Genomic DNA, 67,182 nt, shown 5'->3' with positions numbered 1-67,182 from the left:
TTGCAGTGGGGTTTGCATGTTCTGGGCAGATTTGTCTCAGAACGGGAGGCATTTGTAATGAGTGTTGCCTCCACCTCTGGGAGTTAGCTTGCAATAGATTAGGAACAGTAAAAAACACACAAACTCTTTAAAGATAGAAAAGCAAGTGAATGGTTCTGCTGAAGACCTTCCTGTTGCAGGCTTCACAGAAGCAAGTCTTCAGCCTCGTCGGCAAGTGATGTGTGAACACGCTGTATGGAGGTAAGGGCTTTTGTTGTTCTTGTTTTCTGAGACAGGGTTTCTCTGTGCAGCCCTGGCTGTCCTGGAACTCACTCTTCTGACCAGGCTGGCCTCGAACTCACTGATCTGCCTGCCTCCCCCTCTTGAGTTCTGGGATTTCAGGCTTGTGCCATCACTGCCCAGCTGGTAAGGACTATTATTAAGAGATTTGTTTTGTGAAAATACAACAAGGTGTAAATGGCGGTAATTACTTCCAAAACAAACCTCCTATAATTCTTTTGTAAAATTAAAATAAATGTAACATTTCTGGTGAAGAGTAAACTAATACTATATTGAGCAGTATCTTGGTCTTCAAAGTTATTTGAAGGAAAGACCTCAAAATCTCTGTGAGAAACATTACAGCCTTTAAGTTTATTATTATTATTTTACTATGGTTTTTTTCTATGTTTTGTTTTACTGTGTTTTTTTTTTTCTAGAACTTTTTAAGGTAAACTGGAGGGAGCAAAACAGAAATTGACTAGCATGGCATTGTGGGAATCCCCTCTTTAATGAAATGTTTCAGTTTTGTTTAGAGTTGCCTTTAAAATGTCCCTTATCTACAATTGCTTGGTGTCACTTATTGTAAACCTAGCCTTGACCCCAACATTATCCATATATTCTTGTTTTAAAGGACCCCAGGATCATCATACCATACTCAGAGTTCATGGTCGAAAAACACATCGTAGGCTAGAGAGATGGCTCAGAGTTTAAGGGCATTGACTCCTCTTCCGGAGGTTCTGAGTTCAATTCCCAGCAACCACATGGTGGCTCACAACCATCTATAATGAGATCTGGTGCCCTCTTCTGGCCTCCAGGATACATGCAGGCAGAACACTACATAATAAATAAATATATCTTTAAAAAGAAAAGAAACATATCCCAGACTCTAATCTTATCCCTAGGTGGTTCTATGCACACTTAGCAACCATGAAGGACCTCTGATGTTTTAGGTACTGGGAATGCACATTATTATGAACAGATTCTTATGTCTGGATATTGGATAATGTGAAACCACTAATACAGATTACAGCATATACATGTGTAATACCTTCAGGAGATGTTGGTAGTGTCCGTTTTCAGCATGTAAAAGGACCTGGACTTCATCACTAGCACTATATGAACTGGGCATTGTGGTGCGCAGAGGCAGGAGGACCAGACATTCAAGATCATCTTCAGGTACATAGGGAATTCGAAGCCACCCTTGGAACTGTTGTAAAACGCTGGCTTTTTTTTTCTTCGACACGAAGAATATGAGAATATGTTATGCTTAAACCACTTGTTCTTTCTTAAACTTTTTGTTCACTCACTTTGCGTGCAGTGAATCGTATTTCCTGGGAGAAAGATTGCAACAAAAACAATGGATGCAAAGCCACTGGCTAATAGCTGAAGGGAAAAATCCAAAGAATGTTTGCCTTCATCATCCAAACAGTGTTCTTGGCAGTCTGAACACCACTCTGTGCGACTCTGTAGCAGGTGTGGAAGTTCTTAAATAACACTGTTTGTAAGCTTTGAGATTCTATCTTTTGGGGACAGCACAGGGCCTTTTTCCTATAAAGTATCCAAGACTATTGGCTAAGAAATCTGCTACAAAGGTTACAGTAACTTAAAAGCACCAGAATGAGTATATTGGGTTTAATTATCTAATTCTCCTTCCTTCTAAGCAGCAGTTGGTGGGTCCTGTGTTGTGCGGGATGTCAAAACCTAACAAAACCCAATAGTTACATCAACAAGATGGATTCAGATCACAGAAGAAACCTCGCAGGCCTAATTGTCCTCCCCTACTTTTGTTTGAGTGCCACCACACCCAGCCCCCAGTACTTTCTGAGCTGAGATTTGCTCCAAGTCACAAGTACTTTCTGAAACAAACTGTCCTCCATGTCACAGTGCTCTCCTGGGCTGGGTATTTCTTCCAGAGTTTCTCTCTGTGGACAATGGCTTCCTCAGGAATATTTGTAAGACTTCAGAGCCTTCCCTGAGATCTGGCTGAATTCAATGGTTCATTTTAGAACTTAGTCATTTGGGGCCCGACTGGGCCCAGTGAATAACAGGAAGAATTCTGAGTAGCCAAAGGGAAGTAGAATAGCCCCCCTTTCTTGCACTAGAACTGAAATTACTTACATTGCACAGACTACGATCAAATGAGAATTCCTAAAAACACCACTTTGCAGACATGGCAGTTCATTCATATGCTGCGGAATGCATGGTTGAGCAAAGCAAACTCACATCACATTGGGCTATGATGCTGAGAAAGGAGAATGTTCATGTTGCTAGGTCTCTGCTTTCTCCCCTTCTCTTCCATCTGGGTTGCTTGCACATTCATGGCGGGCCATCCTCCTCCAACCTTCTCTGGAAATACCCTCAGAGGCATACCTAGAATTATACCCTCATCTGGGTTGCTTGCCCATTCAGGGTGGGCCATCCTCCTCCTAAGTTCAATACTTGGTCCCATAAGGCAGGGTGGGGAGTGGGGGGGTAGTGTTGGAGGTGAACAATGTGTGTTAGGATGCTGTATGGGTGAGGGAAGCAATATATGGCCTGGTAACAGATTGGGCCATTATTACTGTTGTTGTTTTGTTTGTTTGAGACAGAACTTACTATGTAGCCAGGCTGATCTTGAACTCACAATCCTCCTGCCTCTACCTCCCCAGTACTGGAATTACAGGTATGTGCCATGAAGCCCACCTATAACTGGGGCATCATATAGTCCAAGTAGTGACTATGGCTGTGTAACTGGTAGTAGAGAAGCCTGGAGAACAGGGTCTGCAGGGTTGCTGACACTGTTCTGTAACTTCTGAATGGTCATCACACTTTGTGACTTGAGTACCGTTATTTCTGAGTCCTGGGAATGACTTTGTGGGCACATCTGGCCTGAGTAAATAGCCGGATATTTGGATAGCACCAAAGAGGCTTAGAAGAGGAAAATTTTTCTACTCCTATGAAGCAATGTAAGAAACAGCTTAACCCAAGTCATTCGGAACTGCTGGAACAGAGAATGGTAGAAGCAAGAAATGATGCTGGAGTGGATGGAAGGGTGGGACAATAAGAAACACTGAAGAGGTTCAAGTGGAGGAGTGACACAGCTACTCCTAGACTTCAGAGTGATCACTTAGGTAGCAGGATGCGTTTGAGAGGAGTCTGCATTGGACAGAGAGGCCTGGATGGCACTGGCACTCGAGTGGCTTCTAGAGCTTGCTCGCAGAGAACACACCCAAGAAATGTGTTTACAGAGAATAATGGGGCCAGGATGAGTCCCGAGCTGTTTATCTGTTCAGCTCCATGTCTACCCAACTGACCTGGCTCCTTGAGGAAAAATCTCCACAAATTTTATAACTGTCCACAAGGGGATCTGGAGTCAACCCCCCATCAAGATATGCTTGTGAGGGAGCCTATTTAATCATTCCCAACAAGATATTATTGTTGGGAGCCTGAAGTATTTCATGCCCCAGTAGGTCAAACCTGTTTGTTGTCCTTGTATGTCTCATAGTTCTTGGCGAATACAGTGGGATTGGGATGGGAGAGGAACACTGTTTCTCCTTCTCACCACTCCCTTTCCCAGCCTGCTGCACTCCCTGTCCGCCTCCCCTCTCCTGGGCTAAGGCCAGATCTCACTGCCTGACAGACTCCTCAAGGAGAGATTAGATGAAGTCCCAACTCTTTTCACCCAAGGGTGACAGGACAATCATCTGCCCACAGGGACCTGTCTTCAGCGTCCTACATGGGATGCTGGTCAGATTCCACGACTTGTTAGCACGCCTGCGTGGATGACTCATTTGGAGTGCCCAGCACAAATATTCCCTGAGCCTTGCCAAACTGTAATCTAATCTTTGCCTTCATTCACTGAGACCTTGAATGTGTTGCCTAACCTTCTGACATTCCTTTCCTCCCCTAACTCCCAGGGAAGACAAAAGAATTGGTTCTCACACCAAGAAACCTCTGCACAGTTATCTGGAATACAATTTACTTGGACTGATAATTACAGCTCATCTACGCATAGATTAACCTCTGGACTGAAAGATAACACAAGAAATCATTAACACCATTTCTTGACAAGACTTACCTAACTTTTAAAAGTTGAAGCACTTTAACTGTGTTTTTAAATGCTACAAAAATTCACCGCCAGTGGATAAATGAATTTACACATAATGTAAGAGAATATGCAAGAACCTAAAAGGGGTACACAAGCCATTTTCTCCATTTTGTAGAGTTTTTTATTTGGAAGAGCTAGGTAGGGTGTGTACATGAGTTACTGATACACAGAGAGGTGTTGAGTACTCTAAGGGCAGCTCACTGAAGTTCATGAGAAACACCTAAGCCTTTCAGGTTGGGGAAACAAAAGAAGCTGGGTTAGTCACTGTGGTCAAACAACTTATAGGCATTTATTTTGGCCCATGGTTTCAGAAGGTCGCAGTTCACGATAGCAGGGGAGGCACTGCAGGGTTGTTTAATGTGTAACATTGGAAGAGTGTGGCAGCTGCTCACATTGGACAGGGAACAGAGTGGCCCATCCTCAGTGACTTACTTCCATCAGTCGGGTCATACCACCTAAAGGGTCCACAGTCTTCCCTGTGGTGCTAACATGTAGGGGGACAAGCACTTAGAACATAAGCCCGAGTGGCCTTCTCACATTCACGCTGCAACAGATGACAGAACTGTCTCTTTTAGCTCAGCCTTGGAATATAGAGTTCTTTTTTAAGGCTTATTTTTATTTTTAAAGAATTACCTGTATGCCTGCACATGGGTACAGTGCTTGCAAAGGCCTCCCTGGAGCTGCAGTGACAGGCAGTCGTGAGCCACTAGACATGGATGCTGGAAACTAACATTGGGTCCTGGGTAAGAGCAGTGTGTGTTTTCAACTGCCAAGCCAGTTCTCCTGCCCCATTCCTAATGTTCTAAAAGGTGGAAACGATTTGTGGATAAAAAGTTAAACTCGGAATCTTAGGACTTATTCCACTAGAAGGAATATATAATTAGAAACTGTAAGACTGGAAGACTGAGACTCAGAAGATGGAATTGATGTCATGTTGAGCAATTTGGGATCTGTTCTGTGAGCAATACAGCTACTGGAAGATTTGTCGGGGGATAAGATGGACAACAGTAACAGGATGAAAACGTAACTCTGAGGCATTCTGGAGTGATATGGGAACAGATGGTCATAGCCTGCTCTAGACTAGTAAAACCACAAAGAGGTCTAAACCAGGAGAATGGGAATGAAAGGAAGGGTGAATGATTAGAGCTTTCCAAATATGAGACTTTTTTTTCTAGTGTTAAGACCTGTGTGATGAATCTCCATTGTCAACTCAACTGGGTTTGGAATCACCTAGGAGACACACCACTATAGGTTTTACTGAGGCATGAAGACACATTCTGAATGTGGGCAGCAGCTCCCAGAGGCTGGAGTCCTAGACCGAATACAAGGAACAAGGAAAAAATGAGCATCTCTCTCTCTCTCTCTCTCTCTCTCTCTCTCTCTCTCTCTCTCTCTCTCTCTCTCTCTCTCTCTCTCTCTCTTTCCCTCCCTCTGCTTTGTCTCTGCAGATGCAATGTGTCCAACCACCTCATGCTCCCACTGCCATTCCTTACCCATCATAATGGACTTTATCCCCTCAAAAACTGTGAGCCAAAGAAAACCCTTCCTTACTGAAATTTCTTTTATTAGGAATTTCACCACAGCAGTGAGAAAAGTAACTGATACAAAAACTGACACTGAGGTACCGGGCCACTACGGTGATAACTGGACCGTATGGGTCACGGGCTTTGGAGCTTGTTTATGGAAGAATGTGGAAGAGTTTGGATCTTTGGGTGAGAAAAGTCTCAGAATTCTGTAAGCAGAGCTTTGTGGGCCATTCTGGTGAGGGTGTGGCAGACCAAAGTGTCAATAGAAGGGAAGGTGATAAAGACTGTATTCATGAGGTTTTGGAGGGGAACTGGGCTTTATTAGGGCCTTGGGGTGTGGAGGCAGTTTGTGTTAAATTCTGGCAAAAAAAAAATATGTGCTTGCTGCTTGAATCTTGGAAAATTGAATGATACTGTATTATAAGGTAAGACTGGGCCAGAGAGATGTGCAGTGGTTAAGAGCACTAGCTGGTCTTCCAGAAGACCTGGATGCAGTTCTCAGCACTTACATGGTGGCTCACAACTCTCTGTAACTTCAGATCTAGGAGGTTGAGCAAGCCACAAGGAGCAAGCCAGTAAGTAGCACTCTCTCATGGCCTCTCCATCAGCTCCTGCCTCCAGGTTCCTGCCCAGCTTGAGTTTCTGTCCTAAACTTCTTTTGATGATCTACAGTGACATAGAAGTATAAGCCAAAGAAACCCTTTCCTCTCCAACTTGCTTTTTGGTCATAGTGTTTCATAACAGCAATAGAAACTGTGACTAAGACACAGGACCTGGGTTGGCTTTTGAAACCTCAAAGTTCACCCCCAGTTACACACTTCCTCCAACAAGACCACATCTCCCAATCCTTCTCAAATAGTGTCACTCCTTGATGACTAAGTATTCAAGTATATGAGCCTATAGGGGCCATTCTTACTCAAACTACCATAGATGTATAGTATAAACAAATATAATTTATTATTATCAATACACGTGAAGTAGAAGTCAGTAGGCAATAGGCTATATTGCTATATATTCTAGTACCTTTCTGTATCTCTCCCCCATATGTAGATGATTATCATCTTATGGTAAGGGGATTTCCAGTTCCTTGGTCTCTTAAGGAATCAACAACAGGGCTGAGTGTGGTGGCTCTCAGGAGTAAAAGGCAGGTGGATCTCTTTGAGTTCAAGGTTAGCCTTGCTCATACATAGCAAGTCCTAGACCAGTCAGGGGAACATAGGAAAATCTTGCCTCAAGAAGTATTGAGCTTGGGGGCTGGAGAGATGGCTCAGAGGTTAAGAGCACTGACTGATCTTCCAGAGGTCCTGAGTTCAATTCCCAGCAACCACAGGGTGGCTCACAACCATCTACAATTCAATCTGATACCCTCTTATGACATGTAGGCAGAACACTGTAAATGTAATAAATAAATAAATAAATCTTAAAAAAAAAGAAGTATTGAGCTTGATTCTAGAATTGGGGCCTGAAAAATACTCACACAGCCAAGTATGTGTCTGTAGGCCTTTCTCACAAGTAGGTATTTGGCTCTGGTAATTGGGCTATATTTACCTTCCAAACCACAGGCTAGTCTGAGTTTACTATGTAATTCTGCAACCCTATAATGTTAGGGTTCTTCCATAGTTAAAGAAGAGACAACTACACACAGCCATGTTTTTCACAATGAAGGATCTTGTTGCTAACTTGTGAGGCTCGTAAAAGATAGAAAACTAGGGTACACCCAAACCCCACCAGCGTACTTGAAACCAGCTTCCCTTTTTGCCAGCATCTACTGTGCCACAGCAAACTGTTGAGTAACTTTGTTCCTGGTTAATTTTTGTCTCTTACCATTTATGTGTGTTTGGGAGAGTTCACCACCTAAGAATAACTTTTCTGTTTGCTTTAATCTGAAAGAGTCCTGGACAAGCATCTGTTGAAGCCACGCAGCTGTTTGGGAAAGGCAAGCTGCAGAGGAGCTTCTCGGTGCTGTGCCCGAGGTCACATTAGCAAGTAAGTGAAAGGGAAGAAGGACAGCAGGGCTGGGCTAGAGAGGAAGCCCTTCCTTCCTGCTCTTTGTTTTTAAAGCTCCAAACCACAGAACTCCTTACATAATTTATCTTGGCTTTTCACATTGCCCGTCTAAATACAATACATAAAATACTTGTTTTGTCTCTTCCAAACTGGGGCAATGCTGCAGCATTTATGAACAGTATCTTGGCTTTTCCTCCTCTTGATATTTATGTTTCAAGCTAAGCTTTGGGAGAGAGCTGCAGCAGAGCAATCCTTCACTAGCTGAGCACACACGACCGCCTGGAGTTGAGACTGCAAGGTGCCGATGAGCCAGGGCGGAAATGAGACAGTCACAGCTATGGGGTATGTGTGGGGAAAGCCACACATCATGATTTCACCTGTGTTGTCAGGCAGTGGTGGCGCACACCTTTAATCTCAGTACTCGGGAGGCAGAGGCAGGTGGATCTCTGTGAGTTCAAGGGCAGTGTGGTCTACAGAGTGAGTTCCAGGACAGTCTCTAAAGCTACACAGAGAAACCCTGTCTCAAAACAAAACAAAACAAAACAAAAAAACCAAAAAACCAATCAAACAAAAAATATAAGTTCTCCTATGCATCAGGGTATTAAATTCTTATCTTAGAACTTAAAACAAAATGAAGTACAGTTGAGCAAGTGACTTCTAGTTCACCTCTAGTCCTCCTCGTAGGACCCAGTTTGGGACAAGGGATCTCCAGTGTCTTGGAATCAAGGGACCAAAAACTGAACTAGTTGTGGAGGCTCTCAGGAGGCAGAGGCAGGAGGAGTTTTGTTAATTCAATATCAGTCTGGTCTATATCTACATAGCAAATTTCAGGACAGACAGACAGAGAAAAAGAGAGACAGAGACAGGCAAACAGATAACTGCAAGGGAGCAGAAGCCACAGACAGTGCTTCAGGGCCCCAGGTCTGAGGTCTCTTTTTAAGTGGCTTAAAGGGAAAGGGCTTAGTTTCTATATGTAAAAAAGCCATCAGATATTCAATGCTTGGTGAGCTCTTCTATGCGAGCTTGGAAGAGTGTTGAGAGCCGGGTGTTGGTGGCGCATGCCTTTAATCCCAGCACTTGGGAGGCAGAGGCAGGCGGATCTCTGTGAGTTCGAGGCCAGCCTGGTCTACAAGAGCTAGTTCCAGGACAGCCTCCAAAGCCACAGAGAAACCCTGTCTCGAAAAACAAAAAACAACAACAACAAAAAAAAAGAGTTTTGAGAGCAGTGCAGAGGATGGAGGCCTGGCTTGTGAGGTTTCAGAGGGAAGTTTAAAGACTCTGCTGGGCCATTTGTTAGTTTGAATTAAGATCCGGTGGTTCTGGTTAGCTGGGGCTGAAGAACCAGCTGTGATTAACAAGACACCAGAACTACTTAAGTGAAACTTTTGCTTCGTTGGGATACTTAATGCTGGTCAGTTAAAGCTAAGAAATTAGTGGCGATTAAGAAGAGACCAGCAACAGGGAGGTGAAATCTGCTGGAAGTGTTTCCTGAAAGTTAGCACACAGAAGCTGTGTTCCAGAGGGGACTAAGGTGGTGTGTACCTTGGGCTGGCAGCTGAACTTGGTAGTGTAAGAGTCACCAGGTGGTGCTGGTTTTGAAGGCCGGAAGGGGTCATAGAGAGCAGCTGAGGCTTGGCCCTGTGAGAGGCCATGAGAGGCTGTTGGTGAAAGGGAAGCCCCAGTGGCAGATGAAGACCCAGGATTTAAAGGGTCATGCAGAGAATTTGAGGCTCGGAGGCATGAAGAAAGCTTACGAGAGGCTGTTGGTGAAAGTGCTGCCCGGTTGCAGCAGAAGGTCTGGCATTGTAGAGATGCCAATACCATGGTATGCACTGAGCAGAGTAGCAGATGTGGAGTGAGCCAGCCAAAGCCTAGAAGACGAGCTGTGTGTGTGGCAGAGGGCAGAGCTGGAGAAGTGATCCAAGCCCTTTGGAGGAGCCCAGAAGACCGTGAGTGGATCCCAGACAGTGGACATTTTGTTGTTTACACAGAGTCGGATTTCGCTTTGATTTGATTATTTGATTGTGACTGTTCCTTGTTCTTCCCTCTTGAAGTAAGGATGTATTTATTTTTGACATTACAGGAACCCACAGTTCAGAGACTGAAATTTTAAAGAGATTTTAGTTTTTAAAAGAGACTTTGAATTAGCTGGGTGGTGGCCTCCCCCTCCCCACACCTTTAATCCCAGCATTTGGGTGGCAGAGGCAGGTGAATATCTGTGAGTTCAAGGCCGGCCTGGTCTACACAGCAAGTTCCAGGACAGCCAAAACTGCACAGAGAAACCATGTCTTGAAAATATGAGAGAGAGAGACTTTGAATTAAAAAGACTGAATTCTAAAGTATTTGTAAAGACTGTGGAGGTTCTTTTATTTTAGTGTTTTTGAGTCAGGACTTTTTAAGTTTGGACAATGTTTTTTATATTGTGGTATTGATATTAATGTGTCATCTTAGGGGATGAACAAGAAAAGTTGTGTGTGTTAGTGTTCAGGCATCTGTACTGGGGTTCTGACAGGGTACGCCCTCTCCTGCAGCCACTAAGAGCACCACCCAGGCACATTCACTACGTTCCCTTTTAAAAGGGCCCTGCCTCCTCTCATCTCTCTCTCTGTCTCTCCTTATCACTCTGCCTCTGCTTATCTCTGTCTCTCCTCTCCCTCCCCCTCTGCCTCTTTCTTCTCTTCTATTACTCCTGCCCCCAGAGGCTGGTCTCCCCTTCCCCCTTTCCCATTCACTTTGTCCCATTAAAAAATGTCTCCATCCAAGCTCTGTCCCATGGCATCTTTCTCTCACGTGGGTAACGGTGATGTGGTTGTGTGTCAAGTTGAAAAGGGGTCAATTGTGCTGGATAGATTTCTGTCAACTTGACACAAGCTAAAGTCATTTGAAAGGAGGGAACCTCAATCAAGAAAATGCCTTCATAAGATCAGGCTGTAGGCAAGCCTGTAGGGCATTTTCTTCATTAGTAGTTGATGTGGGGGGAAGCCTATTGTGGGTGGGGCCATCTTTGGGCTGATGGTTCTGGGTTCTGTAAGAAAACAGGCTGAGTAAGTCATGGAGAGCAAGCCAGTAAGCAGCACCCCTCCATGGCCTCTGCATCAGGTCCTGCCTCTAGGTTCCTACCCTGCTTGAGTTCCTGTCCTGACTCTTGTGGTGATGAACAGGGTAAGCAGAATAAACTCTTTCCTTCTCGACTTCCTTTTGGTAATGGTTTTTCATGGCAGCAATAGAAACCCCAAGATAGAGTAGTTCCCTATTTTTGATTGATAGATGGGTCATAAACTCATTTTTCCTATTGCTCATGTCCCGCCCACAATGCATCTGATTTTAATGATGTGCCTACCCAATTATGCGTAGACATAAGGTGGTAAACCAAGGATTCCTACAAGTTTACTGGAGGAAACCGTTTTATTTTATTGCCCATGTACCCCATACCAGTTCGGGCTATCTCGGCTTTCTCATTCTGTGTACCCAGATACATTTGGAATACATTCGAATAGAATTTGTATGAATTTTGTGGTTTGGAGGGCAAGGAAAAGTGTTTTTCAGAGATGTGTATATGCAAAGCCTGACACCGGTGGGGCTGGGGGTGGGACGGTGACGTTACTAGAGCCAGTGCTTAGAGAACTGTGTGTGGTCATGACACAGTGGTAAGGGAGTTAGGCCGCCACGTGCACTCTTTAGAATGGATGTGATGAGATGGCTCGGCCGTTAAGAGCACTTGTTGCTCTTGCCAGGGACTCAGGTTGGCTCCAGGCACCCACATAACACAGTTCACAACTCTCTGTACCCCAGTTTTAGAGTAGCCGATGCCCTATCTGGGCCTCTGAGTTTATCTGCATGCATGTGGTATATATACATATATGCACATAAAAGTAAATGAATAAATATTTACAAAAAGAGTGGGGTGGGTGTGCATAGCCCGAGGCAAATAAAGTCCCAGACTGCTAACCCTATCATTCCTTATGTTTGCCAGCCTCAAAGCTGTGTGGCCTTTCCCTGTTGGACTCTAGGTGTGTAGCCTTGAACTAATTTCTGGGCCTCAGTTGCTTCAGTCTTGAAGACAGCTGCAGATCCTCCCATCTCATTGAACTGTTCATCTAAATAAGTGAATTGCCTGCTAGTCATGATAAGCTGCATGATATGAAATGTGTTCCCCTGGAATTCATACAGCTAAACGCTCCGCAGCCCTTCCGTCCTTCAGAGTGTAGCTGACTATTAGAGATAGGCCTCTAAAGAACTACAGTGAGGTCAATAGGGTGTGTGCTAATCAGACGTGACTGGTATCTTTACAAAAATGGAAAGTTGGGACACAGACATAGATGGATAAAGATCATTGAAAGACATGGGGAGGCACTTTAGATGAACCCAGGCCTGCCGACACCATGACCCGGCTGTCTACACTCTTGATGGTAACATCCTGTTGTTTAAGCCCCCTGTCTTTGGTAGCTTGTTATGTGGTCCATCACAGCTAATGTTATATATCAGCTTCTCTGTGAGGGCATCTAGATGCTTGGTCAAACATGATTTGGGATGAGTCTGTAAAAATGTCTTTTTATGAGCTTCATGTTTAGTCAGTGCAATTTGAGTCAGGAGGGTTCCCACATAAGTGGATTTTAGCCATCCAGTTGAAGGGTTGAGTAGAATAAACACTAACCTGCCTTGAGCAAGAAGAAACTTGAATTTGAACCACAGCTCTTTCTTGGTCTCCAGCATGCAAACTCACCCTACAGATTTTAGTTGGCCATTAGCAATAATGTGAGCTATTTCCTTAAAATAAGTCTCTCCTCTTTCCCTCTCTCTCCTTTCCTCCCTCCCATTTCCTTTCTATTATTATTATTATTGTGTGTACACATGCATGTGTGTATATATGTATACACACACATATGGATGTTTGTTGTAGTGAATGTGTGAAGGTAAGAGAACAACTTTTGGAAACAGAGTTCCTAGGATTGAACTCTGGCCATCAGGCTTGCATAGCAAACATTGTATCCACCAAACTATCTATTATTATTATTATCATCATCATCATCACCACCACCATTTCTTTGAGCTTTGTACAGGGTATTTTGTTCACATTACCCCCTCCAAAACTCCTCCTAGATCCACCTCCTTCTCTATGAACTTTGTGTCCTCTTCTTTTTCTTAAACCCGTCAAGTATAGATGGCGTTGCTCACCAGCTCCAATGGAACATGGTCAGCCCATCAAGGACTGCACCTTTAAAGAAACCCAGCAGCTATCAATTGCCAATAGCTCCTAAGCAAGGGGTGGACTTTGTGCCCATTGCCCCTCTCATGTTCAGACTTTGTTTGGCTTGCACTTGAGTAGGTCTCATGCATGCTGTCTCAACTGCTATGAGTTCACATGTGCACCCGCCCTTTTGTACCTGGAAAACAGTTCTGCACACTTTGCAGTCTTCTGTTCCCTGCACCTTGATCAGCTGTGGGACTCTGTGTTAATGACCACCTGCTACAAAAGAAGCTTCTCTGATGAAGGTTGAGAGATGCACTAGTCTACAGTTATAACAAGAAGTCATTAGCAGAAAAAAGAGTAGTTAAGTTCTCCCCTAGGGCCTGTGGCATGTCTTGTCACAGGTCCTTGGCCCAGATATTGGTACCAGATACCGGTTTCAACGGTGAAGCAGGGTGAAGTCCAATTAGGAAGTTGTTGGTTACTCTCATGACATCATAACACTATTGCACCAGTGGGCATGGCTTATCAGGGTGATCATTTTTCTGGCTTACAGGATTCACAGTTGGACAAAATTGTTAATAAGCCAAGTGAGGGAAATAAATGGATACAAACAGGAAAGGAAGAAGTCAAAGTATTTATAATTGATAGGATTCTGTACATTAGAGACTCTGTAGCAGGGAAGCTTGAGCTAAAGGTCCACTGTCTAGGGGTTTGGGCCCCTTCCAAGGGTGAACACAGAACTAAACACCCAGGAACAGATGATGGAGTAAAGATTCAGGGAAAATGAAGCATTTATTGAAGCAACCAGAAAGCACCCTTTGTGTGAGGCAGGGTCTCTAGAGCTAGACCACCAAGTGGCCCCTGAGTAGGTCTTGTTATAGGGACCCCGGGCTCTCTCCTCTTTCCCATTACTCACTCTCCCTGGCCTGAATGGTTCTTAATCTGAGGACATGACAAAGGGGTGTGAGGTTGTATCATAGCTGCAAGGCTCGGTGTTATCTCTCTTTACAGTACAGTTGCTCCATGGAAATGTTATCTCTTTCTCTATGACTTCGTTCCTGAGTTATTTCCTGCTAACTCCTCACAACTTCACCAGAAATTTTCTATAGATGATAAACACAGTCAGAAAAGTAGCAGGGTACAAAAATAACACACAAAATCTGGATCCTTCTATGTAAACGATAAACAAACCAAGAAAGAAATCAAACAATTCCTCCTTAATAGCCTCAAAAATATATTGAGATAATCCAACCAAGTGAAAGACATTGAAAAAGAAACTGAAGATACATGAAGATGGAAAGATCTCTCATGCTCATGGATTGGCAAGATTAATATTGTGAAAATGCCTACCTACCAATTAAATTAGATTCTATACAATCCCCATAAAACCCCAATATATCTCTTTACAGAAATTGAAAAACCAATCTTAGATTTTGTATGGAAACACAAAAGACCCTGGGTAGCTAAAATAACCCAGAACAATAACAAGAAAACTGCTGAAGATATCATCATTGCAGATTTCAAGTTACACTATAAATCTATAGTAATAACAGCATAGTACTGGGATTAAAATGGGAATATTGACTAATGGAACAGAATTTAGGAACCATACATAAGCCCTCATGCCTACAGCCACCTGATTGTTTTTTTTAACAAAAGTCAACAGTATGCGTTGGAGAAATATAGACTCTTCAAAAAGTGCTTCTGGACAAACTGGATAACTACATGTAGAAGAATGAAACAGGACCCTTATTTCACATCTTATACAAAACTCCAAATTTAGTACCTTATTTCTTTCTCTGTTGCTGTGATAAAGTACCATGACCAAGGCAACTGCCTTATTACTTTTCTAAAATATCATGACCAAGGCACTTATAAAAGAAAACATTTCATCTGGAGCTCATGATTCCAGGAGATTAACCTGTGACAGTCATGACAGGGAACATGGAAGGAGGCAGATAGGTATGGGGGGGGGGGGGAGAGAGTGCTATTGGGAACTACTGGGAATGGCATGGGCTTTTGTGTTGGGCCCCAGCAAGCTTTTACTAAGCACATGTTAAATTCACAGGTGACTCTAGATGCCTAATATAACACACAAGTAGATTCATTTCAAATATGAGGCGTTTACTACATAGTAGTGGGGAGCTACTATGGTCCATGGGAAGAGGGTTCTCATAGAGTAGACCGAGAACTGTTTGTGTATGTTGTCGCTGAACCAGAAGAGAAGAGTGACAACAGGGGCTTCTTTAGCCCTCAGGACAGCCCTGCTACTCAGTCCTTGTCATCCTCATTTGGGACATGAACAAGCTGAGTTTCACAGAGATTAAGTAATCTGACCAAAAGACAGAAGTAGAAGAAATGGATTTGAGTACATCTGACTCTGGAATCCATATTCTTTTTTCTCCTTCAAGACAGGGTTTCTGTGTGTAACAGCCCTACCTATCCTGTAACTAGCTCTGTAGACCAGGCTGGCCTTGAGCTCACAGAGATCTTCTTGCTTCTGCCTCCTGAGTGCTGGGATTAAAGGCACGAGTCACCACTGCCAGGCTGGAATCCATATTATTAGAATGTTTTTATTTTGTTGTTTAATGGTTTTTCAAGTAGCCAAGCAAAGAAGTGTTCACATGACATAATCTCTGTATTTACTTTGAAGTTAGGACCTAGATTGCTGAGTTCTGTATCACTCAGCTTATTCTCAATAACTTTCCCTACACTTCAATAATTCTCAGAATGGGCAGCAATGATAGCAATAGTTTATGTTCACTAAGTACTTCCTATGTGATAGATGCTTAGTGCTTAGTACAGTTCTCATCCAATCTTCATAGCTGATAAGGAAGGCTGTGGTGTTGTCCCTATTTCATAGAAGGGCAAAGTAAGGCTTCATTTGGCCCTGTCTGTCTGTTCGTCCGTCCGTCCATCTATCCATCCATCCATCCGATCTTTATTTGTATGTACATGTGTCTGCTTGAGTTTAGTTACCACTTGCATGCAGGTACCATAGAGCCAGCAGAGGGCGGTAAATTATCTGGTACTGGATTTATAGGCAGTTGTGAGCTGCTGTGGGTTGTGGGACCTGTAAGGGACTGGGATCCTCAGCAGGAGCAAGTGGTAAGTGCTCTTAACCTGTGAGGCATCTCTCCAGCCACCATCCCCAACTTCCCAGCACATAAAAAATTTTTTTTGTTGTTGTAGCGCTTAGAGCTGGCTAGCAGCCTAAACTCCCATCATTGAGTAGAGGTTTTCATTAGGATAGAGAATTCTGCAAAGTGACCAGTCTTCTGCATTGCAATCAATGACCAGGACTCTCATTTTCTGAAGGGGATCTTGTTAGCTCCTTCGTGAGTCTGAGCAGTTCTGCTTCTTTTGGAGTATTGCTGATTTGTACTACTCCTGAGCTGTCTGCATTGAAGTTCTAGAAATCTGGAGTAGCTCTGAGACACAAACAGTGGCAAGTGTGATGTTTGAATCTGGAACCAAGAGTACTCAGATCCAGCCCTTTGTAAACTCCAGGAAGCTAGTGGGATCTAGTGTCCATCTAGCCCTTCTAGAGTCTTGAAGGGCTGACTCCCCACTGAACCGCTCACACAGCCTCCTTAGTGATGACTCATCACTCTGGAGGAAGGGAATATAGGAAATGCTGCATTTGTCTGGGAAATTCAGTCCTGAAGGGTGACTACGTTGCTCTTTCATACTCTTGGGCTTGGAATGAACTGTACATGACCAGGGCAGGCAACAGAGGCAGCTGGTTCCTTAGTAATGATTCATGTGTCTGCTAGGTTCTGGAGAAATCTAAACTCAAGAGGAGGAAGTGGTGTAATTCCAAGACTGAGTCTGACTGAAGAGAAGCTAAGGAAGCCCGGCAAATACCCTAAAGAGAGCAGGGTAGACCAAGTCCACAGCAGAGGAAACAGCTCTCAAAATGTCGGCCGCTTCCTGTGTAAGTGTTAAGTCTCCACCTGTTTGCTTACGAATGCTCTAGAGGGGGACACGGGAGCATGCCTGGCCCAGCTGGGGCTTCCACAGTGTGGCTTCAGGGCTGCAGAGTTTAGACAGTAGAACTTGCCCACCCTTCAGTAGAGTGGCAGAGACAGGTAAAGAACTTCCTCTGGAAACAATGGCAGGCACTAGAGGAGGCTGTGAACACTGGTAACCCTGGTGACACTGGTTCCTTGTTAAAGGAAGGGTTCCTTTGGAGGAGGGAGACTGAGACAGGAAGAGGGCTGCAGGGAGCTTTGTCCTCCTCACCCTCAAGGCCTTCAAAGCCTCACAGTAGGTGGCTACCAGAAGGGCAAAGGTTAGTCATTACTGCATTCTTCCACTGATAGACCTGTCCCCACTAAGGCAGCCAGGCAGAAAACTCCGCAGGAGAGAGGAGCTGTGGGGGTGTCCTGGGCCCAGCAAGCTGCAGGTTCCCGGGGTGCAGCATAAGATCTTTGGGGTCCATCTTGAGCACTGAGAGCCGTGGTAATGTTAGGACATGTTGGCACACACCTATGTAATGTCAGCGCTGGCAAAGCTAAGACAAGAGGGTTGCCACGAGTTCCAAGCCAAGCTGAGCTACCTCATAAGCTCCAGGCCAGCTTCAGTTACCTTATCATTAAAAAAAAGAAACGGGGAAAAGAAAAAGCAAACAAAATGAAACGCTGTGGTGACTCAGGACAACAGGAACCTGTGTCCCCTGGTGGAAAGAATATGCCTCAGGGACGTGCTAGGTACCAGGTACTGGGTACAGCAGTGCAGCCTCGGGAAAGGACATTACAAAGTGCTCAGCACTGAAGGCCAGAACAACTGGGGGTCAGGACCTATGATGTCATCTATGAGGACCATAGGACGCAGCTCACACATGCTGTGAGGGAAGATCTGGCTTGGGAGAGAACCGTTGTTCCTGGAGCTGGTAAGAAATGGGAGACTGTATTTGCTGATGGCCCATTGCACTGCGGGCTCTCCTGGGCAGGTTCCATTCCTTAAAGCAGGCGGGGTTTGAAGGCAAATTAAAGATTATGAAGCAGTCCTGGTAAACAGGATGATTTGTCTCAGCAAAAGAACCTTTATTGACCTCCATGAACTGTTGACAGCCTGTGGGTATCTTCTCTTTATAATAAACTTAGATAAAAGATGCAAGGGTCAGTATCACAGATGCAGTCTCAGTGTTCATTAAGTAAATTTGCAAACACACAAGCAAATCAATTCAGTCCCACAAATATTTGCCAGGTAGCTAATGAGCGCCTTTGTGGGAATTCACATTTAGTTCAGAGGCTTAATTTTTTTTAAAGTTTTGATAGGCACACAAAACTGTGTACATTTGTGGGTTACCCTAGTACTTCAATATTTCAATAAGTCTCTTAATATTTTGACTGTAAGAAATCTATTTTATGTTAACTCGAAACAAACATACACACATGCAAACTTGCAATAGAAATTTCAAGAAACCATTTTCACATCACTAGGTAAGGCACGTTCTGCTGTTTTCATTTTTTCTTTTTTCTTTTTGGTTTTTACGAGACAGGGTTTCTCTGTATTGTTTTTTGAGGCTGTCGGTCCAGCCTGGCCTCAAATTCACAGAGATCCACCTGCCTCTGCCTTCCGAGTGCTGGGATTAAAGGCGTGCGCCACCACCGCCCGGCCTCATCTTTCTTAAGAGACAGAGTTGTACTATACTATCCAGGCTGGCTTTGAACTTCTGGGCTCATGTGATCCTCTCAGCCCCCTGAGTAGCTGAGACTGCACCTGCATTGAATTATATCCATCAGAGTATCTTCTATTCTGTTCTACTCATCAAGAAAGCAACCAATGCTGACAAGGACAGAGGGGATAAAGGAATTCATATGACACTTGGTAGGAATGCAAATTATTGAAATTACTGTGAGACTTGATATAGAAGGTCCTTGTAACACAATAGGACAGCAGTACGACCTAGTTATACTACTGCTGGGATATATCCAGAGGGTTCAGCCTAGCACAGAGGAACTACTACATCCATGTTTATTTAAGCACTGGGGCCACGGCTAAGTTAGGGATCAGCCTAGATGTCCATCAGCAGGTGGCAGGATATGGACAATATGGCTTATATACATAATGTTTTTTTTATTTATGTGTCTGTATGTCACATGGGTACAGGTGCCCTCAGAGGCCAGAGAAAGCACCAAGTAGATATCACGAAGCTGGAGTCACAGATGACTTGTGAGCTACCTGACATGGGTGCAGAGAACCAACCTCAAATCCTCTTCAGGAGCAGCAAGTGTTCTTAATTAGCTGAGTCGTCTCTCCCACCTCCATAATGCAGTTTTATTCAGCCACAATGAAGAATGAAATTACGTCATTTTCAGGAAGCTGGCTGACACTGTGGATTAATTAGACTAAGTTAAACATTCAGAAATTACATTTTATTTCTCATATATTATAGAGGCACAGCTTAGGGAAAGCATCGAAGGAACCAGAACTGTTAAATACACAAGCCCCCGAAGGAAGAAAATGACTAATGCCTCATCACCTGGAAGGCTGGGGTGGATGTTGTCTAACCCCATGATCTTTTTGCTATTCCATGGAGCAAGTCTTCCTGAGTCCCTCCCCCAATCCTGAGCTTTGTCTGTGTTTATGAAGCCCATCCTCATGAAAAAGGTCCCATGCACTTCTCATCCTCCATCAATAGAAGTGGTCCTTATGCTTATTACAAATCCAAGCTTAGCCCTGGAGCAGTATCTTACGTCTGATTCACTAGCAGAATGGAGGGAGGGAAAGAGAATGAGAGAGACACTGGGCCTGTCAGGCTTTTTAAACCTTAAAGCCCACCCCCAGTGACACACTTTGTCCAAGAAGGCCACACCTCCTAATCTCTTCTGTCCTAGTTAGGTTTTTTATTGCTATGAAGAGACACCATGAGCACTGCAACTCTTATAAAGAAGACATTTAATTAGGATGGCTTACAGTTCAGAGGTTTCATGGCAGGGAGCAGGCAGACATGACGCTGAAGCTGAGAGTGCTGCATCTTGACCACAAAGCAGTAGGAAGTCCACTGTCTGTCACACCTACTCCAACAAGGCCACACCTCCTAACAGTGTCACTCCCTTTGGGGGCCTTTTCTTTCAAACCACCACAATTCCCAAAACTATTTTACCAACTGGGGACCCATCATTCAAGTATGTGAGCTTCTGGGGGCCATTTTCATCCAAAACCATAGCACTCAAATCCTGGATACTCAAGTCTATGGGACGAAATGCGTTTCACATTCTCTAGTATACTTTAGGCCTTTTCTAGATGGCTTCTGGTAACGTGTACAAATTAAATGGAGTATAAATAGTTGTCATCATTGTTCCCTAAGGGACACAAGTAGTATAAGAAAGCTATCATATGTTCATTGCAAATGTGATTTTTTCCAAATTCTTTTGAATTGTGAGTAATAAATGGATAAAGGGGATGACCAGATAGTGCAAGAAGATCAGTCTATAGACAGGCAATGCATGGAGACAGACACTCATGCAGGCTCACACACACAAATAAGTAAAAATAAGTACGTCGGTTTTAAACGTGAAGCTCGACTGAATGGTAGTGGCACACACTTCAGAGACAAAATCTTTTGAGTTCAAGACTAGCCTGGTGTACAGAGCAAGTTGCAGGACTACACAGTGAAACCCTGTCTCAAAATATAGACTGGAGAAATGGCTCAGAAGTTAAGGGCACAGAGATCCTGAGTTCAATTCTCAGCCACCACAGGATGGTTCACAACTACCTATAATGAGATCTGGTGCCTTCTTCTGGTGTGCAGACTTGCATGGAGACAGAACACTGTGTACATAATAAAAAAACCTTTTTAAAAAAACTTGAAAAAATAGTCAAACTTGAAATCAACCATTATCTAAAAAATTATAAATTATAAAAATGGATTACGTTTCATTGGATCTGGTTCATTCAAATGAAGAGGAACATGGCCAGAATAAACAGATGGAAGTTCATTAGCTCAGACCACCAAGGAAATTTCCCTGTCTACTCCTAGAACCACCTGTTACATAATGTTTGTTGGCTGTAGCATTGCAGAGACCTCTTAAAGACAAGGACCTGAAGATGGGCTGAGCAGGTGGAATCAGAGAGATCGGTTGGATATTGTGTTGTGGGATGTGGTACAGAGTTTGGAGAACTGAACTGGGGACACTAGTTTGGTTTGTAATCACCTATGCCACTCTCTTCAGAAATGTTGTTTGTTTACTTAGTGGGGCTGTGGTGCACACATGTGGAGAGGTGGAGATCTGGAGACGACTTGCAGGAACTTGAAGGAGAAAGCTCCCTACTCCCACCAGGGGAGTCCTGGGAATTGAACTTGGGCGATAAGCCTTGGAGGATAAGCGCCTTTACCTGCTGAACCATCTTGCCAGCCTTTCCCAGGCATTTCTTAAGGGCAACATTGTCCTCTTTCATCTGTTTGCTTCCTTGTATGTGTAAACCACGTTGCATCCAGAACACACATTCAATAAATAGCATCTCACTGTGGTTTACTCAACCCAGACCAAACAAAAGTTATTTCAATGAAACACACACCCTAGAAAAGACTATAGAAGTATTGTAAATCTTTCTGCCTGGTATTGAAGACAGAGAGAAGGCCTGACAGCTGAGTAGTTCTCCTCCCCTGAAGACTCTCACATGAGCAGTGTGTCTCCAGAGTCCTGGCACTGAGACTCGTTCATAACTTTCTTCAGATCCGTAGAAAGCCCCAAACTCAAACCCTAAAAACAGACTAGAAGACAACTCTTCATCTATACTTGCTTTAAAAAGCACAACTGCCAGCTACTTAATTTAAAAAAATCCTGTTAAAGAGTGGTGATCTTTACACTCTTCTAGAAGCTTGCCCACTGAACAGTTCCCTCTTTATTTGCCTGTTTATCAGGCTTTATGACCACACTAGCTGTGTTCCCAGGCATCTCTCCAGCACCTACACCGAACATCCCAGTTTGGTGCTGTTCCTGGTTAACACTGTCTATTTGATGGTAGCAGTAAAGTCTCTGTAGATGGGGAAATGCCCCTTTGTTTTCTTTCTTTTTTTATTTTTTGAGACAGGGTTTCTCTATAGCTTTGGAGCCTGTCCTGGGACTCACTCTGTAGACCAGGCTGGCCTCAAACTCACAGAGATCCTCTGCCTCTGCTTCTGCCAACCAAGTGCTGGGATTAAAGGTGCGTACCACCACCACCTGGCAAGCTGTTTTTTTAACCTTTAATTGGCTATTGGGAAGGAAGAAAACATGTTTTTTTAAGCCAGCAAAGTGTTATAATGGTTGTTTTGTTTCTGTAGGATTAAATTCGAGTGCGAGGAACGCTTCAAACCTGTGCTTGCTCTGTTAAATGGAAGGAACATGTTCAGAGTGTGTGAAGACTGAAGGCTCACAGGATTGGGGACCTATTGCTAGAGGCCCTTCATGCCTCAAACCCTGAGCTGGCATCACAGACTTGAAATGGGGCCCAGGAAAAGCTAATGGGGGGACCGACTCCTGTGGAGTTGCTATGCAAACTGGCCAAGGTAAAGGCATGAACATGACGTACGTGGAGAGGGGTGGGTCAGGAAGCCTTTCAGTTCAAGGTCTGAGTAAGACCTGGAAGGAACAGCTAGCTAATCGAGGACAAAGGTATTTTTGCCTGGTCTAGGCCATGACAAATGGACAGGAAGGCAGACAGTTTTGGAGGAGAAGAGCTGCGTGTGAGAAAAACTGTGCGTGCGCCTGTGAGAAGCAGGGCGGAGTAGACAGTGTGGACTGCCCAGATAGCCAACTGTTCAGACCAGAACTCTGGTAGGCTGGGCCATCTTAGTTGGGGTTTCTGTTGCTGTGAAGAAACATCATGGCCAAAGCAACCTGGGGAAGAAACATATCACTGCTCTCACTGAAGGAAGTCAGGACAGATGCTCAACCAGAACAAAAACCTAGAAGCAGGAGCTGATGCAGAGGCCATGGAGGAGTGCTGCTGCTTACTGGCTTGCTCTTCATGCCTTGCTCAGCCTGCTTTCTTATAGAACCCAGGACCACCAGCCCAGGATGGCACCTGTAATGGGATGGACCCTCCCATTTTCTCAATTGAGGGTCTCTTGTCTCAGAAGACTTCAGTCTGTGTCAAGTTGACAAAAATTATTCAGTACATGGGCTGACCAGCCCAGGCACTGATAAGCTGCGATGCTAACCTACAGTGTGTATATTTCATTCACAACGAGGTCCCCCAGAAAGTGGTAGCATGGTTTTATGTTCCGGAAATATGACCCCAAAAGGAATATCCTGGGTAGATTGGTGGAAAAAAGGGTAGAGACAATTGGGCAGGGGTCTCGGAAGGCTCCTGTGTTAGTCTACTTTGTGTCATCGTGACTAAATACCCACGAGAACAACTCAAAAGAAGGGATGATGTATTTTTTCTTGGTTCCAGAGTTAGCTTAGTCTATGGATAACTTCTTTTCATGCAAGAGCAGAGAGCTTCATGGTGGCAGAGTACATGGAAGCTGAGGTTCTTTCCGGCAGCCGGGAAAGGGGTGGGTGGAGCTGGGACTTTATATTTCTGTTGTATATGGATTTCCTCCTACCTGAAACATCCCATCCCTGATGGAGGTCCATTAAGACACAGAAAGTTCTAAAGGAAGGGTCCTTAGGATTTAGGAAGTAAACACGTCACAAGTTTTAGGAAGTACCCGAAACTTGCCAGATCCCCAAGGTCCCTCCCTCCACAAGGCATTAGGGATATTTGAGGAGCGATTTCTCCAACCTCAGGAGAGGTTTGGGGTTCCAGCTTTTGTGGGTCACCACCCATGTTGTGGTGGGCTTTTGGGAGACAAAACTGCTTTTAAGTTGTCTATGCTGCTGCCTCCCCGCCACATACTCCTGTTAGGGCCTCAGTAAACTTGCTTCTTATCCAAGCTGGACTTTGGTAGTATCCTTATCTTGGTCTGTTCTCGTGCCTATCTAGGGTGAAGAGATGTTTGCTCTCCTTTCCCCAGGAATAGCGTGGCAGAAGACCTCTCAAAGACCAGTTGCTCGGGACCCTCTTCATCCAGCGATCCTGCTTCCTAAATCTGCCACAACACCCCAAAATAGTGGTAAGGGCTGGACCTCCAACACAGAAGCCTGGGGAGGGGGATATTTCATGTTCAAATAATAACTGACCCGAATCAGAGTAACGTTTGGGAGAAGAATTGGCTTAGATCACAACAGAGGAGGAAAAGTTAAAAAAAAAAAACTAAGAATGATTGCCTTTACATTACAGGATATAAATATTATGCCTGTTTAGGGTGATAGTTAATTTTATGTGTCAGTTGGGCTGGTCAAAGATGCCTAGTGTTCTGATCAAACTTACTTTTCTTTTTTATATTTAGTCATTTATTTGATGTAAGTGTGTGTGGAGATGGGGGAGGAGATGACAGAATACATGTATGGAGGAGGTCAGAAGACAGCTTGAGGGAATTGGTTCTCTGCTTTCTACCATGTGGGTTCTAGGGATTGAACTCTGGTCACAAGGCATGGCAGTGAGCATCTTTCCACCCGATCCCCAGCCATCTGGCTGGCTTGCCATCTGACTGGTTGTTTCTGTGGAGGGACTTCTGGATGAGTTCATATTGGTTGGGCTTTGAATCCCTCAGACTCTCCTTGTTAGTAATGCAAACATCTCACTGGTCAGGAGAGGGTCTGAACAGAACAAAGAAACAAAGAGTGACTTCCCCTGTGCAAGAGGAAATTCTGGAAGCGAAAGTCCTTGATCTTAGGCCACAGCTTAACTCTCTACCTCCAACCTGTGGGCGAATCGCATGAGCTTTGGGCTTACCAAGTTTCAACTGTGTGGACCAATTTCTTAAAATCTCTCTCCCTTTCAGTGTAGTTTAACCTGTCTTTCTCATCACTTACAGATAGGGTTTTGAAAATGTATGTTCAATTAATTATGGATCATTTTATGTAATGGCACATTTTCCCCACAATGTAACAAACCATTTATATAACAGTTACAGTGTAGTAAGCATTGTAAATCTTTTAGAGATGACTTCAGATATATGGGAGGTTATGTGTAGACAAGGGACTCGGGCATTCATGGAGTTTGGTTCCTGCAAGGACTCTGGAAGCATCCCTTTATTTATTTTATTTTATTTTATTTTATTTTGGTTTTACGAGAAAGGGTTTCTCTGTATTGTTTTGGAGGCTGTTGGTCCAGCCCAGCCTCGAACTCACAGAGCTCTGCCTGCCTCTGCCTCCCGAGTGCTGGGACTAAAGGAGTGCGCCACCACCGCCCGGCAGCATCCCCCTTTTATGATGTGCCTCTCGGTCCTGTGTCTCTGGAGAACTTTAATGAAGCCAAGAGCCTGTGTCATAGGTTTAGGTCCTATTTCTGCTACTTAATGTCTAGAGAATTCTATTCAGGGCACACAACCACTTGGAATTATCTTATGTAAAATGACACTAAATGATCTTTCTGTCAGTGAAACTATTGTATTCAGAACTAGACCCAAGCTGAAACTGGAGCCCTAGAGTTCAGGCTGAATCTCAGGCACACCCTGCAGAAACCTAAGGTCAAAATGCCTCCCTAATCCTTTACCTCTCGGTAGTCCTGGCTCCGAGTATAGAGCAAATGGCAGAGTGAACATTGAACAGAAAAGTCTAAGTCTTTTAAGGATGGAACCATATAATTTTTAATCTTTTATTCATCTTTATTTTCCCTGGGCTCTACTGCTGGGCTTAGAGCCAGGGACCTAGAAGATTCCTGATAAAAGTTTAATGAATAAATCAATACTTGTTTAATGATATAGTCAGGACAGTCCGGCAAAGATGATAAGCAAATAAATACTCTAATCAGTCTGCCAACAGAAATTCTAAAGATGAAATATTTGTTGCTCTGGTGTGCAGGAGAAGAGCTTGCCCCAGAAAGAGGCCAGTAAAACCTCTTTTGTAGTGCCTACAAGAATGGACTGTATTCAGCCTACACGAAACTGTTCATAGTTTGTAGTCAAAGTCAAGGTCTGGTGCCTTGACATTGGAACAGATTCTTGCTACAAAATGCAAAATCCAAAGAAGAAAACTTTTCTGTTTTTATAAGGATCATCCATCCTGGAAAGGAAAATAATTCTAAGAATTAATTTTATTATTTTTTAGGTGTGAGTGTGTATATGTGAGTGTGCATTGCACACCTGAGCACACGTGCCTTGGGAGGGCAGAAGAGGCCCTCCTGAAGCTGGAGTCTCAGGCTGTTGTGAGCCACCTGTGACTGTGCTGGCCACTGAACTGGGGTCCTCTGTAAGAGCAGTATTGTCTGTGCTCTTAACCACTGAGTCATCTCTCTACCCCGAAAGGAAAAAAAAATTAAATGTTGTGCAACACAAATGTTTCCTCTTTGGAAACTTATAGATATGTCACTCTGTTGTTAGATTTGGGGTTGCTACGTTATTTAAATGTAATTTTTGCCCATCAAAGTCCTTTTCTTATCCATTTTTTTTTCGAGACAAGGTTTCTCTGTGTAGCTTTGTAAATCAGGCTGGCCTTGAACTCATAGGGATCCGACTGCCCTGCCTTCTGAAGGCTGGGATTAAAGGTGTGTGCCATCACTACCTGGACCTCTTTTAAAAAAATATGTATGTATGTACGCTGAATAAATATTCATTTGGAGGAGTGCATATGTGGCATAGAGTTTGTAATAAGAATTCACCTTTCCTTTTATAAATTCCAATAGTGGTTTAAATTTCTGGATCACGTACCTAGAAATCTTCCTCTAGGGACAGTCAGAAGGGAGAAGGACAGGTGTACCCCTCCCCCACACTCACTCAGCCTGTGAGGAGGAAGTGGACAGTGGGTGACTGGCCTGTCCAGTGCTGGGTAGGTCCTCAGCTAGGTCTGAGTTCATGAGATAGGAACATGCCTCATGATACGCTTCTCCTACAATAAATGTATGGTTGTATATCACATGTCAACTCTGTCTCCGGAAGCCTGCATCAAGGGGCAAATGAAGAGAGATCTGTCTCCCCCTTCACTGCTCAGAACTGTGCCATCTTCTTTCTTTTTATAGTGTATTCTGTTGGGGGAATGTACAGAATAAGGAAAAAGTACCTTATAGCTTTTATTTTTATGCTAAAAGATACAGGGGGGAAAATCTGACCTGTCATTTTTTTACTCTAATAATCTTTATTTTAAAAAATGAAGGTAACTACTTTTAACAATAAGCTGCAAATAGTCCCTGGGTGTGTACATTTAAACCATTTTCTCCCTCACGCAATTGCTGTCCTAGGAGGTTCTTGTTAGTGACTTCTTTAATATCTTTTTTAAGAGAAAACAAGGCACTCCAGATTATCTCTTTTTAAAGAAGGTTTATTTTTACTTACGTACATGATCCATATGTGTGCAGGTACCAGGCGCAGGCCAGAGAGGGCATTAACTCCCTTGGAGCTCTTGGTACAGGCAGTCATGAGCCACCAAGGTGGAAGAGCAGGTAACACTCTTACCAGCTGAGCCGTGCCTCCAGCCCCGGCTTCTTTTGCTTTTAAAAGATGCACAGACGCTGAAGTGCAGTATAAGAAGTTTCTTATGCACCTGGGTATTTGCCACTTGCTACAGCTTCACTGTTTCCTTGGCCAGCAGGCAGAGATTTGACTCATTCTTTTTTACAATGCACCCTACTATTATGCCGTCTAGCAGTAAGAGAGGGCTGGGCTGTCACTTAGTTGGTACAGTACTGACCTCCTGTGCTTGAGCCCTGGGTTCAATCCCCAGCAACAAGCAAAACAGACGCAGAGGTGGGGTACCAGAATTTCAGAGCCATCCTCAGCTACAATGTGAATTCCAGGCTAGCCTGAGTGATATGAAACAGTTTCTAAGTAAATAAATACATGATGAGAAGTTCTAATATAGTTAGTTTATTCTGTGCCGGCAGGCATTTGCAACATTTATTTTGCTATTCTAATAAATATCCTTTGCCGATAATGTCCTCTTATACCTTGCCATCATCAACAACCAGGGCTGACGCCTACAGAGGCAGAAACAGCATCCTGCACACGGTGGGCACTGCTCACTATAGATCTCATAACTTTAAGCATTTACTGAAGTTACTTTATGGCAGATGGACATAAAATCATTTCTCAGAGGAGTTCCTTTTCCTAGTTTGCCCAATGCACCATGGCCTTGGTTAGATAACTATGTAGGAACCTCTGGTCAAAGGGCACTCACATGTGGACTTTGACAGCCATTGCCCACTTTCCTTGCTAAAAAAGCTTGTGTCAGTAGTCCTTGGTTCTGACCAGGGTAGAGCTTCATTCTTAAAATCTAACTTTTAAGTTGTTTTAAGTCACAATCAACTGTCACTTCCCCACGTTTATGAGAGAGAGGAGAGGAACTTTGACACTGAAAGGAACTGGACGGTCCTGGGGCAAAGGTTATTCTGAGGAGGATGTGAGGGCTGGGGATGTGGCTCGGAGGAAGAGTGCTCACTCAGCATGCCATGGGGTTGAACTCAATCCCCAGGCCCGATGACAAAATATTCTAAAGCCAGTTATGATGCTGCAGACCTGTGACCCTAGTGCATGGGACATAGAGGCAGGACGACCAGGAAGTCACTCTCAGTTGCTACACAGTGAGTTTGAGGCCAGCCTTGGGTGCAGAACACCTTCTCTCCAAAAACCCAAAACCAGGCACGTGAAAAAGTGGCTCAGCGGGCAGGAGTGCCTCACTTGCCAAGTGTGGTGACTTAAATTCGTTCCTGGTGAAGGAGGGAACTGACTCCAAGTCTTCTGACCCTGCACGTGCCCCCAGGAAAGAAATAAGTAAAAACGTAACTTTAAAACTTAAAAACAAAAAGGACATGCTAAGCACTGCTCAAAATAGACTTACTAGAGAAACAAGGAGGGAGACAGAAGGCCAGATGGGGGACTGTGAGAAAGACTCCGCCCTTAGCAGTGACCAGCTGGTCAAGACAGGAGAGAATGCTGGTCCCAGGATCCCAGCCCCATTAACAAACTTTGAATCTTGGGGGGAGGTCACTACTCACCCTGCCTCCACTTCCCTGCTAGTCACACAGGCAGAGAGAATGACCCTAACCCTGAGGCTGGAAGGTTGCAATCACCTAGTAAGAGCACTTTGGGATGCTAAGGGCAGAGGGGAAGCCGCGTGTGGACACAGCTGCGCCTGGCTCTTTTCTGTTGGTGCTGTCGATCTGTTTTCTGTTGATCCACAGAAAAGCGCCGCAGCTTGTGGCCAGCTTAAGCAGCAAGAAAAACACACCATGGGAATCTTCTGAGCGTGCACAGCCACGTGTCCTGTATTGTATCTCCAGCGATTAGCAGGGGGCAGGGTGTCCACAAAAGGCCCATTGTGCATCTAATCTGCCCAATGTTTCATCTTCAAGGATGGAATACAGCTCGCTGTGGATTACTGAGTTTTCTTAAAGACCAGCAGTGTTCCAAGAGTTGGCTACATTCGTCATTCATCAGGATGAGCACGGAGGGAAAAGCCCAGTGCCCAGGGCTCCTCGTAGCATAGCTCAGGTAAGGCTGCTCCGACTAGTTTCTGGATTCCATCTGTTCTGTTCAATTTGTGGTACAACACAGGCTGTTGATATGTAGGAGTTTAAGCAGAGGGACTGAAAAATGACTAAGTTCATGATTACTTCTGGGAAATAGGAGTACTGGAGATGCTGTGAGAATGATAAACTAGAATTCCTCCCCTTTTCCCTCCTCCCCTCCCTCCCTCCCTCCTCTCTCCTACCCTGTCTGCTAGTCCTGGGGATCCAGCTTATGGCCTCCTGCGTGTCAGGTAGGTACACTTGAGCTACAGCCCCGGTGCTGCCTTTTAAGCCTGCGGTTTGTATCTGCTATGTACCGCCTTCACGGCTGGGCCTCGTGCTCTTCTGGGATGTCCTTCTCCTCCATGCCACCTCCTCTCCTAGCACAGGAGCAGTCTGTTCCTTTCCAGCAAAGATCATCTCAACGAGGCAACAGAGTCCACATGTAAGGGGACTCTGGCCACGGGCCCTGTGAGGATGGTGCACACAGTAGGGGCTTTGTTCATGCGGATGTGCTCAGTGATGGGACTCTCTAGTAGCTGGGCATGATGAATTCCAGGCCAGTATGTGCTTTATAGTAAGACCCTAGAGGTGGGGGAGGGAGAGGGACAGAGAGGAGAGGAAGAAAGAACAGGAGAGAGAGGGAGAGGGAGAAAAGAGAGGAGAGAGAGAATATGAGAGAGAAGAGAGAGAGGAGAGGAGGAGAGAGGAGGAAAGAGAGGAGAGAGGGAGAAAGGTCTATAGTAAGCCTGTGAGATCAGTGTCACTCTGCATCTTTAAACAGTGACCTCGTGCTCTTCTGGGCTCCTGGGGTGCTGGGTTCTGTGCCAGCCCTGCTGTCTGGCCCGGTGCACCTGTCCAGGGTATTGTGATGACAAGTGACACACTGCTTCTGCAAAGCAACACCTCTAGGGTGTTTGGTGGACTCATGAGTACTTCAGTGGCCTGGGCAGTTCCCAGTGTCGTTAAGGGGAGGCTTACAGTTCTGGTTCTTACGGCAGTGCGGGGTTTTCTGGGTCATGGGAGATGTCAGTGGAAGGACGGGGAGTGATTAACAATGACTGTCAAGCAATAAAGGCAGGAAACAGGGACAGCGGTGGGACAAGGACACGGCAGAGACAAGCTCCCCGTTCTGTTTGCAGAACTCTATCTGTAGGAGACAGGGTCATGGCCGTCTCCTGGGTTAGTGTGCGTGAAGCTGAGGATGAGCCCGGTACATCTTTCTGTGGCCTGCATTGCACTCCAGGTTGGAAGCAATGGCCGTCACTTTCTTCCTAAAGCACATGTACACAGGACAGTGGGAGGTTGACAGTGGCATGTGCGAGAAGACCCTCCCAAGGGCGTTTGCTTGCTGCAGGTGGCTAGGATGCTGCTTAAGGTGGGTTGGGGAGTGTGGAGACTAACCACGGTTAGACACTTGTCTGGCTTCAGCTTGGGACTACTTTTTCTCCCATGGTACCCCTTTCTGGCCAGTCCAGATGCCTATGGCCTTTCTTTACAGTCCATTTTCTGAGCCACTGCCCTTTGCCTCTCGTGGTTCTTGATCAGCAACTTCTGTGCTGGCAGGGACACCATTTATTCTACCTCCAGTCCTCTCCTGGTAGGTTTCCGGGGGCAGGATGAGTGTTGGCTTCACCTGCCGAACAGCCTGACGTTGGGTCAGCCAGGTGGTGGTGGTGCACACCTTTAATCCCAGCACTCGGGAGGCAGAGGCAGGCGGATCTCTGTGAGTTCCAGGCCAGCCTCGTCTACAGAGCGAGTTCCAGGACAGCCTCCAAAGCCACAGAGAAACCCTGTCTTGGAAAAAAAGTAGAATCAGATAAACACTTGATGAATGAAGCATGAATATCTGAGAAGCCAAGAGCTTGGCCCTGAGTTCCACCCCTGCCCCTTCCCTCTCTTTAGGAGTGAAAGTCTTTGACAAGGCTTGGCCTAGCATTTCCTGAAGTAAGGTGAGAGGCAGGAAACTCAAGTGCCTTCTGAGTGGACACATTTCTGATTGGACACTGCGCACTCAGGCAGAAAACTCTCCTGTCAATGCCAAACTAGAGAGAAGCCATTTTGACAGGTCGTTTGTCTCCGGTTTCACAGATCTCAATGGAAAGTGAACTGTCTAATGATTTGTTTTGCCTTTTTCATCAGTAACTTGGGAGAAATAATTATTTTTGGTGGCTTAATTTTCTAGTGGTGTTGGCCCCTGCATATCTCTGACAAAATGAAGATATCAATAGAGGATAAAAATAGAGCTATCGAATAATGAAATGATTATAGCGTGCCATTTTTTAAGGACAGCATATTAACCAAACATCATTATGTGACAATCAAATCATTAGGTTTTTCTAAACCCCAGAATCTTACAGTGGTGTAAGGTTGTGGAAGAAGAGTCTTGGGTTCTCTTGGACATTCTGTTTTGATAAAGTGTCTCTACATGTTGACACACACTGGGAATGCTGAGTCCCAGGCCCATCACTGCTGGTTTCAGTCCCGTTTCCCTGGTGACTTTAAGCAGACAATGAAGCAGTGCAGATTAGTTTTCCATTTGGCAAGAGAGAGAACATTATACTCTGTCAAATGTCTTTAAGTTTGGATACAGGGTATCATTAGACAGAAGGACCCATTAATAGGGTACCAGCTAGGGCTGGAGACATGACTCAGTGGTAGAAGGCTTGCTAATCACAGTGGGTCATTTGTTTAGCATCTGGATGATGTCTTGTCTTTTTTAAGATTTATTTATTTGTTCATTATGTATACAGTGTTCTGTCTGCATGTATCCTTGCAGGCCAGAAGAGGGCACCAGATTTCACTACAGATGGTTATGAACCACCATATAGTTGCTGGGAATTGAACTCGGGACCTCTGGAAGAGCAGTCAGTGCTCTTAACCACTGAGCCATCTCTCCAGTCCCTCTGGATGATGCCTTTAAAAAACTTATTCCTATTCTTGCCGATTTCACCAAAAGATTAAAGCTAATTTGGAAGACCTGAACTTGCAAATCCACAGGCGTTCTCATTTCATGTAGACATCCCTTTGTTCCTGTGATTGCCTCCTAGTTCAGTCAAAGCCAGGGGGCACCACTCGGCTCCCCAGAGGTGTCCTCCGGTGCCACCCACATGTCCCTTCACATCTTCCTGTGCTATTTCTATCCTTGTCCTATTGAAATTGCATCTCAAAGGTCAACTGTGGAATCCTCAAAGTACAGCCCTGAAAGGGTTTTGTTTCATCTTCATTTTTCTTTAGACCATTGATTTCCCTTCCCGTCCTCTGATGTACTTACATGGTTTATATTTATCCACCTATCGCCCAGTTGGATTTTCTAAACTGGTCCATTGCATAGCAGCATCCTGGCTGCCTATAGTGGAGTTCCCACCCTGCCACTAACTGCATGAAAATGAGGTTAATAAGCAGTACTGTTTCCTTGGTTCAGTGTCAGAATTAAATGGAAAATTAATGTAATATTTACATTAAAGCTTATCATGACGAAGTATCCATGAATGTTACCTGTTAGTATAACAGGCTCTCAAAACTGTGAAAACGGACTGCCTTCCTCTTACTCCTGCCCCTTTAAGGTCATTTACCCTCCTCATCCCACACAGAGTCAGTCAGTAAATATCTGCATCAATTTATTGATGCAAAGATTCATGCACGTGGTGACAGAGTTCAGAGAAGGAGAGGTGACACCGAGGGAGGCTCTAGAAGACTTCAGTAGCAGTAGAAGTCTCGTTGTTCAGTTTTTTTAACTAATAAGTGATTTAAGTTGTTCAGTGTTTGAATCACTCCTTTCTGGACATATGGCATTTACAGAGCAAGAGGCGGCATTAGTAGTTAAAATTGTTAGTGCGACAGTCAGTTACAACGAGGCTGCTTGGCTTGAGGACAGCATCCATTCCTTAGATTAAACATTTCTGTAACTGGATTATGTGGGGAGAGGTGGCCAGAACTCTGGAACCCTTGACTGGAAGAATGGCGCCATCTACTGGCAGCATGGGGAAATGACGCCGGGCGGTGCGTGCATTGGGGAGGGTGAAAGTTTTCGGAATTGCCATTCTTTCTGCACAAAGTGTGGGTGGGACTGGGCAGGAGGAATTAATGAGGGGCAGGCACAGCAAGCAGCAGGTAGGAGATACTGCGGCGATGTGGAGGCGCAAAGGGCGCAGCACCTTGGGTCGACGAAGGACAACTTTGTGGGTGTCATTGGAGGGCAGCCTGGTCCCTGTCCCCTCCACCCCACTCCCTCCGCCCCTCTTCCCGCCCCCGGGCCTTAATACCTCTCCTATTGGTCTGGCTTTCTTATTCTCTGCTGGCTCCAAATTCCCAGACGATCCTTCTTCACCTTCTGGTCTCTCTCTCTCTCTCTCTCTCTCTCTCTCTCTCTCTCTCTCTCTCTCTCTCTCTCTCTCTCTCTCTCTCTCTCTCTCTCTCTCTCTCTCCCCTCTCCCCCCTCTCTCCTCTCTCTCTCTTCTCTCTCCCCCCCTCTCTCTTCTCTCTCCCCCCCTCTCTCTTCTCTCTCTCTCCCTCTCTCTCTCTCATTCCCCCTCCCTCGCTCTCTCCCTCTCCCTCTCCCTCTCCCTCTCCCTCTCCCTCTCCCTCTGCCTCTCCCTCTGCCTCTCCCTCTGCCTCTGCCTCTCCCTCTCCCTCTCCCTCTCCCTCTCCCTCTCCCTCTCCCTCTCCCTCTCCCTCTCCCTCTCCCTCTCCCTCTCCCTCTCCCTCTCCCTCTCCCTCTCTCTCTCTCTCTCTCTCTCTCTCTCTCTCTCTCTCTCTCTCTCCCCTATGGAATTGGTGGCCAGTCCAGAACAGCTGGAACAGAGTGCCTCCTGAGGTGTCCCAGACCAGCCTCCAACCTGACAATAGCAAGTCCTCACGTCACAGCCACTCCAGGAGCCAGGTAAGGTGACTGCAGGTGACTCAACCCTGACTGAGCAGACGTGCAGGCGCCCTGGTTCCCACATGCGTCCTGGAATATGCTCTGGCCACTGACACTGGAGGGAATTGAATGCCAAGAATGTTGCTATCTGGGAATGTTTTCTTTGGAAGATGGGAGTGGACCATAACAGACCCACGAGCCGTTTATTATTTTTTCTATTAATAAACTATACAAATCAGTCACTAGATGGGTTATGGGTTGTATTTTAGCAGAAAGCTTTAGTGTAGGAAGGCCCAAGAGAAACTGGATGCGTCAGACTACAGTGTCTGCACACTTGTCAGCACACAGGGAGTTAGCTGTCCAGGAGTTTTCAGGTTAGGATGGTAACTGTTGTCATTTAAAAACGCAGTGCATGGGGGAGAAAGACATCATATGACAGAGCTTGGGTGGAGGGTTTTTGTTTGTTTGTTTTTGTTTTTTGTTTTGATTAGGGTAAAGTGAATGGGAAAGGAGGGGAAGGAAACAGGGAGACTGGCCTCTGAGGACAACAGCAGCAGAAAAGAAAAGAGAGGAGGTGTGCAGACAGAGAGACAGTCAGAGAAGTGGGGGAGAAGGGAGAGAGGGAGGGGGAGAGGGATGGAGAAGAGGGGAGGTGGACAGGGCCCCTTTAGAAGGGAACATAGTGAATATGCACAGGTGGTGCTCTTAGTGGCTGCAGCTGAGGGTGTATCTTGTCAGAACCCCAAGGGCAGGCCAGTACAGGTTACCAACAGTAATGTCATAGACATAAGACTGCTGGGGTGGTGCACAGCTTTGACTCCAGTTCCTGGGTGAGGTTAGGGCAGAAGGAATGCAAATTCAAGAGCAGTTGAAAAGTTAAAAAGCTAAAAAAAATTTTTTGTTTTTAGAAAAAAGTGGAGGGAATACAGAATATTGAACTCCATTGCCATTTGAGTTTGGATGAGTTATTTTATGTTATCCCAAACCCCAGGGTTTTGTTTTCTCTCTTAAAAGAAGATAATGAAGCCTGTCTGTCAAGAAAATGTGAAAATTAAAAGAAATATGATAAAAATTCTTCTATTTGAGCTGGTGGGCCTGTATTTAATTAATAAAGAAGCTAGTTAGAGACACATGAAAGCTAATACCACCAATATGTCACCTGACTTCCTACTAATTCAGGACATGGCCTTTTTTGAACATTAATCTACCAGCTGGCTTTTTTTGAGATGTTTTCTTCTGCAAACCACACAAAATGTCATGTCATTTTTAGCTTTGGTTTGTTTTACTCTAGCAAGAACTTAAACTTTCAAGGTTACCTACAACATCATTTCAATTCAAAAAGTTACCCCGGATAGCCACGATTTTCCTCAAACTTTGTCTGTCTTCCAACTCAATTATGCAGCAATATTTTAACCACTTCCCATCGTGAAGCCAGCCTAGAACAGCCAACTTTGCTTTCAGAGAACGGCTTCCTCTCCTCGTACACTCAGACACTTTCAGGTGTTTGATCCCTTGCACACCAATAAATAATGAAGTAAACTAATTAGTTTCACGGGTGCAGTGACAGGTTACAGGTGTGAACTGTTTCTTGGGAAGCGTGTCCCCACCATGGAGCAGAAGTAGTGAGAAGCATCACCACTGCAGTGGGTGACAAAGTTCTCAAGGGGCCTGGAGAATCATAGTTAGCCTTCAGCCTGAGTTTAACAGGTGGATAAGTACTCCCTGCCCCACCCTTAAAGTGCTTGATTGAATGCCTTGGAAACAAAAGTGCCTTATCTACCATCAGTAGCTATCCATATTAGCACAGCTAGTGAGTTCAGAGTTCAAAGAGTAGTTTGAAATCTAGAAGTTTGCCCCATTTTACAGATGAGAGAAAAAATGCATCTGTGTGTAAACTGGGTCTTCATAAAATGCCTTGTGGCTTCAGCTCATAAAATATTAGCTCATGAAGCTAATATTTGAGTCTCATGGATTTATGCTCATAAATGTGTTAGAATACTGCTTGAAAGACTTCCAGGACCCCTGATGAATGGCTTTTCTGTAGGACTAGGCAATACGGTGACATGTTGATGATCTTGGGGGTAGTGAAAACCTTGATTCTGGGCATGGTATACAATGGAAACACATTCAGAGGTGCATGTGAAGCAAGCAGTGTGTAAAGGGATAAAATGAGTGTGAGTCACTCTTGTCTTCAGCTCCAGGGGTCCAGGCCTTTTCCTCCTCGGCTCCCTAGCCTACTCCTACTCAGCTCAACAGTAAAGCCTACCTCTAGTAGGAAACGGCTGTTTCGAGACTCTGGGAGGTGACCAGGACCCTGTGTCCCGCATTCATCAGAAGTTTGTTTACTGTGTTTCTTTCAGACAGCTTGTGTTGTCACAGGTGGAGATGACTCTTGGGTTGTGATTGGGTGGGGAGTAAAGGTTACAGTTCTTGGAGGGAAGCTGCTGGTATTGAGGGTGTTGCTGGCGTTGGGGCTGTGAAGACGCCTTTAAGTATGAGTTTGTTTTACTTATTTGTCTTTATTTTTTTGAGACAAGGTATTGTTCTAGAGCCACGACCTTTCTGGAACTGGTGACCTTTCTGCTTTTGCTGTCTGAAAGCTTTGAGGGTAAGTGTGCACCACCACACCCTGCTTGCCTCTTCTTCTCACTTGTTTTTACTTCATTTTGTTTTGAGACAGAGTCTCTCCATGTAGCCTGGGATGGTACCCTGGATTCACACACACTAGCATTTGTTTAGGGATACCAAGAGTCTTGTACAAAAAGTGTGACACTTGGGCCCTTGGTTCCCTGAGATTCTGGTCCAGCAATTCTGAAGTGGGCCTGGGGTCTGATAAGTTCTAGGGATACTGATGTAGAAGGCTCCCCTGTCAGCGTGGAAAACACCTTCAAGTTTGTGTTCAAGATTAAGATGGGCTCTGGAGGGCAACTGGACAGCTGACAGGAGATCACTGCTTTGGTCTCCTGAGGAGAAGCAGGGACACTGGAGAGGGCTTGCTAGAACAAGTGGCAAGCTAGAGAAGGAACCAGTGCGTGCCTCTCTGTGGGTGCTGTATCTCCCAGGAAGAACCTCTCAGCTTTTCCTTCACTTTGCCCTGCTTGGGGCCATTCCACGACTTAGAATTCTAGTCCTGCCTATTAGGACCGGGCTTGCTGCTTGGTTTCTGAAACTGGGGGAAGCTGTCTTGGCTGGCTAGCATCATCCTTGTGGCTCTGCTGCTCTTGCAGAAAGAAGTTGAGCATGAGAAACAAGCGATAGCTTGTTTTCTTGCCCAGCTGAGAGTAACTCCACTCATGCTAACTGCGCATGGCCTCCTTGTTGAGTGGGCCCCAGCCTATCGGATTAGTGCTTTTACAGTTACCAGCAACCTGCCATGGCCAGGTATCTGTTGACTCTGAAGCAGAGTGTCCTACCCAATCAGTAACAGGTTCTAGTCAAACATGAAGTTTCCTGGAGGAAACCCCAGAAGCAACTGCACATTTCTTTTGTTGTTTTCTAGTTTGTCTCAGTATGAGTTTGTAAGTCTTTTATTCTGGAGGAGACAGCCTTTCAATGCTGTGATTTCTTTCTCTCATTATGATAGTTCTAAAGTGTGGCTCCCAGGCCAGTGGTAGCTCACTACCACCTGAGAGTTTACTAGAAATACAGATTAGTAAGGCTGCCTGCCTGTTCCAGTGTGCAAAATCAGAAACTCAGAGCACTAGGCCTGGAGTGTGTGTGGTTTAATAAGTGCCCCCAGGCACTTCTGACGCATGCTCAAGTGTGAGGACCACTGGACAATGTGAAATCCTGTGTGTGTGCATGTGTGCATGTGTGTCTGTGTGTGTGTGCACGTGCGTGTGTGGTTTCTTGTGCATGTGTGATGTGTGTATATATGCATGTGTGTGCCTGCATGTGGAGGTCAGAAGTTGGCATTAGGGGTCTTCCTCAGTTGCTCACCACCTTACTTTTTGAGACAGGGTTTTTCACTGAACCTGTAACTCACCGATATGGCTAAACTGGTTGACTAGCAAGCCCCAGGGATCCTCCTCTCTGCCTCCCCAGTGCTGGAATTAGAAGACTGCTCTGCTATGCCTGGCTTTCCTGTGACTTTTCTGGATTCAGACTCGGCTCCTCATCTTGCACAGCAAGCACTTTCCTGACTGAGCCATTTCCTCATCTCCATTTTTCTGATGTTTGACTTTAGTTCCCATTGTAGGAACACGGAAGATCTGTTGACCAGAGTTAAAGGAGACAAGGGGCCCAGTGGCTAGGGAGTGAAGAGGTGTTTTTGTTCATTAAATACTTGAGAACTTCATGAATGAGCACTGTATCTGTATCACTGCCGTTCCTCTCTCTTCCCTTAATTCCTCTTGTGTTGTGGTCTCCACTGTCCCTCCAAAATCTATGTTCTCTTCTTTACTTACTATTGTTACATGTATATACATATATGCACACACACACATATACAACCTACTGAGTCCATTTAGCATTGCTCTTGCACATGTGTCCAGGGCTGATACATGTATTTGTGTATTGTGCAACCTAATAGTAGTGAGTGCCTGGAGGAAATGGCTTCTCCCTTGTCAGCAGCCATTGGGCACTGAAGTGATTACTTATAATATTGTTCTATTATTAAATAAAACTTGGGAGTCAAATATTGTGGTAAAAACCTGACAGATCCAAAGAGCAATGGAGGAACGGTCAGTTAACCCTGACTCTCCACACCTCCACAGATTGTAAAAGCCCTCCATATTACTTTCTGTGTCCCCATATCTCAGTCCTCCCAAACCTCTATGGCTAATTCCAGTCAACCAGTCATTGACTCTGCCCTTTGATTCAAGTCCACTTTATTGGCAGTCTTGGAGTGTGAGTGTGAACAGATATCCTACAACAGGGCACTGTGGTAGTTTGAATGAAATTGGCCCCTATAATCTCATAGGGAGATTATAATCAGAGACATAGCTTTGTTGAGTGTGTATGACCTTGTTGAATGAAGTGTCACTGCGGAAGTGTACTTTGAGGTTTCCTATGCTCAGGATACCACCCAGTGTCTCAGTTGACTTCCTGTTGCCTGTAAGATGTAGGACTCTCAGCTCCTCCAGCCTGCAGGCTGCCATGCCCCCTGCCATGATGATAATGGACTGAACCTCTGAAACTGTAAGTGAGCCCCTCCAATTAAATGTTTTCCTTTATGAGAGTTGCCTTGGTCATGATGTCTCTTCACAGCAATAGAAACCCTAACTAAGACAGGCACCTACCTATAACTAGAAGATGTGTTTTCATGACTTCCTTTTGCCTTCTGACCAGGAAAGCATGCTCAAAACCAAAGTGACAGGGAAAACGGTCCCCACCTATCTCTCCATTCAACCCAACAAACGGCATAACGTGCTGGGATCTGCTGGGTGGGAATGTGTCCTAGTTTGCTCTGGACCCCTTGACTTCAGGAAACTCCTCAGCCCTTGGAAAACCAAGGCAGGTGTCTGGTCATTTTAGTTCAGTGACTGGCTGTTAGATTGTGTGACCATCTTAACAAAGAGAAAAAGAGTTGATGCTGAGGCCATCTCCAGAGATGACAGCCTTGACCTGGGGCAGCCAGGGTTTTAAAAATGCTGCCAGTAATCCTGATACATCCAGGGGTGAGAACCACCTGCAGACATCTACCGGCCTTTTCACCTGTTAGAACCACAGAATGCTCCATAGCCAGTGGCCACTAAAGAGGGACTGTCCCTCACACCATGGCTCAGAGTGCATGGCTGAAGCTGAGTCTGGTGGTGCACAGCTGTGATTCCAGCACTCGGAGGAAGAGACAAAAAGATTGCTGCAAGTTTGAGGCCAGCCAGGGTTACACAATGAAACCTTATCTCAAAAAAACAAAACAAAACAAACCAACACCCCACATGCAATGACCTAAATGTAACTACTGAACACTTGGACTGTAACAGTAAATGTTCGTGTCCTTGAATTTGGTGATATGTTCAAGAGTTTGCTACTTGGTCAAAAGAATTAAACATAAAATTACCTTATCTAGTAATTCCACTCTGGGTGTGTATACCCCAGGGTGGTGAAAGTCTATACACAAACAATTATTTGTACACAAATATTTATAGAAACATTATTTTTGTAGTAGTCAAGTGGAAACAAAGCAATTGGCCATCAAGAGATGAATAGATGAACAAATAGTATCTCCATGTAATGGAGTGTTATTTAACCATAAGAACGGAATGAAGTGCTCATATATGTTACAATGTGAATGGGCCTTTTAAAAACATCAAAATGATTTCATACTATGTAAAACAAATGGGTAAAGTCACCGAGATGGAAAGCAGATTCATGGTTGCCAGGGGCTGGGGTGACAGGGGTTGGAGTAGGGCAATAATTGTTTAATGGGTACATGGCTTTGGGGGACAGTGTTGTTAAAGTCAGTGAACTACCTCTTACATGGATTCCAGTTCAACTTAAGGAATTTAGCTGTGTACTCTTACCTGTAAAGCATGATAAAAAACAAAGCCAGAGTCCTCTATAGTGGCCTTTTAGCCCTTTACCCTTGTCTTTGGCCACTCCCAAATTCTTTTAATAATCATTCCAAACATGTTGAATCCTATTGCAACCCAGAATGCCGTATGTTTGTCTCCCAGCTCACCTGTGTGCAGCAGGAGGCCTCTGCCAGCAGCTCCCACCCACAGTTTCCTCTCAATAGCTATTACTGTGCCCTTAAGTGACACCCTTCACTGCTAAAATTGTGGTCCCTCACCACAGAGTTCATGTATTCTGTGAACTGCATGTGAAATGCCATTGCAAGGCTCATGTGTTGAAAACCTGATCCTCAAAGACAACAATACTCAGAGGTGGGGTTTTGGGGAAGTGATTCTACCAGGAGAGCTCTGAGCCCATCCATGGACTAAGATCAATGCATTCATCATAGTGATTGGAAGCTGACTGACGTAACGTCTCTTGGATGGAAATCGGAATCTGGAGCTCCTACCCAGATCCACTGAGTTAGAACCTGTACTTGTCACATGAGCCTGGTGTTGTTTGTTTTCTGGTAGCAGCTACACACAAAGGGTTTGTTGGAAAGAAGTAGTTTCATCTCTTGCTAATAGAGCTAATGGAGCCTTCCCAAGTTGATTTGCCGTGTTGTTGCTGCTGATTCCTTCAAGGATAGCATAACAAGTGTTTCCAAGTACTCATTATAGAACAGACACCAGCAACTCTCCAGGAACCTTCTAGGCTTTTGGTGCCAGATTGGGGCTACTGAGGCACGGACCTGGTAGATTGTTGTCCACCCTGCCCACCACCCCAGTGAGAGACAACTATTGTGGGATGACCCAGCCCCAAGGATCGAGTAATTACCGAGTTCTCAGTTTCTTGAGTGATATGTATGTATTTTGGGTTTTCGAGACAGGGTTTCTCTGTAGCTTTGGAGCCTGTCCTGGAACTCACTTTGTAGACCAGACTGACCCCAAACACCCAGAGATCCTGCTGTCTCTGCCTTCCAAGTGCTAAGATTAAAGGCATGCACTGTGGATGTTATTTAGCTGTTACTATTTTAAAACTGACTTTTGTGACTTCACACACACACACACACACACACACACACACACACACACACACACCTTTTCTGTTGCTGAAACAGAATACCATGACCAAGGCAACTTATAAAAGAAAACATTTATTTGGTGCCTAGGGATGCAGAGGGTTGGAGCCCACAATCATCAGGACAAGGAACATGGCAGCAGGCAGGCAGACAGGCGTGGCAATGGAACAGTAGCTGAGAGTTTATATGTTGAGACAACTATCATAGGGCAGAGAGAGGCACACTGGGATGGCACCAGCTTTTAAAAACTCAAAGCCCACCCCCTAGTGACACATCACTTGCAAGGACACACCTAGTCCTTCCCAAACAGCTCCACCAACTGGGAACCAAACATTCAAAATATGTGAGCCATGGGGGCCATTCTCATTCAAACCCCCAACCATCACCGTGTGTGTGTGTGTGTGTGTGTGTGTGTGTGTGTGTGTGTGTGTGTGTGTGGTGTGCACACACATCCTCTTTCCCCTAGCAGACCCTGACTAAAACAAGTTATGATACTGGGAATGGGGTTGGAGAAAATGAATTGTAAAACTGAGCTCTCCTGGTGGGCTCACAGGTAGTCAGTGAATTCTCTAGTGGGTCTAGAGCATCTGGCTGGATGGAGCTTACCGTCACTAAAGACTCCTCAGCACTGAAAATCCATGGTGTGCATGAATTAAATACCTTATCAACTACATTTGATGATCCTGATTCTCCTCTTGTAGAATGTGGTGACTCTGTGTATGAGACTTTTGGACATTTCTGCAAAAATAAGATAGCAATATCTTAGCATCTTTGGAGAAATGTATAAGAAAACAAACTGATCTGAGTAATAAAACTGACCTGTTCCAGATGCCCATACACAACCTACAGTTTCCTATGTGTGCCCTGGAGTAGAAGCTTTTCTCCCACAGCCCACAGAGCTCTTGAGTTACAGAAGCCTGAACCAAGTCTTCAGGGTACATTAGCTGAGAAGCTGGTGGTTGCACCGTCCTTGAGGCTGGAGGCTTCAGCAGTAAGAGTAGTCTCACAATTGCCGTCTCTCATGGAGGAGGGGGAGGCACAAATGGGAATTGCTCAGTCTACACGGCTGTGTGTCTCTGAAGCCTCCATCTGGTGCCACTGGTCCCTAGTGCAGGACAGAAGCCTGGGAATGCTGGCCCTGCTGTCAGTGTAAGAATTGGAAGCAGCAACAACCGCACAAATTAACTCCTTCCCAAAAGGGAAGGCAGGAGCGCACCAAAAGCAAGATTGTCTTCCTTTTGACATCCCTCTTAATCTGGATTGCTACCTGAAGGTGTCATCTGTAATCAGGGCAGGCCTTCCCACGCCCATCAAGGCAATCAGGAACACTCTTCAGGGGAGGTCCCCTACTCAGGAGCTTCTGATTTGTGGCATGTTGACACTAGAACCAACCCTAATACCTGGCATGCATGAAGCCCTGGGTTCCATTCCCACCACCAGATGAAGCAGGCATGGTAGCCCACACCTATAATGCCAGAACTTAGGAGGTGGGGGCAGGGAGATCAGAAGTTCAAGGCCATCCTCCTCTCCAAAGCTAGTCTAAGGTCACCACGAGCTCCATGAGACCCTGTCTGCCCCAAAAAGTGCCACCATTATTTTGGGGGATCTTTAAGAAACAAAAAATTTCTTGAGGTTTCTGTGGGGGGGCAAGAATCTGAATTTTATCTCTTGAATAATTGTGATACAATGAGCCTATAGAATGGAGGAGTGGGGACTACAGGAATGACCCCCAGGAGCCTTAAGGGTCTGTCTTGAAAGTTTCTGACCCTGTCCTGTGACCCCTAGGTCATCACCAAGGTGAAAACTTCCACTGTCTTTGTGTTCTTCCGCAACAGGGCACACTCCACACAGCTAGGCTGATTGACACTGTGACACTTCAAGTGCGTGTTTGTGGCTCATATGGTGATTTTGTTCATTTTTCCCCCTTTTTAGTTTCATGGAACAAACACAGCGAGTCCTGAGCCAACCCCGTCCTACCCCTACTTCCCAGCCCAAGAAGAAAAGGACATTGGTGCGATCTTTCTTTTCCAAGGTCAGACACAGTCCTGGGACACTGTGTAAGATGTGTACCCACTTGCTCTGTGTTTACAACTGCTTGCTTGGGTTCCTTCTGGAAGCCATGTAATGGCAAGAATAGAGGATGCTTATGAGAAGATGAGAATGATTCAGCTTGCTGCTAACCCAAAAATTAAAAAGTGAACTGCAATAAATACTCAGAAATAAGATGCTGGAAAGCTTCAATGTCTCATCCACAGTGCTGAGCACACTGCCTGATCTGGACCCTGCATCCATTCCTGCTTCCTAAGGATGGGGCTAGCCTTTGTCTTTGATTCTCTGTCTCCCCGTCTTTTCCCCCCTACCCGGCCCCAGTCCATTCCAGAATGAATGCAGGTGTTCTCCCATCATGACACACATGTGGAGGTCAGAAGCAATCTTGGACGTCTGTCCTCACCTTCTACATCTTTTGAGACCAGGGCTGTCTTCTTGTTGTTTACCATACAGCAGCCATCTCACGTGCCTGGAGATTCTCCACCTCCCATCTTGGGATTATAGACAAGTGCTGTTGTGCCTGGCTTTACATGGGACTCAACTTCAGATCTTATGCTGGCATAGCAAGTGTCTTACCCATCATCTCCCTGGTCCCTTGTCGGGCTCTTACATCATCTGGGGTCTGACTCTAAGGTGGGCTGCCATGTTCTGTGTCCTGAAGAACACTAGTGCCTTCTCATTACTGGAACTCATCTGCTCACTAGGGAGGCAGCTCATCTGATCATGAGAAAGGTGGCCTATATCTTGATCTATCTTCTGTCTTTTCTATGTCTTATCTTGCAGCTACTTAGCATTTAGTTTTAGAAGTATAGGATTTTGCATAGAAGTGCAGTGTTTTCCCACTGTATTATTTTTGCCTCTGCCACCTCCTCCCCCTCCTCCTTCTTTTTGTTGTTCTTCTTCCTTTTTTCTTTGCCCAGATCCATGGATTCAGAAATTGGGACAACCTTGAAATGTCCTGAAAGATTTATAGATGTGTAATTGGTATTTGTTGACATGTTGCCAGTTGAGTCACATGCTAGTGAGGGGTTGAGGACAGTAACTACTGAGAAAAGTCTCTCAGGATTCATCGTACAGCTGGATGGACATGCAGGGACATCAGCCTGACTGCAGAAGTATCAAGACAGAAATGGAAGAGAGGAGTTGGATAAAGCAGGTATCATACAGGTATTCATTTATTTAGCTAAAAGGACAGCAGAAGGATGAGGAGCGGCTGGAGGAGGAAGAGGGTCAGGGAACTTTCCAGAGAGGAGAAATAACGGCATAGCACACACTATAAAAGGGACCTGTGTCTCTTTCCTCTTAGTCTCTGTCATACAGTTCACCATTGTGTGTCTCTCTCCAGAACTCCCACTCACCTCAACACCAGCCCTGTATTATTTCCTCCACCAGCACCTTCATTCTGTAGACAAATGTATTGGTTGACAAAAGTAAATCATCTTTAAAACTTAGTGTAGCTTAGTGGTAAAGTGAGGCCTGCTTTAATCCTCATCGACACACCGACACATGTACACAGACAGACAGACAGACAGGCATGTTTAGTTGTCTTAGTTTAGAAGGAAAGAGAAATTTGAACAGGCAAAACAGCATTTTCTTTAGAGAGAAATGTTTGGAGTTGAATCCATTTGAATTGATTAATTCTCTCTCTCTCTCTCTCTCTCTCTCTCTCTCTCTCTCTCTCTGTGTGTGTGTGTGTGTGTGTGTGTGTGTGTGTGTGTGTCTGTGAAGCCAGATGCCAGAATCAGATTGTTTTTCATCGCACTCTCTCTCACTGGATTTGGCTCTGCTGCCTGGCCAGTGAACTTCAGAGTTCTTTCTTTGTCTTCCCAGTGCTGAGATTCTAGGCACGCACTGCCTGCACCCAGAATCTTATGCGGGTGCTCTGATCTTCATGTTTGTCGAGCAAGAACTTTCCCAACTGAGCCATCTTCCCAGCCTCTGAATTAACACACTTTTGAACCACCACCCAGGTCTCCTGGAAACTGAGGTTGCAGAAGCAGGAGCCTTTGAAGAATGTGTTTTTCATCTTGGCAGAAAGAGCCCGGGATCCTAATGCTAAAAAGCGCTACCTGGCAATGAGAGGCCTGGGCACCTTGGCCTGTGAAGCCCCTGACAAGGTAGGGAGAGGTAGAGTTGAGACAGCCTTCCCAAGACTCTCAGCTCCAGGGGCATGGAGTCCCCACAGCTGGAGCCGGTGCCCATGGATGGCTAGCATTGCAACAAGTCACACAGACCTAGCAACAAACAGTGGTATCTGTGTTCAGGGGCCTGAGCATAGAGCTCAGGTTCTCACAAGGCTGCAAACCACTGTTGGCTAGACTGTGTCTTTCGAAAGCTCAGGGCACTTTTCTAAGAGTGGCTTTTGCAGAGCTGGCTCTTTCAGTGGTGGGACTGAGGTTTCCCTTCTCTTGCTGGCTGTCTCCTGGGGGCTACTCCTGGTACCCAGGATCCATACTCTCAAAACATGACAATCTATCTATTCAAGGTGTCTCTCACGCCTGTCCACTCTACAGGAGTCTTATATAATGTAGCTTAGCAACCAGGAGAGGCATCTGACTACTTTTGTCACATCAGGCTACAAGCAAGCCACTGGTTCTTTTTACACGGGAGAAGAACAGATTATATAAGGGTGTGTGTGACTCACTCGAGGTCGTTGCAGGGAGGGGGACGTGGCAGCATGCCTCATCTCTGTCAACCTTGGGTAACGGAGCTACTGGTTCATATCACTCTCCTTGAGAGTTTAAATGATTTCCTCATAATTTGTGTTTGTTTAGTGAGAGACACTCTCATACCCTATCCTTAGTGCCTGTCCACATCGATAGCATTTTATGTCCTCTCCATTATAAATTATAGGCACTGAGCCCTCGGAAGGGCCCAGGACACTCTTGTCCACCCTGTGCTATTGAAGCACCTACCTCCTCCCCCACTCCATCACTCGGAGGCCTCATTCCCATTTGTCCTTTCTGTCCTGTCCTCCTAAGACCTAGGAAGGCTCTTGGGCTGGGTTACGAGAGACATTTGTGTTTGGATAAGATTTGGTGGCAAAGTCGGAGGAAAGTGTGTGCATATCATATATATTTATTTTATTACATGTTACACATGTGGATGATGTGAACAGAGAGAGAACTACTTGTCAGGAGGAAGGGGAAGGGAGGATGGGAAGGATAGCGGTGGATGAACATGAATGAACTAAAATGATACAGATGTTAAAAAGCCATAATGAAACCCATTATTTTTTTTACATTAGCTAAAAATAGTAATTTAAAGAAGGAAAAGAAAGTCAGGGCCTTTCAACCCCCAACTTATGGCTACTAGAAGATTAGGGATGGAGTTGTGCGTGTGTGTGTGTGTGTGTGTGTGTGTGTGAGTGTGTGTATGTATGTGAGAGTGTGTGTATCAGTGTATTAGAATGTGTATGTGAGTGTGTGGTGTGTGTGTGTGGTATGTGAGTGTCAATGTGTGAGAATATGTTTGTGAGTGTGTATGTGGCGAGTGTGCATGTGTGCACATGTGTTAGTGTGCTATAATGTATTTGTGAGTGTGTGGGTGGGTGGTATATGTGGGTCCATGTGTGTATATTTTCATGTGTGTGTGTTTGTGAGTACATGTGTGTGTATATATGTGTGTGTGTGTGGTGTGTGGTGTGCATGTGTTTGGTATGTGTGGTGTATGTGTGTGGCGTATGTGTGTGATGCTAATGCTTTTCCAACCTTGATAGCAGGTGAGAAAGTACAAGAAAGCTTTCCTTGACCTCCTGGTGCATGGACTGTATGATCCTGTGAGTTCTGAAGTGATCCATGAGAGTGTGAAGACTCTGACCATCATGCTGGGCAAGATCCAGGGCCAAGGCCTGGGCTCCTTCTTCATAGACATCACCCTTCAGACCAGGACTTTACTGGATGATGTAAGTGAGAAGGGTAAGCATAAAATCTTAGGCTGTGAAATCATCCTGGGTTACAAAGAATCCCAAGCTGTGTGGTGGTGGTGCACGTCTTTAACCCCAGCAGAGGCAGAGGCAGGATGATTTCTGTGAGTTTGAAGTTTGTCTGGTCTACATAGTGAGTTCCAGGACAGTCAGGACTACATAAAGAGATCCTGTCTCAAAAAAACCAAAAACAAAAGACAAAAAGAAATGAGAATCCTGGGCAGTGTGCTTCTTAGGAACAAGGTCTGTATCACTCACTAATTTGTGAATTTTATAGAGAGGAGTTATGGGTGGGGTTATGGAGAACATAGAAGATATGTAGTATCCCATCACTCTCTCTTGAGTTTTCATGTCAATAGGCAAGTGTATATTGTAATAATGATGACAACAGTGATGTGATGATATCAGTCTGTGCTCAGTACTCCCTTCTATGTAACAAGTCAGCATTTAGCGAATCCTTCCTGTGTGTCATTCACAGTGCCAGGGAACTGCCATGGATACTTATACAGTCCTTACAACAACCCTCTTCGGTGGGTGCTACAATGATCTTTATTATAAAATGAGGATATGGAGGCCCAGAAAGATGAGGGCCCACCTACAGTTCACAGAGCCAGCAAGCATTGGGAAAGCGGCCCTGCCTGTAGCCCTGCCCTGTTAGCCACAAGATAAAATGCATCAACCAAGCAGTGCTTGGGCGCAACATGTAGTCCATAACTGACTTGCAGGTGTCAATCAGCCTGCCACTGTCTCTCTTTCAAAGACAGCACCTGTCAGACATACATATCATAACCCAGAGCAACTTCTACCTGTCCCTCCCACCCAACTCCTGCCCGTAGCCACACAGAGAAAATGAGAGACACTGAGCTTACAGAACTCAGGAGTTAGACCAGAGCTGCTGGCATGCTTGTCAGTGCTCATCATCCCTCCACAAGGACAGATGTTAATATTTCAGCAGAGATGACCCATGCTGGCCTGGAACCCAGCAGATAACCCAGGCTGGCCTTGATCTCATGGTAATCCTCCTGCCTCAGATCCTGAGTGCTGTGATTACAGGCATGAGCCACTACCCCTGCCTAGATGTTTGCTGTTGAATGCAAACCTATCTTGTCTGAGGAGGGGATAGGAAGATGTCTATATTACCACCCTAGGATGTCAGCACAAATCTTGAGGACATATCCTTAAATCCTTCTGGTGCTGACTAGACTTCAGTTGATTTTTATTCAGCTACTTTTTAGACACAGCTTGCATGTCATTTTTTTAGGAGACTCCTTAGCCGTGTAGAAAAGGAAATCCTCACACAGCACTACCTATTGGCAGAATCTATGTGAGAGTTACACACTAAACATGGCTGGCTTCATGCCATGTTTGTCAAGATATGTACCCCCCACTAGATGATTGTTACACTTTTAGGAGGCAGGCACCTGGCTTATGTATTCATGTACATAGGTCTCAGGGAAGGGTTGACTTGGAGTAACTTCTCACTAAATTTCATTTAAACATACTTACACACTGGACAGAGCAATAAACAGAATGCCACCCCAAGGCAATTTACATGAGTCACTTATGCTAAAATCTATTTTTTAATAGTTCACAAAATGATCAATGCTGTCTCAGTCTTTGTGACCACTTCTAGATGCTTCTTTCCGTTAGGAGAGGCCCATCCCTTGTTGTCTCTGGTTTCTTTGGTGCCTGGACAGGATCACGAAATGTTGATCTATATGGGCAGGGTAGTAGTGGTGCACGCCTTTAATCCCAGCACTAAGGGAGGCAGAGGCAGGTGGATCTCTGTGAGTTTGAGACAAGCCTGGTCTACAGAGTGAGTTCCAGAACAGCTAGGACTGTTATACAGAGAACTTTTGTCTCAAAAAACAAAAACAAAAACAAACAAAACAAAACCAATGAAAACAAAAATCTGTGTACCAAAGTTAGGAGACTGGGCACCTACATTGACTGCCTATCTTGTGGGACGAGCATGAACAAACCCTGCTGTTCTCTGAGCCTTGATCTCGTTGCCTCAGATGTATGGAGCAAACAGTTTGTGTGGAGAGAGAGGCTGATGGTCTCCCAGGGAACAGCTAACAGATACGAGTAGAGGCAGGGAGAGCTGCCAGGGTATTGGGGGAAGAAACAAAATCTCCTTGGTCAGCAGAAGAAACTCAGTAGGGAGAGGAGATAAGGCTAAAATGATGGGATGGAAGAAGAGGGGGAGAGGAAGAGAAGGAAATGAGGAGGAGGGAGAGGGGGAGGGGAGGAAGGGGGACATGGGAAAGGGAGGGAAAGGATATAAAGAATTGAGAAGTGAAAGTAGGAAATTTTTAGATGATAGCATGGAAGTCGCTCCCAGATTGAAAGGAAAACCTGTGTACCTATCAACACTGGTGATGTCCACTTGTAATATGCAACTCAGAATGATGGTTGTGATCTGCTCTGATGGAGATCTGATGATGGTTATCCACCCTTTTGTTTTTGTTTTTGTTGATGGAAACCCACAGGAGAATGACAATGTGCGGTACTCCGCCTTTGTTCTGTTTGGGCAATTGGCTGCATTTGCTGGGAAGAAATGGAAGAAATTTTTCACCCACCAGGTTAACCAGACACAGGATTCCCTCCTGACTCATTTACAGGACAAAAGCCCTCGGGTTGCCAAGGTGAGGCAGTCATTTTAGCTCACTTTGTGAAATCTCTGCTGTCCCTAGAGGGGGTGGTAGCAGTTCTGCTAAGTGGAGAAGCCAAGCTCTGGAGTTCCTGCCAGTTACAATGGCCTTTAGGGTATCTGTGTAAAGCTGGGCAAAGGGGCCTCCAGGGTGCAGTCTCCCCCACTTCCCCTTTGACCTGTCTCTGCCCAATTCAACATCTGCTGGTGCTGGCTAGATAGGTAAGGCCAGGTCCCCAAAGGATGACGGGACTGGGTGAGGTGCAAAGAGTTCTACAAAAATCTCTTTGGGGAAGGGGAGGAAGAGAGATTGTGGATGAGTGTAATTGTGTGTTCATGGCAGAGCTGTGCCCTCTCCAGGTGCCACAGACCAAGCCACAGCCGTTTCACAAGCAGAAATCCTTCAAGTTTCAGGCTCACAAATAACCTGAAAATTACTTTCCCAGCCTCGGTGGTTCTGACCTTAGATTGGCTACAGTCCTTTGGGATCACCTTCCCTGCCTGGGATTCTAGAATTCCCTAGAAGTTTGGACAAATGGAGGGCAATGTTATTTTCCCTCAGGCTTGCAAAACGACTGTTCAGGCCTGTGTTCCGTACCTGAAACCCAGGAGGGAGCAGTGTTTCCAAAGTGAAGAAGATCAGAGGAACCCCAGGCTTTCCCGGCAGCTGGTGAGTGAGTCAGGGCAGGAGAGTATTCTCCTGGGAGTCCCTCACCTTCAGGTACATAACACCGGAAGTGAGGCCAGTGCAACAGGAAGTTACCTCCTCCTACCACCTGAAATAGCGCAGGCTAGTATTGCAATTGTAATGGGGCCATGTACAAGGTCCATGGGTGATGTACAAGGGCAAGATTGCTGAAAGATGATACACAGTGTTATCATTCGCTCAGTTCTAGTCATTGGCTGCTTCCACTCAGGCCTCTTCTTCCGGTGTCCTGCCTGGCAACCTCCCTCACACGTACCTTTTCTGATTTCTTCCAGAGCCATTATCATCCCGAGGTCCTGCTGTTCCTCTATGCTAACAAAATCCTCTGAGTCCCGAGAGGCAGAGAAAGTAGCCCCATGTGAGTGCTGCTGTCTCATTGGGTACCTCTTTGACTCTTCTCATGGGATTGTTATAGAAAAGAAGATGTCAGAGAGCAACTGGGGGGGGGATTACCCTGGAATTGTATCTCTGCACCCAAAGTAAAATTCTAAATTACTTTCATGGATCTCATTTCTTCCCTATACAAACAAATTTGTTGAGAGGTATATACTTCCTTTTCTAAATTGTGTGTGTGTGCACATATATTCACGCAATTGTGGAGGTCAGAAGACAACCTCAAATACTGTTCCCCAGGCATCATATACCTTTCCATTGAAAGAGGGTCCTTTAGCTGACTGGAGCTTGCAGATTAGGCTAGGATTGATGGCTGATGAGCACCCCAAGATCCCAAGATCTGTCTCCTCCACTGAGCACTGGGATTATAACTATACCCCAGTGAACGCAGCTTTTTTTTAACGTCTTCTCTTATATATTAGATAACTCATATGTTATATCTTGACCATAGTTTCCCTCCATCCATTCCTCCCAGTCCATTTCCCACCTCCTCTTCCAAAGATCCACTACTCCTCTGTTTTCCTTGAGAGGGAGGGGGAGGAGGAGGGGGAGAGGGAGTGGGAGGAGGAGGGGGAGAGGGAGGGGGGAGGAGGAGGGGGAGGGTGCAAGCACACGTTTCTCAGGATATCAACCAAACATGGCTTAACAAGGTACAAACTCTCATATCAAGGCAACCCAATCAGAGGAAAAGGGTCCCAAGAGCCACAAGGGTTGAGGACACCACGAGAACAAGGCCTGTGGAATCAACTAAGCAGGGCTCATAAGGGCTCACAGAGACTGAAGTGGCAAGCATGGACCCTGTTTGGGTCTGAGCTAGGTCCTTTGTATATGTATATATATATGTCCATGTATATATAGCATGGTGTTCTTGTGGGACTCTCAACAGTGGAAGTAGAGGTGTGGGTGTCTCTGACTCTCTTCCCAGCTTTTATTTTTAATTGTGGGTTTGTGTGTCTTTGTTTACGATGGTTTGCTGTTTGCTTTTGACATCTTTTTGAAGATACCAAGAAGTAGTTTGCAAAGTGTCTTAAATTTCTCATGATCTTCAAATGTCATTGTCTTAAAGATCATCTTAAAAAAAACACACCAACAATGAAAAGAAATATTGTCAAAAATCCACAGGATGATGATAACTTGTGGGATAAAAACAGTAACATTTACTGAGAGTGCTTACAAGGTATTGGGTACTGTGGTGGTTTGAATGATAGTGGCCCCATAGGCTCATATATTTGAATGCTTGGATCTCGGCTAGTGGAACTGTTTGGAAAGGGTTGGAAGGTGTGTCTTTGTTGGAGGAGGTGTCTCACTGAGAACACACTAGACCCAGTCTCTCTCTCTCTGCCACTGCCTGTGGATCACAATATGAAGTTCTCAGCTACTGATCCAGCACCATGCCTGTCTACTTCCTGCCAGGAAGATCCTGGACTAACCCTCTAAAACTGTAAGCAAACCCCAATTAAATGCTTCTTTTTATAAAGATTTCCTTGGCTATGGTGTCTCTTCAGAGCAACAGAATAGTAACTAAGATAGGCTCTAATAACTTCTTGGAAGTATTATTAATGCAACAACTGTATGTAATAGGTGTTAAGAAAAGATAACCATACATAGGGTATGAGTATTGATGGTCAGTTTATTAAGGAAAACTACTCACATGAGAAACTGATAACCAGATTGGTGCTCCGAGAAATTCAGTTTCAGTCACACTCCGAGACTGGACCGGAACCCTAAAAAGAGGGCAAGGGCCTCTCTCCTCAGCTCTTTAGTCTGCACACCTATACACACCTGTAGCCATGCCCAAAATGGGTGTGGTCAGCGCTCAGGTGCCTAGGTCTCTCTCTACAATTCCCTTTTTAGTCTAAAGAAAAGGTTTAGACTTAAAACAAAACTAAATTGTGTCAATATGCAAAATGTCTTAAACATATATAAATCATATATATATAGAAGATGATAAGGATAGTTACTCATCAAACATTGTGAATAGAAAGACCTTACACAGTATGACAAATTGTGATAAACGAATTATAATTCATCAGAAGATATTATAATTTACCTATATCCCATGCAAAGTATATCTAAACATTAAACTTACCTGAAAAAGATGCCCAAATCTGAACACCTTCTAATCCCAACCCTAAACAACTGAAAACTAACCCTTAAACAAATGTAAATTATCCTTTAATGTCAACAGTAGGGAAAAGATGGTAAATGTCAGTTCAGATGCATCAAGTTGGATCAGGTTGAATCAATGAAGTAGGGTCCCATTTTCTTTATGGAAAGTTCAGAGATTGCTGTTAGGGAATTCTTTGTTCTCTGTGGAGGACATAAACGTTAATGTCATCAAAGAAATTTCAACTTTTATATGTATGCATACTGGGAAAGGCAACAATAAGTAAGATAATGAGGGAAATTAGACTTTCAGAGAAAGAACCGAGCATAGACAAATGACAGTTCATAGATTTTGTTTTCTTCTGTCTTACATCAATTGGCTTCTCGATATAATATAGAAACTCTGAATTTTATTTTAGCAACATGCTTGGATTTAGAGGAGGAAAGCCAGATCCACCTCCAAAAGCCAGTATTGGTTTAAGTGAATTGGGACTAAAAGAGTACTAGGAAGTAAAGAGAAATAGATTTTTGTAAAGATATAGGTTAAGAGAACTAGACATTGGTACCAAATGTCAGATTCTTCTTTGTGTGATGGTTCTTTCTGATAGCTATCCTCTCTTCTTTAGGTATCTACACGTTTAGTGTCTTCTTGCTTTTTGGAGATGGGTTTTTCTGTTAAGACAAGAACAAAACACTTCCCTTTTTTGTGAGGTCTCCATGCACCTTATGGGATATGACTTTGTGGATGATCATTCCTCATCCCTACATTTCTCCTGTTCAGAGTGAATCTTGATCAATTTTGATGGTATCCAAAGCTTTTCTTCTCCTGCGGAAACAAAGGCAAAACCCCTTCCCCAATGTAACACATATCCTGGTTTCCATACTGAGGTCATTACATCCTTGAAATACACCTGCTGATTTAGTACAGAAGTTTTTTCTATAGTCCGGTGTCTTTTTGAAGCTGTTTGGCCATCACCTCTAATATGTGTGTGATAACAGGATCAGCCTTTTCAGAGCTAAGAGCAGTGGCCCATTGAAACCCCGAAAATGTGTCTATAGTGTGGTCCACATGTTTTAAATTTCCAGATTCTGGAAAGTGAAACACATCCATTTGCCAAATTTCATTTCTATGTATACCTTTGGGATTACGGCCTGCTGGTAATGGAGTTTGATTATAGAATGAACAGGTTGGGCAGTTTCTTACTATTCCTTGGCTTGTTGCCAAGTGATGGAAAGATCTTTTTTTAAGCCTTTGCTATTTACATGTTTTTTTAATGAAATTTTGAGGCTTCTAGCACACTTCCTATTAATAAACGATCAATCTCATCATTGCCTTGTGCTAAAGGACCTGGCAGACCTGTAAGGGATCTGATGTGTGTTTTACATATATAGGATGAGTCCTATTCCTGATAGTTTACATATCATCAAGAATAAATTCAGTGGTCTCAATGTGTAAAACAACTCTCTCTGCATATTGAGAGTCAGTAACTATATTGAGAGGCTCTGTAAAATCCATAAGTACCATGAGAATGGCATACAATTTGGCCTTTTGTTGTACAGAGTTATAAGAGCTTTGAACTACTTTACTTATATTTGCTGATTTATATCCTGCTTTACCTGATTTGCTTGCATCAGTGTAAAATGTAGGGACTCCAGAGATTGGTGTTTTTCTTATAATATGTGAAAGGATCCAAATTGTTTTCTTTATAAATTTGATTCTCTCAATTTTGGGGTAATTGTTGCTAATTGTTCCCAAAAAGTTACTGCAAGCCCTTTGCCAATATTCATTATCCTTTATAAGGAGGAAATTTCCTCGTTAGTTAAAGTTACTATAATTTCTGCTGGATCCCTTCCAGTTAGTTGATGGAGCTTTAATTTGCCTTTAGAAATCAAATCAGAGATCTTTTCTTTATATGTCTTTAGTTTTTTATTATGTGGCAGAAATATCCATTCTAGTATGATATCTTCCCTCTGCATCAAAATCCCAGAGAGGTATTCTCTAGATGGTAAAATAACCAGAATACAGTCTAGTAGTGGATCCACATGGTCCACATGTGCTTCTAGTATTCTCTTTTTTACCAATTCTAATTCTTTTTCAGCTTCAGCTGATAATATTCGTGGACTATTTAAGTCCTTGTCCCCCTTTAGGACAATCTTAAGATGTTTCAAATCATGCCCTTATACTCCAATAATTGTCTGTAGTTGAGAAATCTCTCCTAGTAATTTTTGAAGATCATTAAGAGTCTGGTAACAATCTCTCCTGATCTGTACTTTTTGTGATCTAATTTTTTGTAGATCTATTTAAAACCTAAATAATTGATAGAATCCCTTATTTGTATTTTTTCATGGGTGATCTGTAATCCCCAGTGAGGTAAAATTTCTTTTACTGTCTCAAATATCTTTTCCAACATTCCTTCCTTTGTATCAGCCAACAATATATCATCAATATAATGGTAAATTATGGATTATGGAAATTGTTTGTAAATTATTTCCAAAGATTTTTGCACAAAATATTGGCACAGGGTGAGGCAATTTAACATTCCCTATGGCAAGACCTTTCATTGATACCTTCTAACAGGCTGAGAATTGTTATAGGTAGGCACCGTGAAAGCAAAATGTTCCTTGTAAAGGTATAGTGATGAAGCAATCTTTTAGATCAATGACTATAATAGGCCATCCTTTAGGTATCAGAGAAGGCAATGATATCCCAGACTGTAGACATTATTTTATTGATGACTCTCAGGTCTGTAAACATTCTCCATTTACCAGATTTCTTTTTGATAACAAATACAGGGGAATTCCAAGGGCTAGTAGATTCTTCAATATGTCCAGAATTTAGCTGTTCCTGACCAGCTTTCCTAAAGCCTCTAGCTTCTTGGAGGTCATAGGCCATGCCCTACCCAGACAGGTTCATCTGTTAGCCATTTTAAGGGTAGGGCTTTTGGTTCCTCTGTAGGTTTGGTACTTGTATTCTGTTTATGTACAGCTTGGATGGTCGGTATCTGTTTTCTGTAGTGCCTTACAATATTTTCTCTACCACCAAGAGCTTGTTTATGATTCATATAATCTGGAGGAATGTTAATCTGGGTATTCCATTATAGCAATAGATCCCTCCATAAAGCCACCATTGTATTTGAGATGAATTTTCAAGCACCACTGATAGTAGATGGTCCCAATCCTCAGGGGTCACCCTATTTGTGCTTGCCCATGAGTTCAGTAACTATCAGACATAAAGTGAATGTGTACCATAAAATACAACAACCTCCTTGATTTCCTTTATATCTTTTAGCTGTATTGGCTCTAACTGATATGCAACAAAGCCATTTGGGTGTTTTTTCATTGCTGGTTTTTCAGTCATACTGGAAAAAAAACCACAGGAGAGGGCATAACAACCTTAGGAAGGTCTTCCTGGCGTCTGAAACCTCTTTCATGACCTGTTGTTTGTATATCTTATTCTGATGTATCAGATTGAAGGTCTATTCACCATTGTTTCTCTGAGTGTGTGAACTTCTTGGTTCAAATAAATTTCTAAGCACTTCATAGAATCGGTCAGTTTTTTCGATTCATCATTTATACTCGATTTCAAACATTTAATAGTCTCATCCTCAGATATTACCTGAATGGCATGTAAGTTGCCTTCCAGAAATGGTGTTCTATCTGATAGTTGGTCATTATCCTCAGACATGGAACAAATTTTTCCTTAAGTTTTCCAATCCGAAGTTCCAGTCTTTGAGTTTTATTACTTGAGTCATCAGACATGGAACGAGTTGTTTCTGCTAGCCCTTTAATGCTATATTGCATTGATCCTATCTTGATCATTAAAGCAGCAGTCATGGAACAAATCCTGTCTTTTAGTTGGCAATTTTTGTGTTCTAGGTAGCCCACTCTGTTGGTTATTTCCCCATTGTCCTCAATATTCTGAATCCTTCTCCCTAATTTGCCAATAGTTTGCACAAATTCCTTGTTCTTTGCTCTATTATCAAACCCTCTCTTCCAGGATATTATATGTATTATAAGCTAATCACTAGCATTAGACACAGCTATATATTGGGCAGGTCATAATCCTCTCCCAGGATGTCATCCATATAAGAAGCAAAAAGATCACTAACATTCTGCATTGTAAGATTATCCACCATTGGTATAGAATAGTTAATCTTATTTATTATTACTTAAACTACAGGAATGCAATGCTTACCTTCAGCAATTTCCTAGTTTTGAGGCTGAAGTGTTTATTTTTACCTGTGGATCTTAACTTGCATTAGCTATGCTTAGCCAGCAGGAGGCTCAGAGCAGAATCCTGTCACCCACGGTTTTTCCGTTCCATATTGACTCTGAAAAATTCTAAGTGGCTTTCACATAGTTAGAATGGGCAGGATTTTGTCAAAGGGGGAGGGGGGTGAAAACGAGTTCCCTGTAAATTGTGGGCAGCAGGACACGACAGGTCACGGAGCCAGATCTTGTGCCACTTCAAGCACAGCGCAGCATGGGGCAGGAGGTGAGTGGCCACGGGGCCAGGATGCACGATGAGTGGCTGGCGGCGGGCACCCTGCTGGAGCTGGGAAGACGGCTGGTGCAGGTAGGGAGGGAGGGCAGGGAGGAGGGCAGAGGAAACTTGCAGCGATTGGGGCTTGTGGTGTTGGGCTTTGCTGCTGCTGTTCGGGTTGTTGGTAGCCAGCATGGCAGACTGTATGGCAGATGCGACCTGGTGCTTCAGGGACCTCTGCAGGTGGTGAGTATCGGGGTTGACCAGAGAGGTTTCATCTCCTTCAGCAACGGTGTGGGGGCCGGAGAATCCCAAATCTGACACCAGCTGTTAACAAAAGATTACATGGGATATGGATATTGATGGTGAATTTATTAAGGAAAACTACTCACAAGAGAAACCGATAACCAGATTGGTGCGCTGAGAAATCCAGTCTCAGTCGCACTCTGAGAGCGGACCAGAATCTCGAAAAGAGGGTGAGTGCCTCTCTCTTCAGCCCTTTATTCCGCATGTAGTTATGCTCGAAACAGGCGTGGTCAGGGTCACAGGTGCCTAGGTCTCTCCCTATAAATAGGTGCATAATAGCATGTCTTTATTGGGAGTGGGCACGTGCCATGGTGTGTGTGTATGGAGGTCAGAGGACAATTTGTGGGAGTCAGTTCTCTCTTTGCACCATGTGGGTTCCAGAATTGAACTCAGGTGGTCAAACTTGGCAGCAAGCACCTTTATGTGCTGAGCAATCTCACTGGCCCGGATATAGGTGCTATTATAGCTAGAAACAGAGGAAATTAAATAACTTGCCCAAGATAAACTGTGGTGTCTGCGCCACAAACAAGTCCAAGGTATCAGGAAATACAAGACAAGATGTCCAATCATTTGTGCTAAGAGAATGTGTCTGCAGCCTTTATTGCCAGGAGGTAGCAGCCTTCTATACAGATTTACAGCACAGTGGAGAAACCCCAGGTGTAAGAGCTAGTGTTTTCCTCGTACTAGATGTTGATGTCAGGTGGGCAAGGCCAGTGCTGTAAGCCAGGACTAGAGAACAGGATGCACCTGTGGCTATCAGCTGACAAACAACTCAGAGACCCCATGGGGGCTAGGGCCCAACAATAAACAGTAGGGCTAGACCTTAGGTCCTGAATTTCTGGAAGCTCAATTATTCTCCATCAAATCATTGGTGGGTGATTAGAAATGTGAAGAACAATGGACACTATCACCCACTTCTGATCTTCTACTCAACCCAGATAATTCTTGCTCTTGTCTGCACTTACCAAGACTTTATGATCAGGGGTTGTTTCTAAAGCTTTCCTGTTCCTGAAAGGCCAGCTCTAAGCAGGTCAGAGAGATTGGAGAACAGGTTGTGGACCAGGAATGTTATCGGGACAGATGCACAGACACACACAGGAACTTAATCTGAGGGCTGAAGCTTAATTCTTTTATTTTTCTCTTGGCTGGATGCTCTTTTTACTTTTTTTCTGTTTTGATTTTTCTTTTAGTTTTTTCTTCGCAGTTGCTCTCCTTCTACATCTTTCCTGATGGTCTCCTTTTAACTCTTGCCTGATGTCTTCCTTCTATTTCTTCCCCTATAGTTCCCTTCTATTTTATCCCAGATGTTTTTCTCCTATATATTTCCTTCTCCTTCTGTCTCTTATTTTCTTATCCCTTTTGTACCTCCTAATACAAAGATTTCTATGCAAAAAAATTACTTCACAACCACAAGTTACATATTCTCCAAAAACAAACTAAAATCTTCACACAGAAATCACATGAAGATAACAAGACATGTTTTTCTTAAAAGTCCACAAGGCAATGATTCCTTTATTATTAATTAACAAAGTTTTAAGCAAGCTCATTGTATTTCAACCAGTTTTTTTTGTTTTTTTTGAACCAGCAGGCAGCTGTTGCAGTTTCAGTGTAACAGATTTCTATTCTAAGAAACAGAATTATAGAATTACTATTCTTAGAAGTTTCTCTAAAGAAACTTTAAATGAGTGGTCAGTTCACCATCTGTTTTCCCTTACATACAATAGGGTCATTTAATTTCCTTTTACAAGGTGCATACTAGGGCCTGTGGTTAGTTCTGTAAGTTATATGACCAAGAAACTAGGCCTGTCCTTGGGTGTAGGAACATAATTGTTCTCTTTAGTTTTTCCACAGGTAAGATTCAAGGGTCTAAGTTGCTCAAAACCTTCGTGTTCACTGGGCGTTGGTGGCACATGCTTTTAATCCCAGCACTCGGGAGGCAGAGACAGGTGGATCTCTGTGAGTTTGAGGCCAGCCTGGTCTACAGATTGAGTTCCAGGACAGCCTCCAAAACAATACAGAAAAGACAAAACAAAACAAAACAAAACAAAAAAAAACCCTTGTTCATATTTTTCTCTGCAAATCTCATACCTAATAAAGGGGAAGGTGACTTCTAGCCTATTTTTTGCCTTTTTTGTGTCTCATATTGGAACAACTGGCAGAACAATTATTAACTGTCCTAACCACCTGTATCCGTTAGGTTAACTCAGAAAGACCAATTAAATCACAGATCTAACCAATCATTGCTCTTACAAAACTGATCTTCATTATGATCAAGTAAACTGCCCAATAAGGAGTGGGATTTTCCCATGAAGCCATCACACTATACTGGATACAGTGTGATCCTTTCATATAGTGATCACACCTTGCCAAATACAGCAGAAACATGGCAACAGCAAGAGTGTTGAAGAGTGGAAGCAAGGGACATTCTGGAGACCATCCTCCCCAGGCTTTGCCTCTCCAGGATGTACTCAGGATGGCTTTGTTATCCTCTGGGCTGTGTTCCACAAGCTCCACTGCTGTCCGCAGCTCCTCTGATATGGTCTCTGGCATCCCCCTATGCATCCATTCCAAATCTACAGTTAATTATTTGAACCAAGTATGTAATTTTATTAATCATTTATTGACTGATATTTTGGTGACCCATCCTCAACATTATCACTCTTACAAAAATATGCATCCAGGTGCAATAACGTGCATATTTCTAGTCCTGGTTATTTGGGAGAATGAAGTAGAAAGATCACTTAATGGCATGCGTTCAAGACTGGCCTGGGTAGCACGTTGTCTCCATATGAAAACGATTCTTTTCAAGACTGAATTGTTTAGTTCCTCCTTCCTACTAACCAGTTTACTCCCAGGCTTCCCTCACCACAGTTCTGTTGCCCTCACTGTGCACAGTCACTCCCAGAACACTGTGTTCAGTTTGGGAACTGGAAAGATCAACAAGGATAGAGAACACACAAGAGGTCATCAAAACACTGAGTGGTCTGAAGAGCCATTCTCAGAACTGGGAGAGCAGTTTCTGTGCTGTCTCTGAGAAACATAGAGATGAGGGTGTTTAGGAGTGTCCTGGAAGAGAAAGAATGCAGGCAGAGATGGCAACATGATATCAGGTGCCAAGAACCCGTAGGGCTTCCTCCTTCCAATCCTGTAGCTGGTGACAGCAGGAGTTGTAAGCAGTGACTTACACTGAACATCAGGTGCCATGGATCTGAGCCATAGACTCTTTTCCTCACCAGACACTGGACTGCTAAAGACAGCTAGATAGGTTTCAAAGCTAGTGCAGATCCGTTTAATGAGAAAGTGGCATGAGAAACAATTGAATTTTGATGAGATTCAGAAATGGTGGCAATAGGTCATGGCCTTACCCTGTGGGGTTGCATGCTTTGCAGTAGAAAAGATAATGTAGTTAATGTCCCTGAGCTGATATGATGTCTAGTTTCTGTGGTAGCCCACTGTTAGTATACCCAATGAATTCCCCCCTCATCGCCATGTCCTGTGTAGCCTTCTGCTCTTGAACCTAGATTCATACCGTGGCATGCTTTACCCATCAGAATATGGTGAGAGTACACTGTGCCCATTCTAGAATCTCTGACAGCTTCCTTTTTTGCAGAAGGCCAGCTTCTGCATAAGACAAAGTAACCACAAATCCCTGAGATCACCTTGGGGAAAGATGGGAGCATGGCCTACAGCAACATCTGAGACCCAGAACTAGGACCCAAGCTGGATGGTCCATTCACATCCCAGTTCTTCAAGCTCTCTTGACTGACACCACAAGAAGACAAGGAGCTGTCTCCATAAAGCTCATGTGTGTTGTAGAACTGAGACTAAGGAATCAAACGATTGATAGTTCCAGTCTTTCACATAGCAACAGAACCAAGAAGGTCTCCTTGCCATTTGTTTTGTCAGTTCTGTAACTCTCACATCAGAAGTGCTCAGGACATAAATGATGATCAGGGAGGGGGAAAACCATCTGAAGCCATGGCTCTTTCTTGAGAGAGCCCATTTTGACAAAGGAGGGTCATCACTTTCTTATAAGGGTTCTCCAGGTTATCTCAAATGTCCCCTCGTTCAAAAGATGCCTGTGATGGTTCATTTTCACTGTTCACCTGATTGGATCACCTAGAAAACACACCTGTGTGGGAGCATTTCCAGAAAGGGCAGACTGAGAAAACCCATCCTGAGTGACAGGGATTCCCAGTCCATGAACCGAGATCCCAGCTGGAACAAAAATAAAAGGAAAGCAGGAAGCCAGCTGGGTGTCAGCATTTGTCTCTTTGTTTCCTGACTTCCGTGAGGTAAGCAGTCTCCCTTGCTATGCACTTATACCACCATGGGTTCAGCCTCACTCGGTGGAAGTACCAAGTGGAAGTCTCCTCTCAGAAGGTCCTGAAACTTTTCCTCCTCTAAGTTATTTGTCTTGAGTATTTTGTCACAGCAGTGAGAAACATGACTTTTACAATGCCTAATGATTTGAGGGCCAGCCTAAAGGTTGTGTTTTGACATTTATTCCTTCTTATCCTTAGATACAAAGAAGTTGAATAAATGAAGGGAAATAGAATATCAAGTTGTTGTCACACTAAGTGCTACATGGCTAGAGCTACGAGGAAAGCCTGGACCCTACTTCAGGCTGGGAAGAAAGGAAGCTTGCGAGATAGGTCATTCTTTTTTTTTAAGATTTATTTATTATGTATACAGTATTCTGCCTGCATTCATATCTGCATGCCAGAAGATGACACCATATCTCATTACAAATTGTTGTGAGCCACCATGTGGTTGCTGGGAATTGAACTCAGGTCTTCTGGAAGAGCAGTCAGTGCACTTAACCTCTGAGCCATCTCTTCAGCCCCAGATAGGTCATTCTTAAAGAGTATGAGAGATTTCAAAGGAAGCTGGGAACCTGATGGATGCATTTGTATGAATGAATAGAAGCCCGTGGGGCTCCAGGCAACAGAGTCATTAGGTGGGGAGATGCTTCACACTTCATTAAAACCAGTGTAGTGTGTGTAAGACGGCAGCATGGGCTGTGTCTTAGGGTTTTCTAATGCTGTGAAGAGACACCAGTGTAGCTTGAGTTTCTCTCCTGCCCACCATTTCTCAAATAGCAACTGAGGATTAAAATTAGTTATGAACTCTTTGGCCTAGTAGCCCAGGCTGATTATTAACTAGCACCTACATATAAATTAACCAATTTCTGTTATTTTGCATTTTACCATGAGGCTCATGGCTTGTTACCTCACATCTTGCTTCCCCGGCAGCTGCTCAAGTCTCTGCCACCTCTGCCTTCTTCCTCCCTGTATTCAGTTTGGCTTTTCCACCTACCTCTATTCTGTTTGGATATTGCCCAAATTAACTCCTTTATTAACCAGTGGCAATAAGATATATTCACAGCATACAAGGGCATCCCACATCACACCAAGGCCACAACAACTCTTATTAAGAAAACACTTAATTGGGGTGGCTCACTTACAGTTTCAAAGGTTCAGTCCATTGTCTGCATGTCAGGGAGCATAGCAGCAGGCAGGCAGAGGTGCATGCTTGGCTTTCAGGCAACAGGAAGTCAACTGAAACACTGGGCAGCATCCTAAGCCTAGGAAACCTCAAAGCCTACCTCCACAGTGACACACTTCCTCCAGCAAGGCCACACCCACTCCAACAAGGCCACACCTCCTAATAGTATCACTACCTATGAAGTTATGAGGCCAGTTGCATTCAAACTACCACAGGTTCTCAGGGATGACTAGGAACTAGTGACATAAGATACAGTGATTTTATTCAGTATCCCAGGTTTTCTGTGGTGAATATGTATTACTTTTATAATCATAAAATTCTTGTGAAGATGGAGATGTCTGTTCCAACTGGTCCTACAGTCACTTTGCCCCAAATAAACACACAAAGATTTATATTAATTTATGAACCATTAACCCATGGCTAGGGATTCTTATTGGCTAGCTCTGTCTTAATTATTAACCCATTTCTATTAATCTATGTATTGTCACAAGGCTGTGGCTTACTCGTAATCCGGCATGTTACTCCTTGGGCAACGTGGCATCTCTTTTCCCTGCCTTCCTCTTCCCAGCTTTTTCCTGGTCTGGTAACCCCACCTATACTTCCTGCCTGGCTATTGGCCAACCAGTGTTTTATTCACAGCCTTGTAACAATACATTCTTGAAAAGATTTTGCCATGAAAAGAAAATGTCCATCCATGAAGTAATGCTGTGGGTGCCTAGGATGGTCTTGGATTCCTGGCTCCTTTCATGACAGTTTGTTTTAAACAGCTGGTCAAGAACTTGTAAATGACACACTTGATTATGAAAGAAGACTTCCCATTGATTATTGAATCACATCATTACTGAATCCGGATCATTTCAGTTTAGTCATTGTTGAACCTTTTCTTCATGAACTTATGTGTCAAATATTCTTAGAAAAACCTTGAATTCTAAAGCCTGGTGTAGTAGCATATGCCTGAAATCTTAGTAGTTGAGGAATAGAGGTAGGAGGCCCAGGAGTTCGAGGTCATCCTTGATTACACAATGCCTTTGAGGCCAGTCTTTCTACAGGAAACCCTGTCAGAACAACAACAAAAAGTCCCAGACAAACACTTGGGTTCAAGATGAAACTGACACATCCCAATCCTCTGTGGAGAGATGGTCTGATATGCAAAGGCCCTTATTACTTGCCAAATGAAGCCCAAATCCCCAAGGCAAACACTTACTGTTCTCTGCAGTATGTGCCAACCTGGGATCTCCCTTTGCCTCTCCTAAATCCCCTGTGTGGAATTCTTTGCTATCTCCTTCCTGTTTCCATCTATCACTCGTCAGAGACAGAGAGGATCTGGTGGGGCTGGGACCTGGCTGGGCCACGTGACTATGAGGAAGTCAATGCATCCATCACACCTCAGGTTGCTGGTCTGTTAAAAATAGACAATAACCCAATTCCTAGAGCAGCTGGACATCAAAGATTTCATTAAGCAACACTGAATGCTTGGTATGTTTCTTGGTAGGTGTAAGGAACTCCAAAATGTTCACTTTTGTTCTTAACTCTCAACCAGTTAGTCATGCATTTTCTATTCCTGCCCTCAGAGAAGTTCATTTCGTTGTATCCTTCAGATTGTGGACTCTGAAGCAGCTCTTCACCCTCCTCTCACAAATTCTCAAAGAATGTGGATTGGGCCGGGTGTTGGTGGTGCATGCCTTTAATCCTAGCACTTGGGAGGCAGGCAGAGGCAGGCGGATCTCTGTGAGTTCGAGGCCAGTCTGGTCTACAGAGCGAGTTCCAGGACAGCCTCCAAAACAATATAGAGAAACCCTGTCTTGAAAACAAAAGAAAACAAAACAAAACAAAAATGTGGATCAGAACTGGCCTGTCGTAGGCACTTTACAAAGACTAATTGAATTTGTTGAATGGAAAAATGTGGCACCTTAATCATCATGTATATAACTGTGTGTGTGTGTGTGTGTGTGTGTGTGTGTGTGTGTGTGTGTGTGTGTGTGTTTTTGGGGGATATGTGTATTTACATGTATATAGTTCCACATGTGTTTATAGGTGGATGGAGGAGGATAGCCTGGAGTTGAGACAACTCTGAAGCCATCCACCTTGTTGATTTGAACTCTCTCACTGACCCGGAGCCTACCCAGAAGGCCAGGCTGGCTGGAGAGCAAGCACATCAGCATGGGGTTTACAAGCGTTCACTGACACTAGCTCTTTCACCTGAGGACTGAACACAGGTCCTCATGCTTGTGTGATGGGCACCTTTCCTCACCTCAGGTTCTGCCATTTTAACAAACATTGTAATCATAACTGTTGTTTGTTCTCACTGAGGCCTTTGTTGGAGAGCTGTGGATGCTTGCTAGAGATGCAATACCTTTCTCTGCTCTGGGGTTCTGTTCATTTTAACGCAGTATTCCCAGGAGCTCTCTTAACAATTATATTTGTATCTTTGGGCAGTCTTTGGTCAATAATTAACACCTCTCCTTCTTTCGCAGAGTGATTGCTGTGTCATGTTCCTTTCCAGTTGACGAGTTTCCTGCAGCTGTTTGTAAATGTTAACCAGATCTTGGTTCCGTGTCTCCCTGCAAGAAGAAAAAGCTTTTCAGAAGCATAGATCTAAGAGTAGAATGCCATTTTTTGTGTCACACTCCTAAAGGCCACATCAAAAATGGGTGAGAGAAGTCCTCAGCTTTCCAGCATGCTGCCCACTGTGGCAGCTGATAGAGCTCCTTGCTGGAGAAGGGAGGAAGCTCCATTCTCAAGTGGGTGTCATTCATGTTAAAGGGTGCTATGGCCAAAGGCATGGCTCTCTGTTTTCACACAATCACTAGCTGATTCATAATCTTCCTCTCTCAGTCCACCCCTCCACAGCGCCCCCCACCCCACCCTGTGACATGTGAGGCCAGATGTCAGCTCTAGGTGTCTTCCTCTGTCGAGAGCTACCTTATAGTGTATTCTGAGGGTCTCTCACTGAATCTCACTGTTTAGGCTGGACTCAGTGACCATGCAACTTGTTGTCTCTACTGCCCTAGTCCTGGGGTGACAGACACACTACACCCAGCTATTTATTTAGATGGATGCCT

General features: G+C 44.4%; 1 protein-coding gene across 9 annotated transcripts; it reads left to right on the top strand.

Moving 5' to 3' along the window:
• Positions 1–16,865: 16,865 nt before the first annotated feature.
• Positions 16,866–51,820, top strand: Mro (maestro). 9 transcript variants are annotated; one of them, XM_040741611.1, is made up of 12 exons: positions 16,866–17,006; positions 22,347–22,571; positions 23,996–24,125; positions 29,399–29,537; positions 34,349–34,436; positions 36,953–37,023; positions 43,924–44,023; positions 46,011–46,157; positions 47,759–47,944; positions 50,458–50,613; positions 51,181–51,288; positions 51,600–51,820. In XM_040741611.1, exons 7-12 carry the CDS (start codon positions 43,928–43,930, stop codon positions 51,651–51,653), a joined length of 747 nt encoding a protein of 248 aa, XP_040597545.1. In that variant the 5' UTR covers positions 16,866–17,006; positions 22,347–22,571; positions 23,996–24,125; positions 29,399–29,537; positions 34,349–34,436; positions 36,953–37,023; positions 43,924–43,927; the 3' UTR covers positions 51,654–51,820. The 9 variants fall into 9 exon arrangements, with proteins under 9 accessions (XP_040597545.1, XP_040597546.1, XP_040597544.1 ...); XM_040741612.1 differs by having other exon boundaries at positions 36,948–37,023; XM_040741610.1 differs by having other exon boundaries at positions 34,339–34,436.
• Positions 51,821–67,182: the final 15,362 nt, after the last annotated feature.

This window comes from Mesocricetus auratus, unplaced genomic scaffold (genome assembly GCF_017639785.1).
Source record: "Mesocricetus auratus isolate SY011 unplaced genomic scaffold, BCM_Maur_2.0 Super-Scaffold_6730, whole genome shotgun sequence".
NCBI classification, from domain to species: domain Eukaryota; kingdom Metazoa; phylum Chordata; class Mammalia; order Rodentia; family Cricetidae; genus Mesocricetus; species Mesocricetus auratus.
The sequence above is the reverse complement of the archived record's forward strand: the minus strand, read 5'-3'. Positions and strand labels throughout refer to the sequence as shown.

What these genes read in the sequence shown, in the direction of transcription:
- Mro (XM_021229813.2), top strand. Translation starts at nt 43,928, where the DNA reads ATGGAACAAACACAGCGAGTCCTGAGCCAACCCCGTCCTACCCCTACT. An exon ending in CCTGTGAAGCCCCTGACAAG is followed by an intron (nt 46,158 to 47,758) that starts GTAGGGAGAGGT and finishes CAACCTTGATAG; the next exon opens with CAGGTGAGAAAGTACAAGAA. An exon ending in CCAGGCTTTCCCGGCAGCTG is followed by an intron (nt 51,289 to 51,599) that starts GTGAGTGAGTCA and finishes GATTTCTTCCAG; the next exon opens with AGCCATTATCATCCCGAGGT.